This window comes from Aquarana catesbeiana, linkage group LG01 (assembly GCF_042186555.1).
Source record: "Aquarana catesbeiana isolate 2022-GZ linkage group LG01, ASM4218655v1, whole genome shotgun sequence".
In the NCBI taxonomy this organism is placed as follows: domain Eukaryota; kingdom Metazoa; phylum Chordata; class Amphibia; order Anura; family Ranidae; genus Aquarana; species Aquarana catesbeiana.
The window spans coordinates 960,767,390-960,839,478 of NC_133324.1; the positions used below are offsets into that span (position 1 = coordinate 960,767,390).

The following is a 72,089-nucleotide window of genomic DNA, read 5'->3' on the forward strand; positions in this document are numbered from 1 at the left end:
ACTCTATCTTATTATTGCGATTTGATTCCTAATGTCCTGAAAATGTATGGATATATTCACAACTACCCCCTCCCCATCTGTTGGAGAGGCTTTCACATGAAATTAAATCTTTTGGCCCTTGGGTTATGTGACATTTAAAACATTTAAAACATCCTAATACATGTTATTACGCATCTATTGTTACTAGATTTACAATATGAAACAGCAAAAAACTTCCGCATTACTTTATTTTAGCAGAATACCTGTACACCCCTATCCTTTATTAAATTTAGTCATTAACCTATGGTTAGTACTTAAAACTATCTTAGTTACCAAGAGAAGATGTTTGAACTGCTAACATTAAAAATTAAATGATAAAAATAGGAATAAAAATAAAAATAAAATTAAAATACTAATGAGAAATAAATGAAAAAATAAAACAATAAGTAAGAAATAATAAATGAAAAAAATAAAAAAATAAAAAAATGAAAAAATGAAAAAAATGAAAAAAATGAAAAAAATGAAAAAATGAAAAAATGAAAAAATGAAAAAAATAATAAAATGAAAAAATGAAAAAAATGAAAAAAATGAAAAAAATGAAAAAAATAATAAAAAATAAAAAATAAAAAACAAAATATAAAAAATAAAAAATACAAAAAATATAAAATATAAAAAATATATATAAAATAAAATAAAAAAATAAAAAAATAAAAAATAAATAAAATAAATAAAATATAAAAATAAAAATAAAAATAAAAATAAAAATAAAAATAAAGAATAAAATAAAAAATGAAAGAAAATAAAAAAAAATTTGAATGAAAAAATATAAAAAATGAAAAAATGAAAACATGAAAAAACGAAACAAACATAAAAAATGAATGAAAAAAATGAAAAAATTGAAAAAAATGAAAAAATGAAAAAAATGAAAAATTATGATTAAAATAAAACCTCTATTTTTAGCAATTCCTTTTTAGTAATCTTCTAAAAAGCAATTTATATCAATCTCCACGTTTAACCCCTGTGGCCTCATCGTGTCCAATTTGAATATCCAGTGGGTTTCATTCTTTGAAACTTCCCTTTTCATGTTGGTGTTTCTCCAATTACGTACTACTCTGTCTATTCCATAAAATTTCAAATGTTGGGGGTTTCTATTATGTACCTCTCTAAAATGCTTTGATACGCTATGGTGTTTGAATCCTTTTTTGATGTTTCTGACATGTTCACCTATTCTTACTGATAGGGCTCTAGTTGTTCTGCCCACGTACTGTAATCCACAACTGCACTCCAGTACATATGTAACATGGGTACTACAACATGTTATCAACTTATCTATTTTATATGCTTGCTCTTTGGTGTTTGACATAAAACTTGTGATTTTCCTATCATTCTGGTTAGTAGATCTGCAAGCTTTACATTTCTTGCATCTAAAAAAACCTTTCTGGTTAAAAAGTGTTGAGAAATCTTTGGGGGGGTCTGGCACATTTTTTACTATTTTGTCTCTGATCCTTCTTGCTTTTCTATATACAAATGTTGGTTTCCGGGGTAATACCTTACTTAATTGTGGGTCACTGCTGATGATCGACCAATTTTTCTTTATGATATCCTCTAATTTTTTGTATTGTGTATTAAATCCCGTGATGAACGGTATGCTATTATCCTGCTTGTGTTTTCTTACTTTGCTACTCAGGATTAGTTCCCTGTCCATATTAGCCACTTTTGAACGTATATTCTCCAGTACATTTCTTTTGTAGCCCTTGTCTATAAACCTGTCTATCAGAATATCTGTTTGTTGTAAATAGTCCTCCATTCGGTCACAGTTCCGCCTAATCCTGATGAACTGGCTTTTCGGGATAGCTGCCTTCCACTGGGGGTGGTGGCAACTCCCCATCGGTATGTATCCATTCCGATCCGTTTCTTTAAAATGTGTTCTGGTTCCAAGCTTATTCCCATTTTTATATATTTCTAGGTCTAAGAAATTAATTTTCTGTTGATGTACTGTAGCAGTGAATTTAACCCCATACTTGTTGCCGCTAATAAATTGGATAAACTCCTCCAGCTGTTCTCGGCTTCCCTTCCATATTATCAAAATATCGTCAATGTAGCGTTTGTATAACAGCAAATGTGGCCAGCATCTTCCGTAAATGTCTTCCTCCTCCCACTTACTTAGGAAGATGTTGGCCACACTCGGTGCATACTTATTGCCCATTCCTACTCCTTTAATTTGCCTGTAATATTTATGGTTGTGCCAGAAAAAATTGTTCCCCATGGCCATTCTTAGTCCTTCTAGGATGAACTTTCTTTGTTTTAATTGCAAGTCTGATAGGTTTTTCATTCCCCATGCTACTGCTGCCAGGGCATCTGTCTGCTTGATGTTGGTGTACAGCGACTCCACATCTAATGTTACCAGTAGCGTGGAGCTGTCTACATTTACATCCTTTAGATTGTTAATAACATCTTTACTATCTTTAAGAAATGCTTTTCCCTCTCCTGCTATAGGTTGGAGGAACACATCTAAGTACTCCCCCAACCTAGAGTGCACCGATTCAATGCCACTAATTATTGGCCTTCCTGGTGGCTTGGTTTTGTTTTTGTGTATTTTTGGGACTTGGTATATTACTGGTACTCTTGGTGCTTCTGTCAGTAGATATTTCCCTTCCTTCTTGTTTAGGATTTTGTCTGCTATGCCCTTATTCAGATATTCTTTTAGTTTTTTCTTTAGCTCTTTATTGGGATTCTTTTTGAGGGGTTGGTATGTACTTAGATCATTAACCAGTCTCCCCAACTCCTCATAGTAATTCTCCTTTGTTAGGATCACTATCCCTCCCCCCTTATCGGCTGGGCGTATCACTATGTTCTTCCTTTTTTCCAGTTTTTTTATTCCCTGCCATATTCTATTTTTATTTCGTTTTGGTGGTTTAATATTTTTGATCTCTTTCTCCACTATCCTTTTGAACACTTCTATGTGTTGGTTAGTGTTGGACCTGGGGTTGAACGTGGATTTGTTCCTCAAATTACTATGCTTGTATCCTGTCTCCATTGGTTGGTGTTGGGGTTCTCCTTTTTCTAAGAAATGTTTCTTTAGATTCAATTTTCTAATGAATTTTTGTAAATCTATAAATGCTTCAAACTGATTAAAACTTGCACTAGGTGCATATTTAATTCCACTATCTAGTACCAATAATTCTTCCTGGGTGAAAGTTACGTCTGTTAGGTTAAAAATACCCTCACCTAATTTTCTCTTTTCCTTTTTGCCTCCCCCTCTACAACCTCATTTTCTCTTTGATTTGTGTTTCCTCCAGATTCCTGGGGGTTCCTGTTCCAGCCCCCCCTGCTGGTCTGAAACACTGGCATGGGTGGTTTGTAGGGTTCCCTCCAATCCCGCCATTCCCCCTGCCACATGGCTGGGCCATAATGTGGGTTGTAATTGGGGTTGTAGTTGTAATATCCTCTACCCCTACCCCTATACCCTCCCCTCCAGGGTCTGGGGTACTGTCCCATGGGGGGTGGGGGTGGGTGGGGGGGTCCAGTCGGAATGTGATTTTCTCGTTCAGATATTTTACTGTTTACCTTTTTCTGGCTAATGCTTGGGGTACGTGCTGTTGCCCTAGGTTCTCTTCTTGGTAAGTTGGCGATCGGGGTACCTGGTGTGCCTTTGGTCCCATTTCCTACACCCATCTCCTCGGCAATCACCTCCTCATTCAGGGATGTGTTTGCAGAGTTGCTGGGTGTTTCCTCCTCTTGCCATCTGTACACTTTCCCTTCCAAATAGTCTTTTTTATCTCTTTGGTATTTTTTAACCTTTTTACTTTTTACTTCATTATCAAGTTTGGTCAAAAATTCTTGTAATTTGGCCGCTCTAGTTTTATACTCATTTGTTTCTACATGTGGTGTGATATTCTCCTTAATGGTACCAATGGTGGATTCTATCTTTTTTAGCTTGATTCTTCTCCTTTCAATTATAATGTCCAACAGTTTGTTTTCACAGCTGTTGAAAAACTCAAACCAGGTTCTAGATAGATTTTCATCTATTAGCCCATCATTAGGGCCTAGATCCCATCTCAGTCTTCTAGGGGTGATTTTGGCCTCTCTATATTGATCTAATGTGTGAATATCCCACCATATTCTAATTTGCTTATCCATAGCATTCTTTAGCTGTTTGAAACTTTGCTCCAAATTAAGTGACGTGGTGGTATCATAATTATGAAAAAGTTCGTCCAAGTTTAACTTGCGATTGGTCAGAAATGAAAAAACCTCCATGTGATGCTGCCCGTGAAAAAATTATATATAAAATATAAATAGACTAGTGTGTGTGTGTCACCGGCGCAAAACCAAAAACAAAATCTCCTAATTACTTTACTTGTAATTGCCTTAGCTGCTGCATCCAAAAAAACTTCTCATAGAGATATACTACAGGTGCTGTGTGTGTGGATGCGCTGCTTCCATCTAAATACGCTTATATCCTGTCTATAAAGTGCAAACTTATTCCATATACAACCTAAGATCATATGCAATCAATAAAGATTTTTTTACATATCAAAAATTATAAAATTTATAAAAGTTCAATAATTCAATAATGTGTGTCACATAATAGCAAAGTCTCCCAGTGATGCGTTCAAATCTTCTGTCAATTGCCGTGATTGGCGTGCGCTTGTAATAATACAATGTGCTAGTGACTTAGTGCTCCACCTCCACCTGTGAGATTGGCCACTCACCGGATATTCCTTTAAAACTACACCTTTGGTTCATTCATGGGGATAACCACTCCACTCAAAGGGAACTTCTTCAACAGATATAATTGGACCATAATGTTCCTCATGAAACATGAATAAAAACGATCATCGCGCAATACCGTTAATACTGTTTATTATAAACACAAAGTAAAAACTGTGCACTCACATTTATGTGTGCCCCCCAGCCGGCACAAAGCTATTCCAACAGTTAGGGACGGGTAGGTATAGCCACCTAGTTCGCCTATGTGGACCCCCTATGATCACCGCTTCTGATACCATTTAAGCTGTTACATCTTTATACCATGTGAGTGTTCCTTTTTTATTACTTTTAATAAATGTATGCCTTTTAAAAACGATATTATGCCATGTGAGTCTTCTTTCTCTCATGGTTCCAAATAAACATCCGGTTGGCCTGTTCACACGTCGGGACGATTGAGGTTGCTGACAGACCCCCTTCCCTCCTTAATTGAAGTTGTGGATATCCGATGTTTATCCTGCTAGCCTTGGCGGCTATACAAGCTTTCTGTGACTTGTAAGGCATATGTCTTTTTCAAGTCCTCTATTTCTGGTAAGCCTCCTCACATACTATGGTGATGGCTTTGGCACACACTTAGATGTCACATTGGATTTGGTGCTTTATCGTTTCATCCATCAGTGATACTCCGTTGTTGTCTTCATCAGCTAATCCTCAGAGACTGTTGGTGGTGGTTTTTGATTTTGAAATCACTTTTTTCAAGAACACTTTTTATTAACATATATGGACTTTATTCACGGATTTTTTATATATATATATATGAATTTTTTGGTCTGGTTTTTTCACTATTCACAGGTGTATTGTCATTATGTTTTGTATGCTATTTCTTTTTCAGGTCACATGTCATTCAATTTTCCATAATATTTTCTATTTTACCTTACTATCGTAAGATAGCTTGAATTCAATTTTTATGTTTTTTTACACATAGCGCTACACTTTATTTACATATATCAAAAATTATAAAATTTATAAAAGTTCAATAATTCAATAATGTGTGTCACATAATAGCAAAGTCTCCCAGTGATGCGTTCAAATCTTCTGTCAATTGCCGTGATTGGCGTGCGCTTGTAATAATACAATGTGCTAGTGACTTAGTGCTCCACCTCCACCTGTGAGATTGGCCACTCACCGGATATTCCTTTAAAACTACACCTTTGGTTCATTCATGGGGATAACCACTCCACTCAAAGGGAACTTCTTCAACAGATATAATTGGACCATAATGTTCCTCATGAAACATGAATAAAAACGATCATCGCGCAATACCGTTAATACTGTTTATTATAAACACAAAGTAAAAACTGTGCACTCACATTTATGTGTGCCCCCCAGCCGGCACAAAGCTATTCCAACAGTTAGGGACGGGTAGGTATAGCCACCTAGTTCGCCTATGTGTGCTGTGCGACCTCCGTTCCTCCCCTCTTGCCTGTTCGCGTCCTCACCAATCCCGTTCGTATTGGATCACGTGGGTATGTGTTTCCCAGCAGCCTCTACGCGTTTCGCAATTTGCGTCATCAGGAAGCTGCTATTTGGTTGGTTCCTGTTCTATTTATATTAAACATGGGCGGAAATGCCCCTGCCGCCATCTTGATTATGGGCATTCCCTTACATTGCTCTCTAGTATGACTTCCTCCCACTTGTCGCCATTTTGACTGTGGGTATTAGCCCATTCTTATAGTTGTATGTTGCGCATACCCTTTTCCTTACTCTATCTTATTATTGCGATTTGATTCCTAATGTCCTGAAAATGTATGGATATATTCACAACTACCCCCTCCCCATCTGTTGGAGAGGCTTTCACATGAAATTAAATCTTTTGGCCCTTGGGTTATGTGACATTTAAAACATTTAAAACATCCTAATACATGTTATTACGCATCTATTGTTACTAGATTTACAATATGAAACAGCAAAAAACTTCCGCATTACTTTATTTTAGCAGAATACCTGTACACCCCTATCCTTTATTAAATTTAGTCATTAACCTATGGTTAGTACTTAAAACTATCTTAGTTACCAAGAGAAGATGTTTGAACTGCTAACATTAAAAATTAAATGATAAAAATAGGAATAAAAATAAAAATAAAAATAAAATTAAAATACTAATGAGAAATAAATGAAAAAATAAAACAATAAGTAAGAAATAATAAATGAAAAAAATAAAAAAATAAAAAAATGAAAAAATGAAAAAAATGAAAAAAATGAAAAAAATGAAAAAATGAAAAAATGAAAAAATGAAAAAAATAATAAAATGAAAAAATGAAAAAAATGAAAAAAATGAAAAAAATGAAAAAAATAATAAAAAATAAAAAATAAAAAATAAAATATAAAAAATAAAAAATAAATAAAAATAAAAAATAAAAAATACAAAAAATATAAAATATAAAAAATATATATAAAATAAAATAAAAAAAATAAAAAAATAAAAAATAAATAAAATAAATAAAATATAAAAATAAAAATAAAAATAAAAATAAAAATAAAGAATAAAATATTATTATGTGACACACATTATTGAATTATTGAACTTTTATAAATTTTATAATTTTATAATTTTTGATATGTAAAAAAATCTTTATTGATTGCATATGATCTTAGGTTGTATATGGAATAAGTTTGCACTTTATAGACAGGATATAAGCGTATTTAGATGGAAGCAGCGCATCCACACACACAGCAATTGTACATTTATGGTAACAAGGGGCGTTACATAGGCAGGCTAATTCTAATCAGGACTCGAAAGAATGTAAACATTTACTGAAAACATTATTAGTGCCGTGCACAGTGAGGGCAGTGTGCAATACATACAAAATACAATACAATTATATACAGAACGTACAAATTTCCATTACACTAGTAACACCCATATTTGCATATATACTTTAAATGGCTATAGTCTAAAGATAAGCAACATTACTCCACCCATTGTCCTGACATAGCAACTCAAAATAGAAATATCTACCCAGCTAAATCACTCCTCTGTCCTCTGTCCTCCATACTGTTAACCTTCAGAAACCATCACAAATTACATATAACATTTATGTGTTTCATATATTTTTTCAGAAACCTTTATCACCTAAAATAATAATGAACTTAAAATCTTCTAACAATTCCCCCTCAATGCACTATAATCAACAGATAAAATAAGTGCATTCATCTTAAATAATAAAGGTCTCTGATCCACTTTTTCAATACAAACAATACAATAAACATTAATACAATACAATATACAGTAATACAATTTAGTGTGTCAGATATTGTACATAAACATTTTCCAAAACTCAGATATCCCTATGAAAAATATTTAACTATTTCATTCCATTGAGAAAATTTAAATTATTATATTAATTAATTTTAACTAATTCTCCATCTAAATCATGTAATATTAAAGATTTTCTTCCTTCAACTTCATAAATTAATTTAACTTCCTGTGAAAACTCTTATGACTTTAACCATATAATTTGACTATTTTAATATAAAGATGAAATACATATCTTTGAAAAATCAAATTATATCGCTTTGTAATATAAATTATTAATCAATAAATAAAATTTCTTCCATTCCTGGAAATTTCAAAAACGAAATAACTTCTACAATATAAGTTTTTATACATTATCCTTGACACTGAACTATTATAAACATAATAAATAATCTACTCGTCTGTAGATACATAAAAAAACATAAAACTTTTCCATTATTTGATTGTCATATTTTATATATTCTATCTTTCTATTTATTTTTCTATTTATTTATCTATCGAATCATGTTCTTTAAATTTAGAAATGAAAGACATATCTATAAAAGAAAATGAAAACAAGTATCAAATTCTTATAAAAATAAATATGTTTTCCTAAGTAATTTTCATTATTTAATATAAACTATTCTAGACTAATAATCCTTTCTGTGTTTACCCATTTTATTCTTATTTTTACCAATTATTTTTATTTATTTTATTACCAATTCTTTAGAAACAAAAAATTATAATTCCAATGTACCTTAAAAATAACCAAATAATCTTTCCAATTGATATCTCAGTTGACATCTCTGTTGGCATCCCTGGTACCTTCAGATCTTTAATTCTTAACCATAACTTTAGCTACTAGAATAAATTACTAAACATACTCATTAGAAGTAGAAATCTCATTCAAGACATCATTTCTATTAAAATTTAGCAAAGGCCTAGCCATAATTTGTGAACAAACTTCTGAAATACCTGCACCTGTTGTTTGCAAAGTTTGCCACCACACTTCTTTCTATACAACAGATTGTATAAAGATAACGGAGTATGCTAATCTCAAAAGACATCCTATCATTAACTGGAAAAGTTAACAAACCTTATGTTTAGAAAATAATAAAGTTTTTAAACTTTAAATCATAATCTGATTCCATGGTTTGAAATCCAACCCCAATGGAATATGACATAAGTTCACAACAACTTAGCTTTTGTTAAAAATATTATTTTTTTCTAGAATTATCTCAATTAATTTATCAAAAAGAAACATTACCTAAAAAAAAACAACATCCTAATATCCTCCTTTAGCAGGTGGAAAAAAACTAATATAATCAATCTATATAGATTTGCCAAATTCCTCAATACTTTGTAGTATTAGGTTACTCTTTCCTTTTGGATTGCTCTATAAACAAATAAAACAATATTCAGAAGTTTGATGACAAAGTGTTCTAAAATGAGTAGTTCAGAATTTATTTCATTAGCTTAAACAAAAAAATCAATCAATCAGTCAGCCAGTCAGGTACCTGGATATGCAACAAGAAATATTTTAATTTAAAAATAACTCTATCCATTATTGTTGAAATCAATTATTTTTTACCATACATTTTATCTCCATAATCAATCTGTACTGACTCTAAGACAAAATTTCATAGTCCCCCTCTTTATCCTGTGACTAATATTAAATCTTGTAAAAGAATAATCTTACCAGATTATTGTATTGTTTCCTTTACACGAACAATTTAGGTTGGGCTTTCCCAAATATTCTATTTCTGAAAGAAATTTGATCATGTTGAAATTTCTTTTCAGAACTAAAAACATTCCTCTCATACAATATGATTGAATGAGCCACACATGCCTGTCACTCTGACTGCTAAACACATGACAGTCTTAAGTTCAGCTTTCAATGTGTCCACTAAAAGTTGAATAAGTGACTTTTTCCTTAATTTACACAACTGTGGTTCTATCCCTCACATTGCATCTATTTAATCCCCATGTATTTTTAAATACCACTACAACTGATCTTTTTAACATCCATTTGCCACTAGACAAAGCTGTGTGTGTTGACACCTTCTGTTTTCCTTATAATAACACCCTTAGTGTAACATAAGATGCTTTTCAAAACAAATGGTGCAAAACCCACAATGTCTCTGATCTGTAGCATTGGACAATGCACTCCTAACACATTTTTTATAAATACCAATGAAATTGTCTCATCACCCACATACACTTAAATGTAAAATGGCTGAGAGAGATCTCTATATTAATCAAAAATACTAAATTAATAAGGGCTTTCTTTAGATCTTCAAATTATTGTATATAAGTTCTCTCTTGTAATTAAAAATATTTACCCTACAGTAAGCCTATATAATTCATTAAAATTTACTCAGACAGATACTCTGTCTAGAAAAATCTCAATGAACTCTTGAGAAAAGTTATTAAGGCCCAAAAAAACTTATTTTTTTAAAAAACAATTACTTTAGTAAGTAATAATACCTTTTTAACAATGTATTTTTCTCATCAATGAATCCTCTTCCAGATATTTGGAAGACTTAACACAAAAATGTGTTGTGCTCTGTCCACAGAAGTGAAAAATGTCATGACATGATGACTAGTCTGTGTAACTTGATCTGCATTTCTCTGTTGGTAATACACTCCTCGCATGTCACAAACTCTTCAGAGAATGATCTGTTACTGTCAGTCTTAGCCAACATGCTTTGTATACAATACACTGTACAATTCGGTAACAATCTAGTTTTTCGTTTTTAAAATGTTTAACCTTTTTACCACTTTTTAAACATATTTTGTTTGTACATCTGCCAAAAATCATGTACACTACGTTGTATGACTTTCCTGATTATAGTAATGACAAAAAAAATTGTTTAGAGGACAATCTCGTGAAACTCACAGATTGGGTCCTGCCCAAAAACTGAGATTGGCCATATCCCCGAGAAAACTCCTCCCTCAATCAAAGTCCTTACTTTTACCAGAAATACTCATTTACAAAGACTTTTAACAATTGTTATTTTTACAATGTTTTAGATTGAACAAAACTTTCATATTTTAATATTTTCTCTGGGTAGCCTTAAATAAATTAGAACAATCTACTACTTTTAATTTAATAACCAAATCTAAGTTTGGAATTTTTGTAAAAATTGTTCAATCCTTAACTTATTATTTCCTACAACCAAATCTGTAGGATTTTTGTAAAACACTAAACACCATGTTTTTTCCATAATCTCAATTTCATACAGTTCTTTCCACAATCTTAATCTATACTTTTTCTCTGAAAACTTTTTCTTCTGCCCCCTGTTTTAGAATGACCACGTGTAATAACACACATTTTCTGTTGTTCAGGGCTAAAATATTCATAAACATTTACATGCAGCATTAAACTTAGTTTCCTTATTAAATAACTTCTTTACACTCTGGCATTAATTAATTACCTTACTACTGCATGTATTCCTGTATTCCATATATATGGAATGTATCAATTTCCCGATAGTACAGGAAAATACTTCTGAGCCTTGAGATGTTAACCATCCCATGTTACCATTTTATATAAACAAACACACTCACCCCTTGTTAGTATGATAGTCCTTGTGCACTTAAAAAAAACAAGAGATGAATAATGTCCTTTAAATTTGTTGTTTGTTGCCTTTTCTTTCGTTTGTTGCTTTTTTTCTTCCATTTGCTGCTTTTTCTTTCGTTTGTTGCTTTTTCTTTCGTTCATTACTTCTTCTTTCTTTGAAGAATAATTTTCTTGTAGCTTTTTGCCTTGTTCCTTGTATTGTGTGCTGTAGTGTGCTTTAGTGTGCTTTAGTGTACTTGCCTGTTGATTTTTCTTTGCCTGCTTCTTGGACTTTCCATCTTCAAACATCAAAATCCGACTTTCATCTTAGCTTACCAAATAGTACATACATCTGCCTGTTGTACCTCAATGGTAGCTTTTTCAAATAACGTGAAGTCTCAGTTCCTGATTCAACATTTTTTCTTATTGGGCAACTACCCAATATTTTCTTATGTGAGACTTTCTCACCTTCTTAGGAACTAACCTTGGCAGAAATCTTCACGTACGTAACGTTACGTTTTCACAAACAAAGTCTTGGATTTCCAACAATAGCTTGAAGCATACCGTCCAAATGGCCTTGTCAATCAACTTCGTAGGCTGGGTCTTCCTTTTTTTTGTTTTTTTTCAAAGTTACAAACTTTGGCTAGAGGTGAGAAAACAGACATAGAAAAACTCACCCTCGACTTTACTGAACTGTTGTCCACATCTGACGCAAACGCCTCCTTCTAGGTTCTTTGATCGTTTTTTCCCGAGACTTGATCAATCACAAAATTGTGTTGGTCTCCCCCCTTTGTCGAGGAGCAGGGAAAAAAAACTGGACTGGCTGGCAATCGCCAATGTAAAAAATGTAGAAATGGTGTAATAATTCTAGATATTATCAATTCTTATTCTCAGGGGCGTTTCTGGATGTATAGCAATGTCTTTGTGTTATATGTTATATAAATATCAGTGTCCTCTCTCCTAGAGGGTAGGGTGTATAGGAGATATGTTTATGTACTTTGTCCAAGGCCGCATTTCCAACTTACTTTTAGGAATTAGTTTCTTAGTAGAAATTGAAGAATCCTTCGTTCATACGATGCTTCCAGAAAGGTTGTTTATTTGTTCAGAAAGATAAGCCAAGACCAGACTTACATCGATAACATGTGGCATGGTGATGGTCTCAGAAGGAGGAGGAGGAAGAGACATCTTGATGTTACATTCTCCAAAGTGTTGGGTTACTTCCCTCTTGTTAACCCTACTCCATTCCTATTCTACCATGAATCTGATCCATTCTTATACTGTTTCAAAATGTTATGTCAGCATATCCTAGTAACACCCATATTTGCATATATACTTTAAATGGCTATAGTCTAAAGATAAGCAACATTACTCCACCCATTGTCCTGACATAGCAACTCAAAATAGAAATATCTACCCAGCTAAATCACTCCTCTGTCCTCTGTCCTCCATACTGTTAACCTTCAGAAACCATCACAAATTACATATAACATTTGTGTGTTTCATATATTTTTTCAGAAACCTTTATCACCTAAAATAATAATGAACTTAAAATCTTCTAACACAGAGGCTGTGCGTGACATTATAGCATTGCGCCCGGCCTCCGACAATCATAGAGACTCTGGCGACCATCTGGTCTGCCGGAAATCTCTATGGTGGACATCCGGCGCCGGCGGATCCGTTCTCCGACTCACCAATTGCAGAGGTGAGTCGGTAGAAGCACCGCAGGGCGGCAGGAGGGGGGGACATCCCCTCTCGCTGCTCGTAAGAACGACCAAGCGGCTGACCCGCTGCTATGACCGTTCTTATGGTGTAGGGAATCGCCGGCTGAAAACGACTATCTGAATGATGTCTCTAGCTGCAGGCATCATTCAGATGTACCCCCACAATCCCAGGACGTCCTACGGTCAGCAAGTGGTTAATACAAGAGGAGGGGGGTTCCATTGAAAGGATTTCTTCAGTCCAGTCTGAGCTGACATTGGCTTCCCACCTGAACACGTCACAGAGCAGTGTATCCATCTCATCAACTATCAGCGCCTTGTCTCAGCTTCTGACCACAAACCCCTCTGGATCTCAGTCTGAGGTGATTCCAGAGCCACAGAAGGACAACATGTCAGAGGCACCAATTTATGTTTGATGAGGAATATTGGTGAGTGATGGCTCGTCTAAAACATCATCACATAGGTTCAACTTTTCTCAGGTATGTGACTTTCTTGGGGAAATAACTTGATCATAACATTCTATATGTATTTTGTAGTCAACTCCAACTTTTAGGACAATGTCACACTAGCAGTTCTTCAATAAGTGTGTAGTCACTACTCTTGTCTATATCCCCACTAATATTCCTGTGTTACTAAAGACATGGAATCTTCATCCGAAGCATATAGCGAGATTACTTCTTTTTTTGGAAATAGATCCCTCTGTCCTCCTCAATTGTCCCTCTTCTGTGTACAGATCTCCAAAAAAATGTACTATTTCATTACAAATAATGTTGTGGCGGAGTAAATCTTTCATCCAGCGATTAAACGATTGCAAACATGGCACTGGCACATTTAATACATACATACTTTGTGCTATTTGTCCTTCCCTTTCATCTCAGAAAGTTGGGAGATATGCCAATGACACATATAACTTTTGTTAGCCATTCTCAGAGTGGTGGGGCTAAGCCTTGCAGTTAAGATTATTAAAGCAAAACTAGAATCAAGTAGGTTGATATAAAAGGTCTTCTAGCTTACAATGGTAATAGCAGGACTCTTGTTGGGTATGTTCTTATCATTTTGTGATTAATTATTTTAAATGATTTACTGATTAATTTTAATATGACATTGCCAAGAACATTTTTTACATATTTGGTGGAGTAATTCACAGGAACCTGAGTTTGTTTTTTAGCAATCTAGAAGAGTAAAACTAGTAAAGGATGGTTTCTTTTTGGATGATTTAGGTCTCTATTCCTTTTGTTTATTGTCTCATTAACTAAGATTAGCTATTCCAGGGCTGTTTTCTAATTTACACAAAACACCTATGTAGTCAGTGTCTGTAACCTTATAAATGTTTAGCATTTCATATATCATTATTTACTGCAGGATAGTCAGTCATTCTATAAGGAAGAAATCTTTCAGAACTGACCATGTGCATTTTTTTATTATTAATTCTATATTCATGTTTGCTGTTCACAAATAATTTTCTTTATTTTACTCCAACAATATTTTTTTATATTTTTTAGGTGACAAGTCTGGACTATTTCCAGGGGTTGAACAAGACCCCTGCCTGGTACATGGGGGATTTAACTTGTACATATATAAGTAGTTACTACTCCTGTGCACTGGGTGGTGCTCTTGAATTTTCTCCATACACAAAAATACCCGCTGATCCTGCCAGAAATCCAGTGAGCTCCTAAATTCCTGTTTGAACTGACAACCCTGGAGGAGTTATGCAATTAGGAAAATGTCTTGATGGGTGGATGTCAGTCTGGAGGAGTGGGGGTAATTAAATACAGTATATTTTTTTAAGTACATTGAGAAGGTATTGTGTTTTTCTTTTCTCCCTTTTCTCTTCCTTTAGAGCCCTTTCATACTGACAGCGCGGCACTTTTCTGTCATTTTAGAAGTACTTTTCTGCCACTAGGGGCACGCTTTTAACCCCTGCTAGCGTCCGAATATAGGGTTTAAAGCACCGCTACCACGGCACTTTGCAGGGCGCTTCGGCGCGCTGCCCATTGATTTCAATGGGCAGGGGCCCTTTAGGAGTGGTGTATACATTGCTCCTAAAGTGCCCAAAAGATATGCTGCTTGTAGGACTTTTTTGAATGTCCTGCCAGTGCAGCGCCCCAGTGTAAAGGAACTCGGGCTTTCGCACTGGGACTGCAGGTGAGGCATTTTTCAGGCGCTTTACAGTCGCTATTTTTAGCGCTAAAGTGCCTGAAAAACGCCTCCAGTGTGAAAGGGGTCTTATTAAATCTTTTTTTTTCTAGTGAATGGTATTGTGAAAACCTCTTCTAGGTAAAAGAAAAAAAAAAACACACCAAGGTCCTGCAAGGCCTATATGAAATATAAATTGCTTGTGAAATAAACAACTCTGTAATTCCTCCTGTACAATAATAGTGTGGATTACTGTAGATGTGAGATTCATAGGGAAGTCGAATAAGATAGAAGAGGAGGCAATATAAATTGAAATCCCAGTCTACAGTATAAGGCCAATGAACATATAGCCACTCTGCATCCAAATGACCACACACAAATTAAAAATAAATAAATAAAAAGAGTAAAGGTGGTGGGTAGTGATGAACCAACCACACCTGGGGGGTGGTTGAAAAGGGTTCGGTGAACAGGTTTGTGTGCCTAATTTGAACCCCTTTGAAGTCAATGGGAGCCGAATGTTAAAAATACATTTCTGGACATTTCCTGACCTAATAGGCAAGAGAATGTCAAACAAATGAGATGGGGGTTGGGCACTGACCTTGGAGACATGTATCAAAGCTATTTTTTTAATGCCATTAGTTGCAGAACTGGGCACTGCCCTTAGGGACATACAGCAAAGAAAAAACATCTAAAAATTCAATTTTGTTGGGAAGAGCTTTAATAAACGCTTATTTAAACATTACATATGCAAACCCCCCATTAAACATCATGTCTGGGGTTGTGTTGCCACAAAATCCTTTTAATCCAGGACACATATTAATTAAACCGGTTCTGAGGCTGATTTAATGCAGACAAGGCACCAAAAGAGTTTAATTACCAACTTAATCAACCACAGAACCTGTGTAATTATTGTGTGTCCTGGATTAGAGGGATGATGTGGCAACCCTAGTCTGGGGGGTGACCTGACCCTGCTTGTGAAGTGTTGTATCTGTACAATGTATGCAACCTACTACAGGAACACCGACATTTACAAAAAGAAAGCACGTTTTAATTGCAGGAAAAGATGACATTTAAAAAATCATCATTTTTCTTGCTAGAAAATTACTCAAGACCCCCAAACACACACACACACACATATATATATAAAATTGTGCACACTCTTGGGATGGGACCAAGCTTTTCTACTTAAAAATCTCCATCAGCTACGCTTTAACATATTTTACAGCTTACAAGTTTAGAGTCCCAGAGAAGGTCTAGAGCTAGAAATATTGCTTTAATTCTAATGTTTGCAGCGTTACCTCACATGTAAGGTTTGAATGTAGTTTACGTGTACGGGTGCAACCTACGTATGCGTTTGTTTCTGTATGCGAGCACACAGGGATGGCGGGGGTTATTTTTACACTTTCCCTTTTAATTTTTACATTTTTGATCACTTTTATTTTTATTACAAGGATAGTAAACATCCTTTGTAAAAGGAATATTGCATGACAGGTCCTCTTTATGGAGAAATGTGGGGTCTATAGGACCCCACATCTCTCCTCTAGGCTGAAAAGCCTGAGATTAAAAAAAAAAAAATTAACAAAAAAAGAGAGTGTTTACATCTGCTGGCGCCGGAAGTGACGTCATGGCATTGCTTCCAGCCCCTGAGAGTCATAGAGATGACGGGGCACCATGTGGTCTTTGGTCAGCTCTATGGTAAACTTCCGCAACTGGCCGGTTCATTCTCTGGCTCGTCCATCGCACGGGCGAGACGGAGAAGCACCAGAAGGCGGTGGGGGGGGCGTCCCCTGCCGCCACCTGTAGAAACAATCAAGCGGTGAAACAGCTGCTATGAATGTTTATATTGTGCAGGGAATTGCCTGCTGAAAAGAATAGCTGGATGATGCCTGCAGCTGCACCCATCATTCAGATATCACCACTTCAAATCCCCAACGTCATATGATGTAAACCCGGGTGAAGTAATTAAACAACTGGGGATTCCAGTCATCTATACCAGACCCTATATAAGGATGGAGATGTTAATGGGAAGCCCCACAAAAAACACAGGGGGTCTCCCCCAATTTATAGCAGACCCTTCAGTTCCTGCCTCTGGGATATACATAAAGTGCCGCAGCGGCGCTGTCATTTACTAAGGAAAACTGTTGCTCAAACCAGCAAATGATATATGATTGACCTCTGCATTGTGTTAAAGCATAATGACCCCTCCAAGGGTCTGCTGTGTATTTTAGGAAGCGTGTTTGAGTTAGAGGTGTCTGTGTGGGTTTTGTTTGTTTTTTTTTGTTTTGTTTTTTTAAATAAACTGCCAATGAATGTCCTTTTGTTGGAAATTTAAACGGTATCATGTATTCTTTGTACATTTCTTTGTAAATAGCACATCCTACAATACCCCTGCCCCATCACAGGACCGGTTATACTATAATACTATACTATATACAAGCCACATTGCCCAAGCCATCGAAGAGGGCCCCCCTCACCTACCTTCCACCCACCAGACTGGATAAACGCTATGAGGTGCCGCGTTGCACTTAGAAGCCCAGAAAGAAAACACACAGGAACTGAATCCACCAGATGTGACGTCGGCAACCCGAAACTCGAGCGGACGCTTAACCCGGCTGTGAATGGAGGGCTATGTAGCCCCGGACTCCTCCCACAGATCCAGCCTGGCCTCCAGCCAGCCTTTCAGCATAGTGCACCCCCTTAGGAGCCACAGATAAACTGGAACCCCCCACTCCTGCACAGCCAGGCACACTGAATTTCACAGGCACTCCCAGGCAGATTCAGAGAACAGTCTGTGACTTTGTTTTTGTTAATTATTAAGGGTTAATAACTTGGATAGGGATGGGAGATTATGGGATGCCCACTTGAATTCAACAACAAAACTTAAGGGACATTCTTATTTTATACATGTCTCTATATACAGCTCCAACTTCTTTCTTCAACACACACTTGCTTGTTCCAGCTATGTCACTCTATGATGATCTGACAGCCTCCAGTCAAATGTAACCACAGCCCCTTACAGGCAGGGACTCGCAGCCCCTATGAGTGTAGAACAGTGGAGTGACACAGCTTATACTTTCACATCAATTCCTTTCTGTGGTCACTGATCCCAGCACCACCGCTTCAGGTACTGCCAACCCACCTGGCTGCATCTGCCTCTTTCATTAGCCCTCCAGGCTAACTTCTCCACAGCAGCCTACCAAACTGACTCTCACCAGCCCACCCAGCTGACTCTCACCAGCCCACCCAGCTGACTCTCAGGAGATCTCCTAGGAAAATGTTGAAGACTTAAGCACAGCACAGTATTCAGGCAGAACTGTCTAGATGTGGCAGTCTTCCCTCTTATTAGCCCCCAGTAGTGGTGACCTACTCACGCTCTCCTCTTTCCTGCTCCCGTGTCTCCAGGAAGGGCTTCCTCAGAGTGTTATGGCAAGATACTTCCAGCACCTGAGCCCCAGCCCAAGGTCACCCCTCCAGACTAGGGAGTACCCCTCAGGGCCTCCGACAGCCTTCACAGCACTATATCTTTCACCCGACTCTCCTGCTGGCATGGCCCATGTCTATTTAGGAGGCTGATGTTAAGTGAAGATTGTTTACCCCTAGAAGCAGTGTATGCTTCATGTACTAAAGGTGTGGGATATCATTTTTCATTTAACTTTTGTTTCAGGAGGTGACCTTGTGACAAGTATTTGTTATGTGTACAATTATGTTTAAGTCAATGAAATTGACTTTTTGGGATGTTGGCTGTCCACATAGAATGGTAGTAGCTATGGAATTGTAGAAAATAATTGTCTGTGGTTGTTTTAACAATTGTTTGCATATATAGTCTGCTTCGCATGGCACAATTTTAAATCCAAAAAGGTCAGATTGGATCGCATACAGATGTAAATGAGAGGCCTAGGGTGTTTGGAGTTCCAATATGTAACAGATTTCTCTACCAAGAATCGCAGGCCATCTCAAATGAAGATATCATCAATAGAACAACCAAAAAAAAGACTATATTTCTTGAATAGGGGTTGTTGTTCCAGATAGACTGGTGTTCCTATAGGTCCATGGTCAAATTTGCATAGCTAGGGGCAAAATTTGCCCCCATAGCTGTGCCCTGTATTTGTAAAAAATAGTCACCTTATAAGGAAAAATAGTTGTGTGTAAAAACACACAAAAAGGTAAGTGGCATCCATTACAAATTGGGCTTGTCTGTGATTTGAGTGAGTCTTGGATGAGAAAGTATTGCTCTGCTCTACGTCTGAACTCATGGGTGATTGAGGTATATAGGGAATTAACATCAAGGGATACCCACAGATATGGTGGTTCCCAGGTATGTTTTCAAGATGTCTACAAGGTGGATACCATCATATGTGTTTGTGTGTGTTCTATATATACACACACACAGTATAACAAGTGTTGAGGGTGGAGTGCACATGCTCCAATGTAAATTCAAATTCCATTCAGTGTTAAAAACATGATAGTTTTGGGCTATACAGATAGCGCCCTTCAGAATAAGACACATGCAATGATAGTGATCTTTACAAGCTTATCTATCTATCTATCTATCTATCTATCTATCTATCTATCTATCTATCTATCTATCTATATATAGTTATATATAATGTGGGAAGATTTAGCTCGTGGGGATCACCTTTTCTGAAGGACAGCCAGCAAACGGGCATTTTCTAAAAAATCTGGCGGATGCCAGGTTTATTTACAAGGATGTTTGCAAAATAAAAATTAACAAAACAGTAAAGTAAATCCTTGCCGTCCAGCGCTAACTAAACCGTCGCCTCTCTAGACAGTGCAGGGCTGGTCCCGTCACCCACAATATTTGCGGTAAAGCAAACCTTATAGTCCAATAGCCAGAGCTCCTCTCATTCAGGTTCCTTCCTGAGACTCAAAACCAGAGCCTTGTTGAGCTCTCTTCCTTGTTTTTTAAAGTCCACCAGGGTGTGGGCTCAAGTGGACAAGAACATCCAGACCGGAATCTAGCCTGCCACATAGGCTGGAAAAACCCGGGCCGGATTCTGATTCAATCCCTTACAACAGAACGAATGTGAGGTGAAATATAGCGATTATCCACTATATCGCCTCACATACCGTCACTATTTATATATATATATATATATATATATATATATACACCCTCTTCTCTCATATGGGATTATGGGTCATTCAGGTGCTATCGCCTTTCTCATTACATTCGATATGCACTAAAGAAGAATAAATACAAATAGTGAATGTATGTGTGTGTATATATATATATATATATATATATATATATATATATATATATATATATATATATATATATATTCACTATAAGGGTTTGTTCTTCTTTAGTGCATGATTGATCCCATATGAGAGAAAAATGTGTGTGTGTGTGTGTATATATACTTAAGATCATTGTATGTGTCTGATTCTGAAGAAGGACACTATCGGTAAAGCCCGAAACCGTTATGCTTTTAACACTGAATGGAATTTGAATTGATATATTTTTCTAATACATTTTAAGTGCATCAATCCCATCTGATTATACATATATATACTGATAGGTTTTGGGCCAGGAGCTTAAGGAAGTGACGCTTTCCTTGGCTGCAACAATGGGACAACACCTGGGGGGGATTTTGAAGACTTTTGTGGATTTTGGGTAGGTGGTAAATATAATGCCCTGTACACGGATCCGTTGGAAAAAATCCATGGATTTTGTTGTCGGAATGTGTGATCGTGTGTACGGGGCATATGGCATACTATAGCATTCTATTTTCAAAAAAGAGGCTCCTGCCTTGTTGATGATGCCCTCACTTGGTGCATTGTTGACCAATGTTTATGCTTCTTCACTATACTGGGATAGGGTATCATATTGTAGTCAAATATAGTTGTTGGTATCCGATATTAGATTATATGTGCTTCTTCAGGGTTTGATCCCTGTCTTGTACAACAATCCCTCCACTTTTGTCAGCTGGTTAGATAATGATACTGAAATGATTAGATAGACTGTTGAGAGCTAGTTTTCCTTTTGGGGTGAGATTGGAATATGCAGGAGAGTGAGTAGAGGTTTGTAGGATCTCAGAGTAGACCTCTTGTAGAAATTTTGCATGTAAGGTCCCTTCACATGCGTAGGGTTAAAGATAGATTTAGTTCTAATTGCTGTGTGTTGTACTGGAGGAGAGGTGTGAGTAAGGCTACATACACTTAATTGTCATCTGTGTAAAGGTCCTCCAAGTGCACTAGTAGGCACGTAGAATCTCGTGAATTGTCATGTGTAATATCAGTAGTGATTAGGTCTATACCAGGATTTGGCTTCTTTGTTATCAATCTTCTTTTTATTATTTTTTTTTTTTTAAAGACAAGTAATACACATCATACCATCTTCAAAAATACATACATTAAAAATTCCTTTTACATAATAAATAATCTTAATGATACCCACTTCCTCCTGTTTCTATAGAATCATCTAACTAAATTCCTATTATTCATATATACCCCAAAACATGCATTTCCTATTGCTCATACATACATCCAAACATTCAAAAAAAAAAAAAATTCCCTCCCCTTCCTTTTTTTTTTTTTTTTCCTTTCCTCCCCCTTCTTCGTTCCCTCCCCCTTCTTACTTCCCTTTCATCCCATATTCTTCCCATTCCCCTCCAATTTTAAATACTCCATCAATCTATTCGATGACCGAAATTCCTCCCATTTTTGCCATATTTCTGGCATCTGACCCCCTACATACCCTTCTTCTCTTATCTGTTTTTCCATATATGTGTCATTTCACATATCCATTCCAACACAGTTGGCTTAATTGTTTTTTTTTTTTCCAATTTTGCGCTATAATTGTTCTAGCTGCAGTTGTCATGTGGTGAAGAATATCTATTTTGATTACCCTTATTGTATCTGATGTAAGGGAAAACAACGAGGTGCTCATATTTGGACTCCTTTCTACTCCTGACACTTTCTGATATATCTCAAATATTTTGTCCCAGAAGCTCCTCACTCCTTGACAACTGTACCATACATGATCCATAGTCCCTCTTTCTACCTTACATCTCCAACACGTTTCTGTATTAACTTTGTTAACTATATTTAAAGCTACTGGGCTCCAATACCATCTCGTTGCGATCTTATAATTTCTTTCTTAATATTTATTTGCTATAAATGATTTATGTATTATTTCAAAGATGTTCTCCCATTCCTCCTCTGATATAGGATTTTCTTTTTCCTTTTCCCATTTCTTCATTCCTATTAATTCTCTAAGGGAACCAGAGGGGAGTAATAAGTTATATATCTTTGATCATTTTTTAGTTGATTCTTGTTCCTCTGCTAATATTTTTTTTCAAATTTTGTTTTTGGTCTATTTAACAAAGGTATTTTTCACTCAATGAATGTGTTTAATTGATAATATTGTAACCATTTGCCCAAGTCCTGCAATTTTGGTAGTTTACCATCCACTAGGAACTGTTCCACCCTTGCGTTCTCCACAATATTCCATTTTAAGTAATTTGTGGTTTCTAAAGCTGCCGGAAATTCAGGGTTGGAGAACAAAGGTGTCATAGGACCAGTCATAGTGGAAAGTTTCCCCCTTTTTTATTATAGTATCCCATATTTTTAATGTAGCATTTACAAAAATTGTTAACTCTTTTTTCTTTGGTCTTAAATGGGGTTTAATCCAAGGCAGGAACCTAAGTTGTGGTCCTATTAATTCCTCTTCTAGATTTACCTATTGTTTAGTTTCCTTATTATGATGCCAGTCAATAATGCTAGTTAATGATGCTGCTTGTAAGTATTTTGTAAAATCTGGTAATGATAAACCTCCATTTTTTTTATTTCTAATTAAAATTTCTCTCTTTATTCGAGGGGTTTTATGAGCCCAAATAAAGCTCACTATTGCTTTTCTCAGTTCCATCATCAGTTTCTTAGGAGGGACTAGGGGAACTGTTTGAAAAATGTATAATATCTTTAGTAATATATCCATTTTTATTATGTTAATTCTTCCCATCCATGAATATGTTATTTTATCAAATTTTTGTAATAGTTGAATTACTTTTCGGATCGCTGCATTGTAATTCAACTCCTGTAGTTGATTCAGGTTCTCAGGAATAAATATTCCTAGATATTTAGTTGCTTCTTAATTCCATTTAAATGGAAAATCTTTTTGCAAAAGTGTGTATGTTTTTTTTTTCTTAATAATGATATATTTAGTACCTCTGAGTCATCATAATTTACTTTAAAGTTACTTAATTCCCCAAATCTTTTAAATTATTTTATTAAGTTTGGAATTGTTATGATAGGATTCGTTACATATATTAACAAATCGTCTGCATATACGGCCGACTTATATTCTATATCTTTGATCTTTATCCCATTAATATCCTTATTTTTTCTTATTGCCGTGATAAGATGTTCCATTACCAATATATATAATGAAGGGGAAAGGGGACATCCCTGTCGGGTTCCATTTGATATTTGTATATATTCTGATAATATTCAATTTACTCTTACCTTAGCTCTTGAGTTGGAGTACAATGCAAGGATCCTACTAAGCATTTTGGGACCCACTCCTATCTGGATTAGTGTTTCCTCCAAGAACCGCCATCCCACTCTGTCAAATGCTTTCTCCGCATCAATGGCCAGAAGACATAGCGGGATGGCGGTTCTCTGAACATATTCCACCAAAGTGCAAGTTTTTATTATATTATCCCTAGTCTCTCTTCCCTTCGTGAATCCAGTTTGATCTAGGATTTGGCTTTTTTGATATTGTAATAACGTTACAATATCAAAACAAACAACTTAATATTTTTTTGCTAGAAAATTGCTTAAAACTACCAAACATGATATATATATATATATATATATATATATATATATATATATATATATATATATATATATATACACACACTGTATAATGAGATCCAAAAATCTAGACAATGGAGGTCCCTTCCTATTCTGAGATTATCATGCAAATTTGGCATTTCCTGAGGGTCACTGATGGACCCCACCAGTCCCAACAATGCAGGTTGGCTGCCATAAACATGGTCATTGTGATGGAAACCGTAGTGGCAGCCACACCTGAGCCTGGTATTCTACCTCCTCTTTAACATATCAATTCACTAGCCCATGACCATTGAGGTGATCCTTTGTGTCCAGGGTGTGACAGTTCTCTCTATTTTCTGTGGATAGTCATGGTCAAATATTTTAAGCAAAGCTAAAAGTCTATTTTTAGTGAATAACACAATCTCATTTGTATTTTATAATTATCCAAATGTTTAAATGGTTGCTGGTTTATATTTTTCACTACATTTTAGATTTTCAGGTTCTTCTTTTAGTGGCCATCCCCATGCAGTAGGCATTTCTGATGAACAGCATGTGACATAAAGGGGAAGCTACATAGAAAGAGTATTGCTTTTATACAGTCTATTCAGGCTGGTAAAACTTTGAGGTGAGAAGAAGTAAAACAAAAAATGACAAGATAGAATCATATTCTCTACATAGAATGAGTCATTGTGACTCCCTTCTTGTAAATATCAGCATTTTTATTCTACTTGAAGCAAAGTTAAACACCTTTGTTTGAAAAATAAATGCTAGCAGGTAGTTTTTAATGTCAGAAGAGACACCATATAGCTCTTGTGCTACTGAAGCTCTTTCCTTGTCTACTAGATTTTATTTTCTGAATTGTACACTGACTGCCACACAGAACAACTCAACAAGCAATCTCTGCATAGCAGGAATAGGTGCCAAAACAAAGTTACATCAAACCCAGCCGCTAAAGACTCTGGACCCAGAAGACGGAAGAAGGTGGCAATAGAGCGACTAGGTGCAGCATGGACATCATATTTTTTCTATAATGTTTTAAAATAATGTGCTTACATATCGTGCTACATTATAGCAAGAGCCATGTGGTCCCTTATGTTTAGTTTTATTTTAAACTGATCACATATAATGTATGTTTCTCCTATATAAATGTATAAAAAAAATTTTGGATTATCCAAACCATCCTTTCTCAAACTCTTCAAAATGGAGGAAGCCCCGAGATTACTTTTCAAATCTCAGAGATCCCCTTCTAAAGACTATTATATCCAAAGCTCTGTGTACCTTAGTGTAATGGTTGGTGGAATAAATGATCCCTATATTTGTGGTCAGTGAGAAGAATCTTCCTTACAGATATCTAGAAAGATCAATGGTGTTGGTTGCTACTTATCATCAAAGTAGAAATTCCTTTTTGGTCAAGGAACCCTTAGTGACCTCTGGAGGAACCTTATATACACATGGAACCCTGGACATGAAAAGCTGATCTAGACTAATTCTCTTCTCGTGGAAATTAAGTTTCCAGCAGTTAAAGAAATTCATAGTTTTTGCCAATGAGTTCATTCTGTAGTGAAACTATGATTTAAGGCTTCCTAATGCCATGGCAAACTCTACTGTTGTGTTAATGGTTAGAATAGTTATGTATAAACCTTTTTTTTTTTTTTTTTTTTTTTTAATGGGTATTCAGAAGCAGCAGCATTTTTAAAAGATTGTTGCTTTTGAAGGCGCTAGCTAATGATTTTTGCCATCCTTGTCTCGATACTTAATTTGTCATTCACCCAGAACATCATGTCAGTATGATATTTTCTATTACTAGATATACACATAATTGTTCTAGGTCAGTGACTAACCAAGTAATGAAGACATAATCAGGATGTTTGGAGATGAATCTCTAGAAAAATGCCCAGACATGGCAGCTCCAATAGTCCAATCCTGACAGGTCCTTTTAATCTTCATAAATATATTTTTATATTGATATAGCAATTTTTATTTTTTATTTTTTTCAATAAAGTCCCTTTTTAACTAAACTTATTGGTGTACAATATTATTAGAAATAAGATATAATGGCACAAAATAACCCGCAAGAACCTATACAGCCAATGTTACATTTTTTTCTCTATAAATATCTGGTTAGTACGCCATCATGTATTAGTTACTCAAACTAGAATTAGATTAAAAAAAAATATATAAAACCAAAAATTACCATTTTCTAGTTAATATGGTGGAAAGTTTAAATTTAAAACTCAAAAACTAAAAATTTAAAAGTTTAAAAAAAAATTCGGTTTCAGCGTGTTTAATTTTATCACCTGTTCTGTAGAAAACCTGTTTATGTGCAAATTGGCAAAAACAATGCGGGGTTATTTACACAGCATTTCCATTAGAAGTCAGCCAATGGAACTCCTTCATTCTCTGCCTTCCCCACCCATCTCCCTTATATAAAGCAGAACTCTCCCTTCTCTGATCAGTGACTCTACATTCAGAGATTCCCGTATACTGATCTATTACAGCCTAGCTGGAGATTTGGTTGTCCGGTGTTGAACTGCAGAGGAACAGAATTTTCAGAAAAATTAACCCGACTATATCACCGCTGAATACCCATAACATTAAGGTAAGGAACTTTCTAACCAATCATTGGATATTTATTATTTATTGAACATTTTGATAGCAATTCTCCAGAGATGTATGAGGTGTATGTGAAAAAATATATAAAAAACTATATATGAATTCCTGAGAAAATGGGCAATGGGTTGAGGTTCAGGATAAGATAATATGTAATACAATGTATAGAAAAGACAGGATAGACATTGGAGGCTTGCCATGATCACCCTGATGAAAAAGTTGTTAGTAATATGGAATATGTAATAAAAATTGAGGCTGTAATTTGTATGACGTAATACAATGGGAAACAGATGAGTTTTTGTGGCCAAGTAATGTATAATTTATATAAGGCTCGTCTTACAAGTATATTCTAATCTGTACAAAAAAAATGCCTTGAAAATGATTAAGGGTGCCTGAAAATAGAGGGATGTGGAAATTGAGTGTTTGGTTATTGTGGGTCATTCTAGGACTTTAACATTATGGGGAGAATGATTTAAGTGTCAGTAATATCTTCTGATGGCCTTTAGCATGGCCTCTGTTGTCTTCTATTGAGTACAAAAGGTGAAGCTACCATTTCCATATTTTACATGATAGTTCTGATGAAAATTACACTTCCTATCTGGCTGAGCTCTGTGTTCATCCTCCTGACTTTCTATAATGAAACTGAAACTCTGCATAGCTGGTTGGCAACAAGAAAGCAGGGTATCTTTTGTTGGTCATCCTTATGGTATGTTTAGTCTTTTAATGACAGAATCTGCCAAAAATATGAAGGTCACCAAGCTGCTTCTGGCAGCAGATACACCACATGTTTCCTGAAGTACACTTCAAGATAAAGTGAGTCTTTTGACCCAGTTCTAGAGAGCCCCCCCCCCCCATGCACACATACACAATTGAACTCTAAGCTACCGGATATATCCTGCTATTTATTTATGTATTATATGTCTTGGGTTTTCCTTTTGTTTTTGGTACTTGCTCAAGGTCCTTTAGCTGTACTAAATATATTTCTGTTGTGTTCAATCTCTATATTTAGTGTCCAACTTGTATTCCCAAATATTATACATGTAGATATGGTGGTCTACTACGCATTTTGTTTTTATAGGTTTATAACTGCAGGTAACAGTATTTATATTTGACACATTTCTAAAGTTTATTTTCAAAGGTTTTTTTTTTGCTTATTAATGTAACAAGTTTTAATGTTTTACTCTGCAGGACACTATGGCCTCTGCTGATCATAATGTGGAAGGTCTTCTGGACAGAATGGTGTCTTTCTATGCACAAGAACTAAAGCAGATCGACTTTGAAGAGTACTTCCTCATTGAGGAGGAGCTTGGAAAAGGTGGCTATGGAAATGTATTCTTGGTGAACGACAAGCAAACAGGTGAGTGAATTAATCTAGCCGCTATTTCAGTAACCTCTGTATATATGGATGTAAATTCAATCTGCAAGATACAGGCTTTTTCTATGGCCCATTACGTGAAATTATGACATCGTTATGAATAGAAAATGTTTCAAATATTAATGTTGGAAAAATTATTGGGCTGTTTCTTGGGAGGAGTTATGCAAATATCAAAATGTCTTGATGGGTACATATCTGTCTGGAAGAGTGAGCTTTCCTAGATGGACCGTATTTGTATGCAGAACACCATAGATTATGATCACATGTGATGTTAAGTCCAATGAATAAAAGGAAGGGGTTGGGAACAGTCAGACTGGGGATCATATGATGCTGGATGTCCTCTAGTCAAGAAATGAGGTGGGCTCTATCTGGAGAAGTTCTTGTACAGCTGAGTGCTGGTAAGGCAGTAGTTTAGCTTCTAATGAAGCATGATATAGTCTCAATCTGGCAGGAGCATATCTTCTTAAAATATTGAATATTTTCAAGTTAAAGATATAAAAATTACCAATTGAACATTTCTAGTTCTTGATCTAAGTTATTTCATTTTTTCACAGGTCAAAGAATGGCAATGAAGGTTATGGATAAGGACAAAACCAGTCAGCTGTCTTTCCTCCATGAATTCAGTATTTCATATTTACTGTCTTCTCATCAAAATATCATCGGATGTTTTGGCTTCTTCTTCTCCACCATTGACTATTTTGTTTTTGCCCAGGAACTGGCACCTGTTGGAGATCTGTTCTCCATGATCTTTCCAAATGTAAGTACATTAAGTTGTAGGAATGGCCGATTCTTTATTAAATCCTTTAAAAAAAAGTTAAAACTAATAATTTGAATTTCCCATCACTTTTTCTAAATGTCTTGGTGACCACTGTAATTAAGACAAAGCAAATCTCCCTGGGGGTGACACGTTCAACAATAAAATCCATCCCTAGCCTAAAATAAATAAATGAAAACCTTTATGGCCATACATGTATGCTTTTAACTGAAACTTTATTCATCCTTATATTCTCCCCTACTGTATTTAACATCTATTATGTTTTTGGATTTTTTCTAGGTGGGAATTCCAGAAGACGCAGCAAAGAGGTGTGCTGTGCAGATTTCCAGTGCTCTGGAATTTATATCTGAGAGAGGTTTTGTACACATGGACCTCAAACCAGAAAATGTTCTTGTTTTTGACCAGGACTGCCATTGTGTCAAGATCACGGACTTTGGACTCACTAAGGTCACAGAGACAGTTATTAGAGCAAGATGTGGAAGCAAATCTTACATGGCCCCAGAGATGTTTAACCTGAACATTTCAGATGGACTGGCTGTAGATGGCAGCCTTGATGTGTGGGCATTTGGTATTGTCATTTACTGCCTAGTCACAGGAGAGTTTCCATGGCGGGTGGCCATGCTTGATGATGAATCATATAAACAGTATGTTGACTGGCAAAATGATTTCCGGGAGGTTAATCCTCCAGAAACATGGGAAAAGGTTCCTGCTGGCATACAAAGAATGTTTTTGGATCTTTTGGCAATTGATCGCGCCAAAAGAAGTAAAACTTCAGTAGTCTTAAAATACCTGGGTGAAAGCTGGAAAGAAGAAACTCCAGAGTTGACTTTAACCACTTACCAACCCGGCCAATTCTGACCCTTCACTCCTACATGTAAAGATCATCATTTTTTTTTGCTAGAAAATTACACAGAACCCCCAAACATTATATATGCTTTTTTAGCAGAGACCCTAGAAAATACAATGGCAGTCATTGCAACTTTTTATCTTGCACGGTAGCAATTTTTCAAACACGTTTTTTTTTTTGGAAATGCTTTAAAAAAAAAAAAAAAAAAAAAACAGTAAAGTTAGTCCAATTTTTTTGCATAATGTGAAAGATGAATTTGCGCCGAGTAAATAGAAATCTAACATGTCATGCTTCAAAATTGCACACGCTCGTGAAATGGCGCCAAACTTCGGTACTTAAAAATCCTCATAGACAATGCTTTAAAATTTCTAACTGCTTACATGTTTTGAGTTACAGAGGAGGTCTAGGGCTAGAATTATTGCTCTTTCTCTAACATTCGCGGCGTCACCTCACATGTGTGGTTTCAACACCGTTTTCATATGTGGGCGGGACTTATGTATGCGTTCGTTTCTGCGTGCGACACTTTTTGAAAAAAAAAAAATTGATCACTTTTATTCCTATTACAAGGAGTGTAAATATCCCTTGTAATATGAATGTGGCATGACAGGACCTCTTTATAGTGATATATGGGGTCAATAAGACACCACATCTCACCTCTAGGCTGGGAAGCCTAAAAGCAAAAGAAAAATAAAACGATCACCGATTCCCAGCCGAAGCGGCGCCGTTTTTTTGAATGCAGAGGCTGGGCGTGACATTATAGCATCGCGCTCGGCCTCCGACAATCATAGAGACTCTGGCGACCATCTGGTCTGCCGGAAATCTCTATGGTGGACATCCGGCGCCGGCGGATCCGTTCTCCGACTCACCAATTGCAGAGGTGAGTCGATAGAAGCACCGCAGGGCGGCAGGAGGGGGGGACATCCCCTCTCGCTGCTCGTATGAACGACCAAGCGGCTGACCCGCTGCTATGACCGTTCTTATGGTGTAGGGAATCGCCGGCTGAAAACGACTATCTGAATGATGTCTCTAGCTGCAGGCATCATTCAGATATACCCCCCACAATCCCAGGACATCCTACGGTCAGCAAGTGGTTAATACAAGAGGAGAGGGGTTCCATTAAAAGGATTTCTTCAGTCCAGTCTGAGCTGACATTGGCTTCCCACCTGAACACGTCACAGAGCAGTGTATCCATCTCATCAACTATCAGCGCTTTGTCTTAGCTTCTGACCACAAACCCCTCTGGATCTCAGTCTGAGATGATTCCAGAGCCACAGAAGGACAACATGTCAGAGGCACCAATTTATGTTTGATGAGGAATATTGGTGAGTGATGGTTCGTCTAAAACATCATCACATAGGTTCAACTTTTCTCAGGTATGTGACTTTCTTGGTGAAATAATTTGATCATAACATTCTATATGTATTTTGTAGTCCACTCCAACTTTTAGGACCATGTCACACTAGCAGTTCTTCAAAAAGTGTGTAGTCACTACTCTTGTCTATATCCCCACTAATATTCCTGTGTTACTAAAGACATGGAATCTTCATCCGAAGAATACAGCGAGATTACTTCTTTTTTTGGAAATAGATTCCTCTGTCCTCCTCAGTTGTCCCTCTTCTGCTGTACAGATCTCCAAAGAAATGTACTATTTCATTAGAAATAATTTTGTGGCGGAGTAAATCTTTCATCCAGCGATTAAACTATTGCAAACATGGCACTGGCACATTTTATACATACATACTTTGTGCTATTTGTCCTTCCCTTTCATCTCAGAAAGTTGGGAGATATGCCAATGACACATATAACTTTTGTTAGCCATTCTCAGAGTGGTGGGGCTAAGCCTTGCAGTTAAGATTATTAAAGCAAAACTAGAATCAAGTAGGTTGATATAAAAGGTCTTCTAGCTTACAATGGTAATAGCAGGACTCTTGTTGGGTATGTTCTTATCATTTTGTGATTAATTATTTTAAATGATTTACTGATTAATTTTAATATGACATTGCCAAGAACATTTTTTACATATTTGGTGGAGTAATTCACAGGAATCTGAGTTTGGTTTTTATCAATCTAGAAGAGTAGAACTAGTAAAGGATGGTTTCTTTTTGGATGATTTAGGTCTCTATTCCTTTTGTTTATTGTCTCATTAACTAAGATTAGCTATTCCAGGGTTTTCTAATTTACACAAAACACCTATGTAGTCAGTGTCTGTAACCTTATAAATGTTTAGCATTTCATATATCATTATTTACTGCAGGATAGTCAGTCATTCTATGAGGAAGAAATCTTTCAGAACTGACCATGTGCATTTTTTTATTATTAATTCTATATTCATGTTTGCTGTTCACAAATAATTTTCTTTATTTTACTCCAACAATATTTCTTTATATTTTTTAGGTGACAAGTCTGGACTATTTCCAGGGGTTGAACAAGACCCCTGCCTGGTACATGGGGGGATGTAACTTGTACATATATAAGTAGTTACTCCTCCTGTGCACTGGGTGGAGCTCTTGAATTTTCTCCATACACAAAAATACCCGCTGATAATGCCAGAAATCCAGTGAGCTCCTAAATTCCTGTTTGAACTGACAACCCTGGAGGAGTTATGCAATTAGGAAAATGTCTTGATGGGTGGATGTCAGTCTGGAGGAGTGGGGGTAATTAAATACAGTATATTTTTTTAAGTACACTGAGAAGGTATTGTGTTTTTCTTTTCTCCCTTTTCTCTTCCTTTAGAGCCCTTTCATACTGACAGCGCGGCACTTTTCCTTCATTTTAGAGGTACTTTTCTGCCACTAGCGGCACGCTTTTAACCCCTGCTAGCGTCCGAATATAGGGTTTAAAGCACCGCTACCACGGCACTTTGCAGGGCGCTTCGGCGCGCTGCCCATTGATTTCAATGGGCAGGGGCCCTTTAGGAGTGGTGTATACATTGCTCCTAAAGTGCCCCAAAGATATGCTGCTTGCAGGACTTTTTTGAACATCCTGCCAGTGCAGTGCCCCAGTGTAAAAGAACTCAGGCTTTCGCACTGGGACTGCAGGTGAGGCATTTTTCAGGCGCTTTAGAGTCGCTATTTTTAGCGCTAAAGTGCCTGAAAAACGCCTCCAGTGTGAAAGGGGTCTTATTAAATCTTTTTTTTCTAGTGAATGGTATTGTGAAAACCTCTTCTAGGTAAAAGAAAAAAAAAAACACACCAAGGTCCTGCAAGGCCTATATGAAATATAAATTGCTTGTGAAATAAACAATTCTGTAATTCCTCCTGTACAATAATAGTGTGGATTACTGTAGATTAGGGATGAGCTTCGAGTTCGAGTCGAACTCATGTTCTACTCGAACATTGGCTGTTCGCAAGTTCGCCGAACAGCGAACAATTTGGGGTGTTCGCGGCAAATTCGAATGCCGCGGAACACCCTTTAAAAGTCTATGGGAGAAATCAAAAGTGCTAATTTTAAAGGCTTATATGCAAGTTATTGTCATAAAAAGTGTTTGGGGACCTGGGTCCTGCCCCAGGGGACATGGATCAATGCAAAAAAAAGTTTTAAAAACGGACGTTTTTTCAGGAGCAGTGATTTTATTAATGCTTAAAGTCAAACAATAAAAGTGTAATATCCCTTTAAATTTCGTACCTGGGGGGTGTCTATAGTATGCCTGTAAAGGGGCGCATGTTTCCCGTGTTTAGAACAGTCTGACAGCAAAATGACATTTTGAAGGAAAAAACTCATTTAAAACTACCGCGGCTATTGCATTGCCGACAATACACATAGAAGTTCATTGATAAAAACGGCATGGGAATTCCCCACAGGGCAACCCCGAACCAAAATTAAAAAAAAAAAATGATGTGGGGGTCCCCCTAAATTCCATACAAGGCCCTTCGGGTCTGGTATGGATATTAAGGGGAACCCCAGCCAAAATTTAAAAAAAAAATTGACGTGGGGTTCCCCCTAAATTCCATACCAGACCCTTCAGGTCTGGTATGGATTTTAAGGGGAACCCCGCGCCAAAAAAAAAAAAAAAAAACGGCGTGGGGTCCCCCTAAAAATCCATACCAGACCCTTATCCGAGCACGCAACCTGGCAGGCCGCAGGAAAAGAGGGGGGGACGAGAGTGCGGCCCCCCCCCCTCCTGAACCGTACCAGGCCACATGCCCTCAACATTGGGAGGGTGCTTTGGGGTAGCCCCCCAAAGCACCCCAAAGCACCCTCCCAATGTTGAGGGCATGTGGCCTGGTACGGTTCAGGAGGGGGGGGGGGCCGCACTCTCGTCCCCCCCTCTTTTCCTGCGGCCTGCCAGGTTGCGTGCTCGGATAAGGGTCTGGTATGGATTTTTAGGGGGACCCCACGCCGTTTTTTTTTTTTTTTTTTGGCGCGGGGTTCCCCTTAAAATCCATACCAGACCTGAAGGGTCTGGTATGGAATTTAGGGGGAACCCCACGTCAATTTTTTTTTTAAATTTTGGCTGGGGTTCCCCTTAATATCCATACCAGACCTGAAGGGCCTTGTATGGAATTTAGGGGGACCCCCACATCATTTTTTTTTTTTAATTTTGGTTCGGGGTTGCCCTGTGGGGAATTCCCATGCCGTTTTTATCAATGAACTTCTATGTGTATTGTCGGCAATGCAATAGCCGCGGTAGTTTTAAATGAGTTTTTTCCTTCAAAATGTCATTTTGCTGTCAGACTGTTCTAAACACGGGAAACATGCGCCCCTTTACAGGCATACTATAGACACCCCCCAGGTATGAAATTTAAAGGGATATTACACTTTTATTGTTTGACTTTAAGCATTTTTAAAATCACTGCTCCTGAAAAAACGGCCGTTTTTAAAACTTTTTTTTGCATTGATCCATGTCCCCTGGGGCAGGACCCAGGTCCCCAAACACTTTTATTGACAATAACTTGCATATTAGCCTTTAAAATTAGCACTTTTGATTATTCATGTTCGTGTCCCATAGACTTTAACGGTGTTCGCGTGTTCGAACGAATTTTTTTCCTGTTCGCATGTTCTGGTGCGAACCGAACAGGGGGGTGTTCGGCTCATCCCTACTGTAGATGTGAGATTCATAGGGAGGTTGAATAAGATAGAAGAGGAGGCAATATAAATTGAAATCCCAGTCTACAGTATAAGGCCAATGAACATATAGCCACTCTGCATCCAAATGACCACACACAAATTAAAAATAAATAAATAAAAAGAGTAAAGGTGGTGGGTAGTGATGAACCAACCACATCTGGGGGGTGGTTGAACAGGGTTCGGTGAACAGGTTTGTGTGCCTAATTTGAACCCCTTTGAAGTCAATGGGAGCCGAATGTTAAAAATACATTTCTGGACATTTCCTGACCTAATAGGTAAGAGAATGTCAAACAAATGAGATGGGGGTTGGGCACTGACCTTGGAGACATGTACCAAAGCAATTTTTTTAATGCCATTAGTTGCAGAACTGGGCACTGCCCTTAGGGACACACAGCAAAGAAAAAAACATCTAAAAATTCAATTTGTTTGGGAAGAGCTTTAATAAACGCTTATTTAAACATTACATATGCAAACCCCCCATTAAACATCATGTCTGGGGTTGTGTTGCCACAAAATCCTTTTAATCCAGGACACATATTAATTAAACCGGTTCTGAGGCTGATTTAATGCAGATAAGGCACCAAAAGAGTTTAATTACCAACTTAATCAACCACAGAACCTGTGTAATTAATGTGTGTCCTGGATTAGAGGGATGATGTGGCAACCCTAGTCTGGGGGTGACCTGACCCTGCTTGTGAAGTGTTGTATCTGTACAATGTATGCAACCTACTACAGGAACACCGACATTTACAAAAAGAAAGCACGTTTTAATTGTAGGAAAAGATGATCTTTCCCAGCAGCTTTGTTCTGTTTTCAACCACTTTGTACCCGGAGCAATTCCGACACTTCTCCTAACATTTCAAAAATCATCATTTTTTTTTTCTAGAAAATTACTCAAGAACCCCAAACACACATATATATATATATATATATATATATATATATATATATATATATATATATATATATATATATATATATATATATATATATATATATGTATATATATATATATATATATAGCAAACATTTTTGGGAAAAAAACACTTTTATGAATAAGAAAAAAAAAAACAACTCTAAAGTTAGCCTTTTTTTTTGTATAAAGTGAAAGATAATGCTAGGCCGAGTAAATAGATACCTAACATTTTAAAATTGTGCACACTCCTGGGATGGGACCAAACTTTTCTACTTAAAAATCTCCATCAGCTACGCTTTAACATATTTTACAGCTTACAAGTTTAGAGTCCCAGAGAAGGTATAGAGCTAGAAATATTGCTTTAATTCTAATGTTTGCAGCGTTACCTCACATGTAAGGTTTGAATGTAGTTTAAGTGTACGGGTGCAACCTACGTATGCGTTTGTTTCTGTATGCGAGCACACAGGGATGGCGGGGGTTATTTTTACACTTTCCCTTTTAATTTTTACATTTTTGATCACTTTTATTTTTCTTACAAGGATAGTAAACATCCTTTGTAAAAGGAATATTGCATGACAGGTCCTCTTTATGGAGAAATGTGGGGTCTATAGGACCCCACATCTATCCTCTAGGCTGAAAAGCCTGAGATTTAAAAAAAAAAAAAAAAATTTAACAAAAAAAGACAGTGTTTACATCTGCTGGCGCCGGAAGTGACGTCATTGCATTGCTTCCAGCCCCTGAGAGTCATAGAGATGACCGGGCACCATGTGGTCTTTGGTCAGCTCTATGGTGAACTTCCGCAACTGGCCGGTTCATTCTCTGGCTCGTCCATCGCACGGGTGAGACGGAGAAGCACCAGAAGGCGGTGGGGGGGGGGCGTCCCCTGCCGCCACCTGTAGAAACAATCAAGCGGTGAAACAACTGCTATGAATGTTTATATTGTGCGGGGAATTGCCTGCTGAAAAGAATAGCTGGATGATGCCTGCAGCTGCACCCATCATTCAGATATCACCACTTCAAATCCCCAACGTCATATGACGTAAACCCGGGTGAAGTAATTAAACAACTGGGGATTCCAGTCATCTATACCAGACCCTATATAAGGATGGAGATGTTAATGGGAAGCCCCACAAAAAACACAGGGGGTCTCCCCCAATTTATAGCAGACCCTTCAGTTCCTGCCTCTGGGATATACATAAAGTGCCGCAGCGGCGCTGTCATTTACTAAGGAAAACTGTTGCTCAAACCAGCAAATGATATGTGATTGACCTCTGCATTGTGTTAAAGCATAATGACCCCTCCAAGGGTCTGCTGTGTATTTTAGGAGGCATGTTTGAGTTAGAGGTGTCTGTGTGGGTTTTGTTTGGTTTTTTTTGTTTTGTTTTTTTAAATAAACTGCCAATGAATGTCCTTTTGTTGGAAATTTAAACGGTATCATGTATTCTTTGTAAATTTCTTTGTAAATAGCACATCCTACAATGAGAATGAAAAAAAAATGCCTAGGACCCCCCCCCACCCCAAAGAAAAAAAAAAAATTATACTTACCTAACAGTAATTTTCCTTTCCTGATGCAAGCATGACAGCATATACGTGTGGTTAGGCTCCGCCCCCTGCCCCATCACAGGACCGGTTATACTATAATACTATACTATATACAAGCCACATTGCCCCGCCACCCCCCAAGCCATCGAAGAGGGCCCCCCTCACCTACCTTCCACCCACCAGACTGGATAAATGCTATGAGGTGCCGCGTTCCACTTAGAAGCCCAGAAAGAAAACACACAGGAACTGAATCCACCGGATGTGACGTCGGCAACCCGGAACTCGAGCGGACGCTTAACCCGGCTGTGAATGGAGGGCTATATAGCCCCGGACTCCTCCCACAGATCCAGCCTGGCCTCCAGCCAGCCTTTCAGCATAGTGCACCCCCTTAGGAGCCACAGATAAACTGGAACCCCCCACTCCTGCACAGCCAGGCACACTGAATTTCACAGGCACTCCCAGGAAGATTCAGAGAACAGTCTGTGACTTTGTTTTTGTTAATTATTAAGGGTTAATAACTTGGATAGGGATGGGAGATTATGGGATGCCCACTTGAATTCAACAACAAAACTTAAGGGACATTCTTATTTTATACATGTCTCTATATACAGCTCCAACTTCTTTCTTCAAAACACACTTGCTTGTTCCAGCTATGTCACTCTATGATGATCTGACAGCCTCCAGTCAAATGTAACCACAGCCCCTTACAGGCAGGGACTCGCAGCACCTATGAGTGTAGAACAGTGGAGTGACACAGCTTATACTTTCACATCAATTCCTTTCTATGGTCACTGATCCCAGCACCACCGCTTCAGGTACTGCCAACCCACCTGGCTGCATCTGCCTCTTTCATTAGCCCTCCAGGCTAACTTCTCCACAGCAGCCTACCAAACTGACTCTCACCAGCCCACCCAGCTGACTCTCAAGAGATCTCCTAGGAAAAGGTTGAAGACTTAAGCACAGCACAGTATTCAGGCAGAACTGTCTAGATGTGGCAGTCTTCCCTCTTATTAGCCCCCAGTAGTGGTGACCTACTCTCGCTCTCCTCTTTCCTGCTCCCGTGTCTCCAGGAAGGGCTTCCTCAGAGTGTTATGGCAAGATACTTCTAGCACCTGAGCCCCAGCCCAAGGTCACCCCCCCAGACTAGGGAGTACCCCTCAGGGCCTCCGACAGCCTTCACAGCACTATATCTTTCACCCGACTCTCCTGCTGGCATGGCCATTGTCTATTTAGGAGGTTGATGTTAAGTGAAGATTGTTTACCCCTAGAAGCAGTGTATGCTTCATGTACTAAAGGTGTGGGATATCATTTTTCATTTAACTTTTGTTTCAGGAGGTGACCTTGTGACAAGTATTTGTTATTTGTACAATTATGTTTAAGTCAATGAAATTGACCTTTTGGGATGTTGGCTGTCCACATAGAATGGTAGTAGCTATGGAATTGTAGAAAATAATTGTCTGTGGTTGTTTTAACAATTGTTTGCATATATAGTCTGCTTCGCATGGCACAATTTTAAATCCAAAAAGGTCAGATTGGATCGCATACAGATGTAAATGAGAGGCCTAGGGTGTTTGGAGTTCCAATATGTAACAGATTTCTCTACCAAGAATCGGAGGCCATCTCAAATGAAGATATCATCAATAGAACAACCAAAAAAAAGACTATATTTCTTGAATAGGGGTTGTTGTTCCAGATAGACTGGTGTTCCTATAGGTCCATGGTCAAATTTGCATAGCTAGGGGCAAAATTTGCCCCCATAGCTGTGCCCTGTATTTGTAAAAAATAGTCACCTTATAAGGAAAAATAGTTGTGTGTAAAAACACACAAAAAGATAAGTGGCATCCATTACAAATTGGGCTTGTCTGTGATTTGAGTGAGTCTTGGATGAGAAAGTATTGCTCTGCTCTACGTCTGAACTCATGGGTGATTGAGGTATATAGGGAATTAACATCAAGGGATACCCACAGATATGGTGGTTCCCAGGTATGTTTTCAAGATGTCTACAAGGTGGATACCATCATATGTGTTTGTGTGTGTTCTATATATACACACACACAGTATAACAAGTGTTGAGGGTGGAGTGCACATGCTCCAATGTAGCAGTGCTAAGCAATCAGACCCTTCCACAGGCCATATATAGAGAGAAAATCAGATGGGATTGCTGCGCTTACACATTATTAAAAAAAGATATAAATTCAAATTCCATTCAGTGTTAAAAACATGATAGTTTTGGGCTATACAGATAGCGCCCTTCAAAATAAGACACATGCAATGATAGTGATCTTTACAAGCTTATCTATCTATCTATCTATCTATCTATCTATCTATCTATCTATCTATCTATCTATCTATCTATCTATCTATATATTGATAAGGTTAGGGATTTGATTCAGAGTTCTTACTTAAACTAATGCCTACGTGTAAAATCTGTTATGAAATATAGTCTGTTATGAAATGCCTGCCTTGCAGTCTCTTATGAAATTAACCTTTGTCTGCTGACACATTATTCTCGATGAAACTACTTTTATTGTAACCTTTGACTGCTGATACAAAAATTATCTGTCGAAACTGCTTTTATTATCTGATATCTATGTTGTACTTTGATATTTGCGTTTATGTATAAAAAGATTCAATAAACCAAGACAGATCAGATTAATACGGGACATTCAAAGCTCGTAGGCTGATATACAGATATTCTGTCTGTGTCTATTTCTTTAAGAGCTAAGATCTGACAAAGCAATTTAAACTTAAAGCAACTTACTTAAAAGTTGAACCTTAACATTTTGGCGCCCGAATAGCAGGGACCCACCAGGACGCTACAAGAGGTGGCTGAGCTACGCTGACGGAACAGAAGGACAGGCATTCCGGGAACCACAGATCAAAAACCTGGCCAGGTAAGAAAAAGCTTTATTTTTCTTATATTCTGTGCTCCCCTGATTTGTGCCTATCCGTTCTGTTGGTTATGGTTCTCCTAGTTTTAAAACACCAGCCTCTGTAGTGGTGAGTCTCTAGAATTTACTGCATATTTTGGTTTATATTGCTGGAATTATTTGTTGTTTGTTGTCTGTCTGTCTTGTTGAGAAAGTGAATGAGCCTTGTCAAGGATGGTATGAGTTAGACGGGGATTGCCGAACTAAGCAACGGAATGCGCCTTACCTCACATGATTGGGAACTTGTGAGCTTGGGGGTCTGATGCTTATGCTTAACCTCACATCTAACTCATAAACCATAGACGGGTTGAAAGTATAAGCCCTGTCTGCTCCATAAAGCAGGGATAAGAGTGTATAAGAGGGATCCCAGATACGGGGGGGAATAAGGTCTCCATAAAGCCCGGAGATCTAGTCGGATACCTGGTCACTTCAAGGAATGCTTGTATATGTTGTAGTCGTCAGTCTGGTCATAATATTTGTCAGTTGACTAGCATATAAAGTAATTCGGTTTCAAGAATCTCATTCAGGAGAGGTTTTTAGTATTCTGGCATCCTAGGAGAAAAAGGCAACGAGGAGCTAGTGTAAATTGTTTAAGTGTTTTACATTGTACACTAAGTGTCCCAAACGCTACCTAGGCAGGACTGTCAGAATGGGCCAGAGGAACACAAAACCCCGTCAGGGAATTGTGGCACATTACACAGTGCCACAGATAATTAAAAACATCTGTGGGGAAGATGAAGCGCAGGACTTAAAGGATGTCCTTCGTAAATTTAAGGTGAAAGGAGCAGCGGGTTTAGACCCGGATGTATGGAGTGAAATAAAAAGGGACAGACAAGGAGAGGTGTTAGAGAAGCAATGGATGCGTCAGGTTCAATGCTTAATTAAGGTTTCAAGTAGAGCAAAAGAAGAGGGGTGGAAATATAATACAGATTGCGATGGTTGGGATATGAAAGACAGAAGAACAAATGTTGAAATTTTAAATAATCTTAACCCGACAATACCACCCCCATATACTGACATAGAGGATAAACCTCACAAGATATATCCTGTACTTGAGGGTAGAGGATGGGTTTGCCAGGTTTGTGGATCACAAAACCCCAAATGGGCACAAGAATGTGTACGTTGTGGGGCACAAAAACCTCACCCGGAACCTGTAGCCCCAGTACACATTAACACACGAACTGTAACATTACCCAATCCTCAACACGGGAACCCAGCTCATCCACAAGCACCACCCGTGGTTAATCGTAATATGGCCATGCATACCTGGAAACCATGGTCGGCAGACACACTCATGGCTCTAATTCAGAATGCCCCAGACCCAGTAGCCAAGCCGGCTGCTTTTAATAGATTTGTGACTCAGTTAATGAATACACATAGAGCAACTTGGCAGGACGGGGAAGATTTGTGTAGACATAAAATGACATTAACTATGTTCAATCAGTTTATGACAGAGATAGGTCCGCATAGACCTGTAGAAGTAGCCGATGCAGACGGCAATCTGACAGCCGGACATGTTAGACATATGGACTCACGAGCACCCTTTCTTGTTAGATTAGAAGCTTTTTGTCAGGCAAAACAGCAAGAGAGAGGATCCACGTCACCCATGAAACAACTGCCAGGGCAGACAGTATCAGACTTTTACTTATCAATGGAAAGTATGATGGCAGATGAAGGAATGGATTTAGCACTGCCAATTACGATCCGAACCTTCAACAGACAGTTTATGGAAGGATTAATTCCACAGATAAGTGAAAGACTGAAAGCCTGCACACCAGAGTGGAGGGCAATTAGAGATAGAGGGTCGTTGTTACAAAAGGCACAAGATATAGAAGCAGACTTAGCAGAAAACAAAAGTCGAAAACATCCGGCAATCAATACGGTTGTAGATCCCCAAGAACCAAGCAGAGGTTCCTATCGCAAACCCCTTACTTGTTATTACTGTAACAAGACTGGCCACATCAGACGCCACTGCAGAAAGAGAATAAGAGATGAAGGAAAGGAGGGTGTTGATTGCCCAGTTAATCAGAGGAGGAACTGGCCCAGGGATAACAATAATGGTGATGTTAGGTGGCAGGGAGATGGTCCACGAGCATGACTCACCCCGATTTTAGAAAGATCCAAAACTAAGATGCTTAAGACCACTATAACGGTTGGTAATAAGAAAATCTCTTGTCTAGTTGATTCAGGAGCTTCACGCTCGTTACTTTCTGATTCTGAACTACTCCCTGAACAAGAATCACCTGACACTTTATTAATAACTGGATATGATGGCATTTTAGCAGACGCCCCGCTCACAAAACCCTTAAAAGTTAAAGTAGGGAACCATATGTTCCTTTCACGTTTTCAGATGGCACTGTCACATTAGCTATAGGCGATAATCAGGAAAACATGGAGATGTGTAATCTGATACAGTATCTGGAGGAGGAGTCGGAACTGCCTGGTCCATCTTCTCCAGACTTAGATCAGATCTTGTCTTCCCTTCCGGAAGAACTATGGGAAAAACATCCAGCAGATGTTGGACTTTTGCCCATACCTCCGGTTACCCTACAGCTGATTCCAGGAGCAGTGCTACCCCAACAAAAACAGTATCTACTCAGTGCACCCCAAGAGGCGGCCATTGAAATGCAGGTCCAATCCTTCTTAAAAAGTGGAGTTCTAAAAGAAGTAAAATCGCCGGCAAATACTCCTTTGTACCCGGTCAAAAAGAAAATGATAACCGGTAGTCCGGTTAAGTATAGGATGGTCCAAGACCTCAGAGCAATCAACAAAATACTAGCCCCGATGACACCTTTGGTACCCAATCCACATACGTTACTGTCACAAATACCCTCAACTAGTATGTACTTTACGGTTATAGATTTAGCGAATGCTTTCTTTTCTGTCGCACTTGCTGAAGAATGCCAACTATGGTTCGCATTTTCAATAAAAAAACGACAACTAACCTGGACACGCCTACCTTAGGGTATGGCGCATTCACCTACCTTATATTCGCAAGCATTGCAAACGGTGTTGGGAGAATGGGTACCACCAGATTCTTGTGTATTGCTACAATACGTGGATGATTTATTGTTATGCTGCCCGGACAAGGAAACTTGTTTGGATACCACCCTTAATTTGTTGCGATTTCTAGCAGAAAAGGGTTGCAAGGTTAATAGGAACAAATTACAAATGTGTCAGGAAAAAGTTATCTTTTTGGGACATTGTATATCACAGGGTACAAGACATCTCACTGAGGAAAGGGTTCAAGTGATAAAGGGAATGTTACCCCCACGGAATTTCAAACAATTGCATATGTTTTTAGGTATTGTGTCGTATTGTAGACAATGGATACCACATGCTAGCGCTTTGATGCAGCCATTATACGATTGTTTGAAAATTGTACCGTATGTGCTTACAGAAGTAGCTTATGAGTCGTTTATCTCTTTGAAAAACTATTGATTTCTGCCCCGGCCATTGGTATTCCGGATTACACTAAGAAATTCAATCTATACGTTGCTGAGATCACTGGACACGCCACAGGTGTTCTGACACAGACACATGTAAAACAAAGACCAATGGCTTACTTTTCAGCAGCATTAGATCCAGTATCTAGAGGTTCACCGTCCTGTGTACGGGCGGTAGCTGCAGTGTCAATTATCATAGATAAGTCATCAGAGATTGTTCTAGACAATCCGGTTGTAGTGCATACCACACATGACATACATGCAATCTTGTCTCAGGTACAGCCCAAACACATTTCAATGGCTAGGCAATTAAGGCTACAGTGTACTTTACTTTTACCTCCAAATGTCACTTTTCAGCGCTGTACAACCTTAAATTTGGCCACCTTTTTGCCCCTTCAGTCACCAGATTTGGCAAGGGGGAATAATAGTACTAGTGAGAAAGGAAATGAGGAACCTGACACTCTTTTGTTTAAAGAAGTAGATGAACACGATTGTTTTCAGCTCATGGAACAGGAGACAATGGGATTCCCACATGTTACAGACACACCAATTTTAAACGCTGAGCACACTTTGTACATAGATGGCAGTAGGTTTGCTGATGACAAGGGTAAATATCACACAGGGTATGCCGTAGTGACTGATACACAGGTGATTGACGCACAGCCCTTACCAGCCCACATGTCAGCACAAGAAGCAGAATTAAAAGCTTTAGAACAAGCCCTAGAATACTTAAAAGGACGTGAAGGGAATGTTTACACTGACTCCGCTTACGTTTATGGTGTGGCGCACGATTATGGCCATATATGGAAGGCTAGAGGTTATCTGACAGCAGCAGGTACACCTGTAAAACAAGGAGAAGGGATTAGGAGAGTCCTGAACAATCTTCAAAAGGTTAAACGAGTGGCCATCATGAAGATGGCGGCACACACGAGCGCAAAAACAATTGAGGCAAAAGGAAATGCATTTGCAGATTTGACTGCAAAAAAGGCAGCTCTAGGGGAAGGAAGCCCTGAAACCTTAGCAGCAGTAGAGGTGAGTATCCCAGAACCGACATGGCAGCAGCTGAGTAAGTTACAGGAGCAAGCAGGGGAGAGCGAGAAAGATAAGTGGGTCAGAATGGGAGCAGCACCAGACCTTGACAATGTATGGAGGGAAGGGGGCAAAATATGCCTACCTGCCTCTCTGTACCCAGCAATGGCAGCGGCAGTTCACCTACCCACACATGTTAGTTCCAATTCCATGTATAGGATTGTGAACCAAGGATGGCTCGCCCATGGATTCAGTAGTACTGCGAGAAACTACTGTGCAGCCTGCCAAATCTGTCTCCTGAATAACCCAGGACAGAGAGTAAAAACCCCACGTAAACACCAGGTTCGGGCCCAATACCCCTTCCAGAGACTGCAAATTGACTACATACAAATGCCTAAGAGCGACCCCTTTGAATTTGTCCTCTTGTGTATCGATTTATTTTCAGGTTGGCCTGAAGGCTATCCAGTAAAATCAGCTACAGCAAAAGCCACAGCCAAGAAACTGATCACTGAGTTAATACCTAGGTTTGGTCTTCCTGAAACCATAGAATCAGATAGGGGAACACACTTTACAGGAGAAATCATGCAGAATGTAATGACCATGTTAGGGGTTCAACAAAGTTTCCACACCCCTTACCACCCACAGAGTTCAGGATCAGTGGAAAGAGTAAATGGGACAATAAAGTTAAAAATACAAAAGGCAATGCAAGAGTTAAACAAGCCATGGCCTGAATGTCTGCCTTTGGCTTTGTTCTCCATAAGATACACCCCTACAGGGAAAACGGGATTGTCCCCATATGAAATACTTTTTGGGAATGCACCTAGATTAGGTTTATACTTTCCACAGAGTATGCAATTGCAATGTGATAGTTTGACTGCATATGTGATACAATTACAACAACGTCTAACTAAGATCCACAAAAGTGTGTATTCTTCTCTTCCAGACCCTAACTCAATAACAGGTACCCATACGCTGCTACCAGGGGATTATGTATATGTAAAGAAACACACCAGAAAGTCATTGGAACCCAGGTTCGAAGGTCCTTATCAAGTACTCTTGACCACAGCCACTTCAGTAAAGCTGGAGGGAAAGCCAACCTGGATACACGCATCACACTGCAAGAAACAACCTGAGAAAACGTCATCATGAAATCTCTGCTTTTCTATAGCTTGTTCAAACTTGCCATCCTACAAGTGTATTCTTGGACTCCTGGTATCAATGTACTTGAAATAGAAGAAACAATGACTTTTGAATGGAGTATAGATGATCCTAAAGTAGCAAATGTTTCAGGATATGAGATAAATAAGGATTATACTGTGGGTAATTATACTGTTAAATGACCGTTTCATGTAGATGTAGGTATAGGAGGTATAGGATGGATACAAGCAGACCCCCTCTCAGAAGTAACCGTAATTTTCCAGTGGAATGGTAATATGGGTTTTCCTTTTAACAATAGTAAAAATCATAGGTGTCATAAAATATCCCTTTCGCAGACATGGAAACAAGCCCGGGAACGGGTAGTGGGACAAATGTACCAAATATTAACAGTCATGGCAGAAGGAGGGAATATAACCGAAGGGCTGTTTAATCTGATAGATATTACCGTTAATCAATCCAGTACTTTCCTCTGTGCCTCTTGGTGGAGGGAAGAGAGAGTTGATGGGTGGTACTGGATGGCACAGTCCTATGGATTTCACATACAAATGGAGGAAGAAGTAACGCCAATAATTGAATCTTCCATATTAACACCCGTACCAAACACTTGCATAAATGTATCAACATCACAACAGAAAACAAAAATAAAATTTAATATCACCTTTCCCCCGAAACCGGAGTGTAGGTATAAGCGAGAATGGTACGACACACTATTGGGACTAACTGGTACAGGAATGGGAATTTTAAACTCGGTCAAGATAGAAGAAATGAACAACAGATGGAAGCATGCAGGGGGACACACAGCTGACAGCTTGACTATCACAAGCAAATGGTTACCCACCACTTTTGAAACCCAACTGCAAGAAATACCCATATTACAATTTTTGGGAGGGTTAATAAATCACACGATAGGAGCAGAGCTCCAGCTGTGGAATCAAAGTCAACAGTTTGTAAATTTCACACAGTGCTCTTTTAACCTCTTATCCTATCATATACAAATAAATAGGGCCAGGACTGAACTACAGTTGGGAAATTATCATACCTGGATGAAATATTTTAAGGGTCTAACTGACGATGGTGTATGGTTCCAAGTAAAAGGGGATAAGATAGAATGTGAGGATAAATGGTGTGTAGGAAGGTTTGAGGCATACCGGGTAGAAGATGTAATGGAAATGTGTAAAATAGTGGTTATGCCACTAGTAATTAAAGATGAGTTTTGGTATCCAGAAATATATGGGAAATATGTAGATAAAGGAAACAGAACCCATGATTTAAATCTATGTGAAGGAACTAATAAGGGAATGGTATGCGGCAGAAATTCCCCAGTATATGAACCTTGTTTGTTAAAATACCAAACTAGCATATGCAAAATGCAAAGAACACCGATAAATGTAAACAATAGATTCATAGAAATAGGACCCCAGCATATTTGTATCATTACTAATGATAACCGCACCATGTCAGCGTTAAATAAATTGGCGCCGTTTGCGGGATGTATAAAGAAGATTAAAGTATTACAATGGGGTAACGACACATATTTTTTTGAACCAGACGCAGATAAGATATTCTCTACAGTCTATGAGGTACATAATCTCACTGACACTACACCCTTTATAATTTCTTTAGACCCACTAAAACAGGTTTTGGAACAATCAGAGTTGTTAAGACAACACATAGAAACACTAGAACATACCCTACAGAATAACCTCGTATCGGCAATAATTGACAAAGGAAGACTAGTGCATCTTTCCTCACAGATACAACAGGATACTGCACCACATTGGTGGGATATATTTAGGGGAATGTCTTCTACAGCAACCAATACCTTTCACTGGTTGTTAAGTCCAATGGTTATTATTATTTTAATATTAATTTCACTTACAATCACAAATATATGTGTATACAGGAAAATAAATAGGAAAATTAGGAGAATAGACAGGGCATACTGATAAATGTGTATTGACATCACCCTACTACTACTAAACTCCTCTTCTTGAATTTAAGATGTTGGTAATACCTGGGGGGATGGGTTTTACCCCTCTGACAACTCGCGGTCAGGGAAAGGACTCTGGGGAAAAACTGACTAGAACTTATTCATGAGGACCCAGGGGGAAGGAGAGGATGATGTCAAAGGGGGAAATTGATAACGTTAGGGATTTGATTCAGAGTTCTTACTTAAACTAATGCCTACGTGTAAAATCTGTTATGAAATATAGTCTGTTATGAAATGCCTGCCTTGCAGTCTCTTATGAAATTAACCTTTGTCTGCTGACACATTATTCTCGATGAAACTACTTTTATTGTAACCTTTGACTGCTGATACAAAAATTATCTGTCGAAACTGCTTTTATTATCTGATATCTATGTTGTACTTTGATATTTGCGTTTATGTATAAAAAGATTCAATAAACCAAGACAGATCAGATTAATAAGGGACATTCAAAGCTCGTAGGCTGATATACAGATACTCTGTCTGTGTCTATTTCTTTAAGAGCTAAGATCTGACAAAGCAATATAAACTTAAAGCAACTTACTTAAAAGTTGAACCTTAACAATATAGTTATATATAATGTGGGAAGATTTAGCTCGTGGAGATCACCTTTTCTGAAGGACAGCCAGCAAACGGGCATTTTCTAAAAAATCTGGCGGATGCCAGGTTTATTTACAAGGATGTTTGCAAAATAAAAATTAACAAAACAGTAAAGTAAATCCTTGCCGTCCAGCGCTAACTAAACCGTCTCCTCTCTATACAGTGCAGGGCTGGTCCCGTCACCCACAAAATATGCGGTAAAGCAAACCTTATAGTCCAATAGCCAGAGCTCCTCTCATTCAGGTTCCTTCCTGAGACTCAAAACCAGAGCCTTGTTGAGCTCTCTTCCTGGTTTTTTAAAGTCCACCAGGGTGTGGGCTCAAGTGGACCAGAACATCCAGACCGGAATCTAGCCTGCCACATAGGCTGGAAAAACCCGGGCCGGATTCTGATTCAATCCCTTACAACAGAACGAATGTGAGGTGAAATATAGCGATTATCCACTATATCGCCTCACATACGTCACTATTTATATATATATATATATATATATATATATATATATATATATACACACACTCTTCTCTCATATGGGATTATGGGTCATTCAGGTGCTATCGCCTTTCTCATTACATTCGATATGCACTAAAGAAGAACAAACAATAGTGAATGTATGTGTGTATATATATATATATATATATATATATATATATATATATATATATATTCACTATAGGGGTTTGTTCTTCTTTAGTGCATGATTGATCCCATATGAGAGAAAAGTGTGTGTGTGTGTGTGTGTATATATATACTTAAGATCATTGTATGTGTCTGATTCTGAAGAAGGACACTATCGGTAAAGCCCGAAACCGTTACGCTTTTAACACTGAATGGAATTTGAATTGATATATTTTTCTAATACATTTTAAGTGCATCAATCCCATCTGATTATACCTATGTATACTGATAGGTTCTGGGCCAGGAGCTGGAGGAAGTGACGCTTTCCTTGGCTGCAACAATGGGACAACACCTGGGGGGGATTTTGAAGACTTTTGTGGATTTTGGGTAGGTGGTAAATATAATGCCCTTTACACGGATCCGTTGGAAAAAATCCATGGATTTTGTTATCGGAATGTGTGATCGTGTGTACGGGGCATATGTCATACTATAGCATTCTATTTTCAAAAAAGAGGCTCCTGCCTTGTTGATGATGCCTTCATTTGGTGCATTGTTGACCAATGTTTATGCTTCCTCACTATACTGGGATAGGGTATCATATTGTAGTCAAATATAGTTGTTGGTATCCGATATTAGATTATATGTGCTTCTTCAGGGTTTGATCCCCGTCTTGTACAACAATCCCTCCACTTTTGTCATCTGGTTAGATAATGATACTGAAATGATTAGATAGACTGTTGAGAGCTAGTTTTTCTTTTGGGGTGAGATTGGAATATGCAGGAGAGTGAGTAGAGGTTTGTAGGATCTCAGAGTAGACCTCTTGTAGAAATTTTGCATGTAAGGTCCCTTCACATGCGTAGGGTTAAAGATAGATTTAGTTCTAATTGCTGTGTGTTGTACTGGAGGAGAGGTGTGAGTAAGGCTACATACACTTAATTGTCATCTGTGTAAAGGTCCTCCAAGTGCACCATTAGGCACGTAGAATCTCGTGAATTGTCATGTGTAATATCAGTAGTGATTAGGTCTATACCAGGATTTGGCTTCTTTGTTATCAATCTTCTTTTTATTATTTTTTATTTTTTAAAAGACAAGTAGTACACATCATGCCATCTTCAAAAATACATACATTAAAAATTCCTTTTACATAATAAATTATCTTAATGATACCCATTTCCTTCTGTTTCTATAGAATCATCTAACTAAATTCCTATTATTCATACATACCTCAAAACATGCATTTCCTATTGCTCATACATACATCCAAACATTCAAAAAAAAAAAAAAATTCCCTCCCCTTCCTTTTTTTTTTCTTTTTCCTTTCCTCCCCCTTCTTCCTTCCCTCCCCCTTCTTACTTCCCTTTCATCCCATATCCTTCCCATTCCCCTCCAATTTTAAATACTCCATCAATCTATTCGATGACCGAAATTCCTCCCATTTTTGCCATATTTCTGGCATCTGACCCCCTACATACCCTTCTTCTCTTATCTGTTTTTCCTTATATTCAATTTTGTTCATTTCACATATCCATTCCAACACAGTTGGCTTAATTGTTTTTTTTTTTTCCAATTTTGCGCTATAATTGTTCTTGCTGCAGTTGTCATGTGGTGAAGAATATCTATTTTGATTACCCTTATTGTATCTGATGTAAGTGAAAACAACAAGGTGCTCATATTTGGACTCCTTTCTACTCCTGACACTTTCTGATATATCTCAAATATTTTGTCCCAGAAGCTCCTCACTCCTTGACAACTATACCATACATGATCCATAGTCCCTCTTTCTACCTTACATCTCCAACACGTTTCTGTATTAACTTTGTTAATTACATTTAAAGCTACTGTGCTCCAATACCATCTCGTTGCGATCTTATAATTTCTTTCTTAATATTTATTTGCTATAGATGATTTATGTATTATTTCAAAGATGTTCTCCCATTCCTCCTCTGATATAGGATTTTCTATTTCCTTTTCCCATTTCTTCATTCCTATTAATTCTCTAAGGGAACCAGAGGGGAGTAATAAGTTATATATCTTTGATCATTTTTTAGTTGATTCTTGTTCCTCTGCTAATATTTTTTTTCAAATTTTGTTTTTGGTCTATTTAACAAAGGTATTTTTAACTCAATGAATGTGTTTAATTGATAATATTGTAACCATTTGCCCAAGTCCTGCAATTTTGGTAGTTTACCATCCACTAGGATCTGTTCCACCCTTGCGTTCTCCAAAATATTCCATTTTAAGTAATTTGTGGTTTCTAAAGCTGGCAGAAATTCAGGGTTGGAGAACAAAGGTGTCATAGGACCAGTCATAGTGGAAAGTTTCCCCCTTTTTATTATAGTATCCCATATTTTTAATGTAGCATTTACAAAAATTGTTCATTCTTTTTTCTTTGGTCTTAAATGGGGTTTAATCCAAGGCAGGAACCTAAGTTGTGGTCCTATTAATTCCTCTTCTAGATTTACCTATTGTTTAGTTTCCTTATTATGATGCCAATCAATAATGCTAGTTAATGATGCTGCTTGTAAGTATTTTGTAAAATCTGGTAATGATAAACCTCCATTTTTTTATTTCTAATTAAAATTTCTCTCTTTATTCGAGGGGTTTTATGAGCCCAAATAAAGCTCAATATTGCTTTTCTCAGTTCCATCATCAGTTTCTTAGGAGGGACTAGGGGAACTGTTTGAAAAATGTATAATATCTTTGGTAATATATCCATTTTTATTATGTTAATTCTTCCCATCCATGAATATGTTATTTTATCAAATTTTTGTAATAGTTTAATTACTTTTCGGATCGCTGCATTGTAATTCAACTCCTGTAGTTGATTCAGGTTCTCAGGAATAAATATTCCTAGATATTTAGTTGCTTCTTAATTCCATTTAAATGGAAAATCTTTTTGCAAAAGTGTGTATGTTTTTTTTTCTTAATAATGATATATTTAGTACCTCTGAGTAATCATAATTTACTTTAAAGTTACTCAATTCCCCAAATCTTTTAAATTATTTTATTAAGTTTGGAATTGTTATGATAGGATTCATTACATATATTAACAAATCGTCTGCATATACGGCCGACTTATATTCTATATCCTTGATCTTTATCCCATTAATATCCTTATTTTTTCTTATTGCCGTGATAAGATGTTCCATTACCAATATATATATTAAAGGGGAAAGGGGACATCCCTGTCGGGTTCCATTTGATATTTTTATATATTCTGATAATATTCAATTTACTCTTACCTTAGCTCTTGAGTTAGAGTACAATGCAAGGATCCTACTAAGCATTTTGGGACCCATTCCTATCTGGATTAGTGTTTCCTCCAAGAACCGCCATCCCACTCTGTCAAATGCTTTTTCCGCATCAATGGCCAGAAGACATATCGGGATGGCGGTTCTCTGAACATATTCCACCAAAGTGCAAGTTTTTATTATATTATCCCTAGCCTCTCTTCCCTTCGTGAACCCAGTTTGATCTAGGATTTGGCTTTTTTGATATTGTAATAACGTTACAATATCAAAACAAACAACTTAATATTTTTTTGCTAGAAAATTGCTTAAAACTCCCAAACATGATATATATATATATATATATATATATATATATATATATATATATATATATACACACACACTGTATAATGAGATCCAAAAATCTAGACAATGGAGGTCCCTTCCTATTCTGAGATTATCATGCAAATTTGGCATTTCCTGAGGGTCACAGATGGACCCCACCAGTCCCAACAATGCAGGTTGGCTGCCATAAACATGGTCATTGTGATGGAAACCGTAGTGGCAGCCACACCTGAACCAGGTATTCTACCTCCTCTTTAACATATCAATTCACTAGCCCATGACCATTGAGGTGATCCTTTGTGTCCAGGGTGTGACAGTTCTCTCTATTTTCTGTGGATAGTCATGGTCAAATATTTTAAGCAAAACTAAAAGTCTATTTTTAGTGAATAACACAATCTCATTTGTATTTTATAATTATCCAAATGTTTAAATGGTTGCTGGTTTATATTTTTCACTACATTTTAGATTTTCAGGTTCTTCTTTTAGTGGCCATCCCCATGCAGTAGGCATTTCTGATGAACAACATGTGACATAAAGGGGAAGCTACATAGAAAGTGTATTGCTTTTATACAGTCTATTCAGGCTGGTAAAACTTTGAGGTGAGGAGAAGTAAAACAAAAAATGACAAGATAGAATCATATTCTCTACATAGAATGAGTCATTGTGACTCCCTTCTTGTAAATATCAGCATTTTTATTCTACTTGAAGCAAAGCCAAACACCTTTGTTTGAAAAATAAATGCTAGCAGGTAGTTTTTAATGTCAGAAGAGACACCATATAGCTCTTGTGCTACGGAAGCTCTTTCCTTGTCTACTAGATTTTATTTTCTGAATTGTACACTGACTGCCATACAGAACAACTCAACAAGCAATCTCTGCATAGCAGGAATAGGTTCCAAAACAAAGTTACATCAAACCCAGCCACTAAAGACTCCCGACCCAGAAGATGGAAGAAGGTGGCAATAGAGCGACTAGGTGCAGCATGGACATCATATTTTTTCTATAATGTGCTAAAATAATGTGCTTACATGACGTGCTACATTATAGCAAGAGCCATGTGGTCCCTTATGTTTAGTTTTATTTTAAACTGATCACATATAATGTATGTTTATCCTATATAAATGTATAAAAAAAAATTTTGGATTATCCAAACCATCCTTTCTCAAACTCTTCAAAATGGAGGAACCCCCGAGATTACTTTTCAAATCTCAGAGATCCCCTTCTAAAGACTATTATATCCAAAGCTCTGTGTACATTAGTGTGATGGTTGGTGGAATAAATGTTCCCTATATTTGTGGTCAGTGAGAAGAATCTTCCTTACAGATATCTAGAAAGATCAATGGTGTTGGTTGCTACTTATCATCAAAGTAGAAATTCCTTTTTTGTCAAGGAACCCTTAGCGACCTCTGGAGGAACCTTATATATACATGGAACCCTGGACATGAAAAGCTGATCTAGACTAATTCTCTTCTCGTGGGAATTAAGTTTCCAGCAGTTAAAGAAATTCATAGTTTTTGCCAATGAGTTCATTCTGTAGTGAAACTATGATTTAAGGCTTCCTAATGCCATGGCAAACTCTACTGTTGTGTTAATGGTTAGAATAGTTATGTATAAACCTTTTTTTTTTTTTTTTTTTTTAATGGGTATTCAGAAGCAGCAGCATTTTTAAAAGGTTGTTGCTTTTGAAGGCGCTAGCTAACGATTTTTGCCATCCTTGTCTCGATACTTAATTTGTCATTCACCCAGAACATCATGTCAGTATGATATTTTCTATTACTAGATATACACATAATGATGAAATGATGAAAAAGTTGTTAGTAATATGGAATATGTAATAAAAATTGAGGCTGTAATTTGTGTGATGTAATACAATGGGAAACAGATGAGTTTTTGTGGCCAAGTAATGTATAATTTATATAAGGCTCCTCTTACAAGTATATTCCAATCTGTACAAAAAAAAATGCCTTGAAAATGATTAAGGGTGCCTGAAAATTGAGGGATGTGGAAGTTGAGTGTTTGGTTATTGTGGGTCATTCTAGGACTTTAACGTTATGGGGAGAATGATTTAAGTGTCAGTAATATCTTCTGATGGCCTTTAGCATGGCCTCTGCTGTCTTCTATTGAGTACAAAAGGTGAAGCAACCATTTCCATATTTTACATGATATTTCTGATGAAAATTACACTTCCTATCTGGCTGAGCTCTGTGTTCATCCTCCTGACTTTCTTTTATGAAACTGAAACTCTGCATAGCTGGTTGGCAACAAGAAAGCAGGGTATCTTTTGTAGGTCATCCTTATGGTATGTTTAGTCTTTTAATGACAGAATCTGCCAAAAATATGAAGGTCACCAAGCTGCATCTGGTAGCAGATACACCACATGTTTCCTGAAGTAGATTTCAAGATAAAATGAGTCTTTTGACCCAGTTCTAGAGAGCCCCCCCCTGCCATGCACACATACACAATTGAACTGGAAGCTACCGGATATATCCTGCCATTTATTTATGTATTATATGTCTTGGGTTTTCCTTTTGTTTTTGGTACTTGCTCAAGGTCCTTTAGCTGTACTAAATATATTTCTGTTGTGTTCAATCTCTATATTTAGTGTCCAACTTGTATTCCCAAATATTATACATGTAGATATGGTGGTCTACTACGCATTTTGTTTTTATAGGTTTATAACTGCAGGTAACAGTATTTATATTTGACACATTTCTAAAGTTTCTTTTCAAAGGTTTTTTTTTGCTTATTAATGTAACAAGTTTTAATGTTTTACTCTGCAGTACACTATGGCCTCTGCTGACCATAATGTGGAAGGTCTTCTGGATAGAATGGTGTCTTTCTATGCACAAGAACTACAGCAGATCGACTTTGAAGAGTACTTCCTCATTGAGGAGGAGCTTGGAAAAGGCGGTTATGGAAATGTTTTCTTGGTGAACGACAAGCAAACAGGTGAGTGAATTACCGTATTTATCGGCGTATAACACGCACCGGCGTATAACACGCACCCCAATTTAGGAGGAAATTTTAAGGAAAAAAAACTTTTAGGAGGGAAGTTGAAGGGAAAAAAACTTACATTTAAATTCCCATCATTGCAGCCTTGTCAGTGCAGCCGTCCCCAGTGCAGCCTTGTCAGTTCAGCCATGTCAGTGCAGCCATGTCAGTGCAGCCTTGTCAGTGCAGCCATGTCAGTGCAGCCATGTCAGTGCAGCCATGTCAGTGCAGCCTTCCCCAGTGCAGCCTTGTCAGTGCAGCCTTCCACAGTGCAGCCTTCCCCAGTGCAGCCTTCCCCAGTGCAGCCTTCGATCCCCTGTCTTCAAAATCGCCGACCGCGATTTGAAAATGGCGCTGCTGGTGCCGAAATACACAGAGCCGGTCCTTGGCTCTTTCCGGCGGCTCTCGTTCACTTTCGGCTCCACTCGTAGTCCCGAGCGGAGCTATCCGAACCTACTCGGCTCGACGAGTTGTGCAGCTCGGGATCGCATGGGATTGGCGTATAACACGCACCTGCGACTTTCCCCTGATTTTAAGGGGAAAAAAGTGCGTGTTATACGCCGATAAACACGGTAATCTAGCAGTTATTTCAGTAACCTCTGTATATATGGATGTAAATTCAATCTGCAAGATACAGGCTTTTTCCAGAGGTCACTAGCTGTAGACTTTGTTTAAAATAAAAGGAGCAATAAAGTATATTCATTGTGCAACACTCGTAATAAAGAATAGCAGGTAAATGCGGTGAGCAAATATGGCCCATTACGTGAAATTATGACATCGTTATGAATAGAAAATGTTTCAAATATTAATGTTGGAAAAATTATTTAGAGACTAAATTATTGGGCTGTTTCTTGGGAGGAGTTATGCAAATATCAAAATGTCTTGATGGGTACATATCTGTCTGGAAGAGTGGGCTTTCCTAGATGGACCGTATTTGTATGCAGAACACCATAGATTATGATCACATGTGATGTTAAGTCCAATGAATAAAAGGAAGGGGTTGGGAACAGTCAGGCTGGGGATCATATGATGCTGGATGTCCTCTAGTCAAGAAATGAGGTGGGCTCTATCTGGAGAAGTTCTTGTACAGCTGAGTGCTGGTAAGGCAGTAGTTTAGCTTCCAATGAAGCATGGTACAGTCTCAATCTGGCAGGAGCATATCTTCTTAAAATATTGAATATTTTCAAGTTAAAGATATAAAAATTACCAATTGAACATTTCTAGTTCTTGATCTAAGTTATTTCATTTTTTCACAGGTCAAAGAATGGCAATGAAGGTTATGGATAAGGACAAAACCAGTCAGCGGTCTTTCCTCCATGAATTCAGTATTTCATATTTACTGTCTTCTCATCAAAATATCATCGGATGTTTTGGCTTCTTCTTCTCCACCATTGACTATTTTGTTTTTGCCCAGGAACTGGCACCTGTTGGAGATCTGTTCTCCATGATCTTTCCAAATGTAAGTACATTAAGTTGTAGGAATGGCCAATTCTTTATTAAATCCTTTTTAAAAAAAGTTAAAACTAATAATTTGAATTTCCCATCACTTTTTCTAAATGTCTTGGTGACCACTGTAATTAAGACAAAGCAAATCTCCCTGGGGGTGACACGTTCAACAATAAAATCCATCCCTAGCCTAAAATAAATAAATGAAAACCTTTATGGCCATACATGTATGCTTTTAACTGAATCTTTATTCATCCTTATATTCTCCCCTACTGTATTTAACATCTATTATGTTTTTGGATTTTTTCTAGGTGGGAATTCCAGAAGACGCAGCAAAGAGGTGTGCTGTGCAGATTTCCAGTGCTTTGGAATTTATATCTGAGAGAGGTTTTGTACACATGGACCTCAAACCAGAAAATGTTCTTGTTTTTGACCAGGACTGCCATTGTGTCAAGATCACGGACTTTGGACTCACTAAGGTCACAGAGACAGTTATTAGAGCAAGATGTGGAAGCAAATCTTACATGGCCCCAGAGATGTTTAACCTGAACATTTCAGATGGACTGGCTGTAGATGGCAGCCTTGATGTGTGGGCATTTGGTGTTGTCATCTACTGCCTAGTCACAGGAGAGTTTCCATGGTGGGTGGCCATGCTTGATGATGAATCATATAAACAGTATGTTGACTGGCAAAATGATTTCCGCGAGGTTAATCCTCCAGAAACATGGGAAAAGGTTCCTGCTGGCATACAAAGAATGTTTTTGGATGTTTTGGCAATTGATCGCGCCAAAAGAAGTAAAACTTCAGAAGTCTTAAAATACCTGGGTGAAAGCTGGAAAGAAGAAACTCCAGAGTTGACTTTAACCACTTACCAACCCAGCCAATTCTGACCCTTCACTCCTACATGTAAAAATCATCATTTTTTTTGCTAGAAAATTACACAGAACCCCCAAACATTATCTATGCTTTTTTAGCAGAGACCCTAGAAAATACAATGGCAGTCATTGCAACTTTTTATCTTGCACGGTAGCAATTTTTCAAACGCGTTTTTTTTTTGGAAATGCTTTAAAAAAAAAAAAAAACAGTAAAGTTAGCCCAATTTTTTTGCATAATGTGAAAGATGAATTTGTGCCGAGTAAATAGAAATCTAACATGTCATGCTTCAAAATTGCACACGCTCGTGAAATGGAGCCAAACTTCGGTACTTAAAAATCCCCATAGGCAATGCTTTAAAATTTCTAACTGCTTACATGTTTTGAGTTACAGATGAGGTCTAGGGCTAGAATTATTGCTCTTTCTCTAACATTCGCGGCGACACCTCACATGTGTGATTTCAACACCGTTTTCATATGTGGGTGGGACTTATGTATGCGTTCGTTTCTGCGTGCGACACTTTTTGAAAAAAAAAAAAATTGATCACTTTTATTCCTATTACAAGGAGTGTAAATATCCCTTGTAATATGAATATGGCATGACAGGACCTCTTTACAGTGAGATATGGGGTCAATAAGACCCCACATCTCACCTCTAGGCTGGGAAGCCTAAAAGCAAAAAAAAAATAAAACGATCACCGATTCCCAGCCGAAGTGGCGCCGTTTTTTTTAATGCAGAGGCTGGGCGTGACATTATAACATCGCGCCCGGCCTCCGACAATCATAGAGACTCTGGCAACCATCTGGTCTGCTGGAAATCTCTATGGTGGACATCCGGCGCCGGCGGATCCGTTCTCCGACTCACCGATTGCAGAGGTGAGTCAGTAGAAGCACCGCAGGGCGGCAGGAGGGGGGGACATCCCCTCTCGCTGCTCGTAAGAACAACCAATCGGCTGACCCGCTGCTATGATCGTTCTTATGGTGTAGGGAATCGCCGGCTGAAAACGACTATCTGAATGATGTCTCTAGCTGCAGGCATCATTCAAATATACCCCCCACAATCCCAGGACGTCCTACGGTCAGCAAGTGGTTAATACAAGAGGAGGGGGGTTCCATTGAAAGGATTTCTTCAGTCCAGTCTGAGCTGACATTGGCTTCCCACCTGAACACGTCACAGAGCAGTGTATCCATCTCATCAACTATCAGCGCCTTGTCTTAGCTTCTGACCACAAACCCCTCTGGATCTCAGTCTGAGATGATTCCAGAGCGACAGAAGGACAACATGTCAGAGGCACCAATTTATGTTTGATGAGGAATATTGGTGAGTGATGGCTCGTCTGAAACATCATCACATAGGTTCAACTTTTCTCAGGTATGTGACTTTCTTGGTGAAATAATTTGATCATAACATTCTATATGTATTTTGTAGTCCACTCCAACTTTTAGGACCATGTCACACTAGCAGTTCTTCAATAAGTGTGTAGTCACTACTGTTGTCTATATCCCCACTAATATTCCTATGTTACTAAAGGCATGGAATCTTCATCCAAAGCATATAGCGAGATTACTTCTTTTTTTGGAAATAGATCCCTCTGTCCTCCTCAGTTGTCCCTCTTCTGCTGTACAGTTCTCCAAAGAAATGTACTATTTCATTAGAAATAATTTTGTGGCGGAGTAAATCTTTCATCCAGCGATTAAACTATTGTAAACATGGCACTGGCACATTCTATACATACATACTTTGTGCTATTTGTCCTTCCCTTTCATCTCAGAAAGTTGGGAGATATGCCAATGACACATATAACTTTTGTTAGCCATTCTCAGAGTGGTGGGGCTAAGCCTTGCAGTTAAGATTATTAAAGCAAAACTAGAATCAAGTAGGTTGATATAAAAGGTCTTCTAGCTTACAATGGTAATAGCAGGACTCTTGTTGGGTATGTTCTTATCATTTTGTGATTAATTATTTTAAATGATTTACTGATTAATTTTAATATGACATTGCCAAGAACAATTTTTACAAATTTGGTGGAGTAATTCATAGGAACTTGAGTTTGTTTTTTATCAATCTAGAAGAGTAGAACTAGTAAAGTATGGTTTCTTTTTGGATGATTTAGATCTCTATTCCTTTTTGTTTATTGTCTCATTAACTAAGATTAGCTATTCCAGGGCTGTTTTCTAATTTACACAAAACACCTATGTAGTCAGTGTCTGTAACCTTATAAATGTTTAGCATTTCATATATCATTATTTACAGCAGGATAGTCAGTCAATCTATAAGGATGAAATCTTTCAGAACTGACCATGTGCATTTTTTTAATTAATAATTCTATATCCATGTTTGCTGTTCACAGATAATTTTCTTTATTTTACTCCAACAATATTTCTTTATATTTTTTAGGTGACAAGTCTGGACTATTTCCAGGGGTTGAACAAGACCCCTGCCTGGTACATGGGAGATGTAACTTGTACATATATAAGTAGTTACTCCTCCTATGCACTGGGTGGTGCTCTTGAATTTTCTCCATACACAAAAATACCTGCTGATCCTGCCAGAAATCCAGTGAGCTCCTAAATTCCTGTTTGAACTGACAACCCTGGAGGAGTTATGTAATTAGGAAAATGTCTTGATGGGTGGATGTCAGTCTGGAGGAGTGGGTGTAATTATTATCTATATATATTTTTTTAAGTACATTGAGAAGAGTGTGTTTTTCTTTTCTCTCTTTTCTCTTTCCTTTAGAGCCCTTTCATACTGACAGCGCAGCACTTTTCCGTCATTTTAGAGGTACTTTTCTGCCACTAGCGGCGCACTTTTAACCCCCTCTAGCGTCCGAATATAGGGTTAAAAGCGCCACTACCACGGCACATTGCAGGGCGCTTCGGCGCGCTGCCCATTGATTTCAATGGGCAGGGGCCCTTTAGGAGTGGTGTATACATTGCTCCTAAAGTGCCCCAAAGATATGCTGCTTGCAGGACTTTTTTGAACGTCCTGCCAGTGCAGCGCCCCAGTGTAAAAGAACTCGGGCTTTCGCACTGGGACTGCAGGTGAGGCATTTTTCAGGCGCTTTACAGTCGCTATTTTTAGCGCTAAAGTGCCTGAAAAACGCCTCCAGTGTGAAAGGGGTCTTATTAAATCTTTTATTCTAGTGAATGGTATTGTGAAAACCTCTTCTAGGTAAAAGAAAAAAACAAAAAAAAACACACCATGGTCCTGCAAGGCCTATATGAAATATAAATTGCTTGTGAAATAAACAATTCTATAATTCCTCCTGTACAATAATAGTGTGGGTTACTGTAGATGTGAGATTCATAGGGAGGTCGAATAAGATAGAAGAGGAGGCAATATAAATTGAAATCCCAGTCTACAGTATAAGGCCAATGAACATATAGCCACTCTGCATCCAAATGACCACACACAAATTAAAAATAAATAAATAAAAAGAGTAAAGGTGGTGGGTAGTGATGAACCAATCACACCTGGGAGGTGGTTGAACAGGGTTCGGTGAACAGGTTTGTGTGCCTAATTTGAACCCCTTTGAAGTCAATGGGAGCCGAATGTTAAAAATACATTTCTGGACATTTCCTGACCTAATAGGCAAGAGAATGTCAAACAAATGAGGTGGGGGTTGGGCACTGACCTTGGAGACATGTACCAAAGCAATTTTTTTAATGCCATTATTTGCAGAACTGGGGACTGCCCTTAGGGACATATAGCAAAGAAAAAAATCTAAAAATTCAATTTGCTTGGAAAGAGCTTTAATAAACGCTTATTTAAACATTACAAATGCAAACCCCCCATTAAACATCATGTCTGGGGTTGTGTTGCCACAAAATGCCTTTAATCCAGGACACATATTAATTAAACAGGTTCTGAGGATGATTTAATGCAGATAAGGCACCAAAAGAGTTTAATTACCACCTTAATCAACCACAGAACCTGTGTAATTAATGTGTGTCCTGGATTAACCACTTGCCGACCGCCTCACGCCTATATACGTGAGCAGAATGGCACGGGCAGGCAAAATCATTTACCTGGTACGTGATTGCCTTCCCGTGGGCAGGGGGTCCTATCAGACCCCCCCCCAGTGCCAGCGGCGGTTGGCATTTGTCTGGGAGCGATCAGAGATGAGGGGGAGGCCATCTGATTGTGCCCCCCCTCGCGATCGCTCCCAGCCAATGAGAAACATCCCCTGTCTCTGTATAGTACACAGAGGCAGAGGATGTGATGTCAGCTCTCCTCGGCTCGGCAGTTTCCGTTCCGGCACCGAGGAGAGAAGACATCTGAGTAAGTGTAAAACACACATAGTAGAACATGCCAGGCATACATAACACCCCCGATCGCACCCCCGATCCCCCCCAATCACCCCTCCCCCCCAATCACCCCTCCCCCCTGTCAAACTGACACCAAGCAGGTTTTTTTTTTCCTGATTACTGCATGGTGTCAGTTTGTGACAGTTAGAAGTTTTAGAGCAGTTAGGTTTAGCCCCCTGTAGGTCTAGGGTACCCCCCTAACCCCCCCTAATAAAGTTTTAACCCCTTGATCACCCCCCATCACCAGTGTCGCTAAGCGATCATTTTTCTGATCGCTGAATTAGTGTCACTGGTTCCGCTAGTTAGGGACGTAAATAGTATAAATGTTATCGATCTTCTTTCTATTAATTTTTTTTTTTAAAAGACAAGTAATACACATCATACCATCTTCAAAAATACATACATTAAAAATTCCTTTTGCATAATAAATAATCTTAATGATACCCACTTCCTCCTGTTTCTATAGAATCATCTAACTAAATTCCTATTACTCATACATACCTCAAAACATTCATTTTCTATTGCTCATACATACATCCAAACATTAAAAAAAAAAATTCCCTCCCCTTCCTTTTTTTTTTCTTTTTCCTTTCCTCCCCCTTCTTCCTTCCCTTTCATCCCATATCCTTTCCATTCCCCTCCAATTTTAAATACTCCATAGATCTATTCGAGGACCGAAATTCCTCCCATTTTTGCCATATTTCTGGCATCTGACCCCCTACATACCCTTCTTCTCTTATCTGTTTTTCCATATATTCAATTTCGTTCATTTCACATATCCATTCCAACACAGTTGGCTTAATTGTTTTCTTTCCAATTTTGCGCTATAATTGATCTAGCTGCAGTTGTTATGTGGTGAAGAATATCTATTTTGATTACCCTTATTGTATCTGATGTAAGGAAAAACAACCAGGTGCTCATATTTGGACTCCTTTCTACTCCTGACACTTTCTGATATATCTCAAATATTTTGTCCCAGAAGCTCCTCACTCCTTGACAACTGTACCATACATGATCCATAGTCCCTCTTTCTACCTTACATCTCCAACACGTTTCTGTATTAACTTTGTTAACTATATTTAAAGCTACTGGGCTCCAATACCATCTTATGCGATCTTATAATTTCTTTCTTGATATTTATTTACTATAGATGTTTTATGTATTATTTCAAAGATGTTCTCCCATTCTTCCTCTGATATAGGATTTTCTATTTCCTTTTCCCATTTCTTCATTCCTATTAATTCTCTAAGGGAACCGGAGGAGAGTAATAAGTTATATATCTTTGATCATTTTTTAGTTGATTCTTGTTCCTCTACTAATATGTTTTCAAATTTTGTTTTTGGTCTATTTAACAAAGGTATTTTTAACTCAATGAATGTGTTAATTGATAATATTGTAACCATTTGCCCAAGTTCTGCAATTTTGGTAGTTTACCATCCACTAGGATCTGTTCCACCCTTGCGTTCTCCAAAATATTCCATTTTAAGTAATTTGTGGTTTCTAAAGCTGTCGGAAATTCAGGGTTGGAGAACAAAGGTGTCATAGGACCAGTCATAGTGGAAAGTTTCCCCCTTTTTATTATAGTATCCCATATTTTTAATGTAGCAGTTACAAAAATTGTTAATTCTTTTTTCTTTGGTCTTAAATGGGGTTTAATCCAAGGCAGGAACCTAAGTTGTGGTCCTATTAATTCCTCTTCTAGATTTACCTATTGTTTAGTTTCCTTATTATGATGCCAATCAATGATAGTTAATGATGCTGCTTGTAAGTATTTTGTAAAATCTGGTAATGCTAAACCTCCATTTTTTTTATTTCTAATTAAAATTTCTTTATTTATTCGAGGGGTTTTATGAGCCCAAATAAATCGCACTATTGCTTTTCTCAGTTCCATCATCAGTTTCTTAGGAGGGACTAGGGGAACTGTTTGAAAAATGTATAATATCTTTGGTAATATATCCATTTTTATTATGTTAATTCTTCCCATCCATGAATATGTAATTTTATCAAATTTTTGTAATAATTTAATTACTTTTCGGATTGTTGCATTGTAATTCAACTCCTGTAGTTGATTCAGGTCCTCAGGAATAAATATTCCTAGATATTTAGTTGCTTCTTAATTCCATTTAAATGGAAAATCTTTTTGCAAAAGTGTGTATGTTTTTATTCTTAATAATGATATATTTAGTACCTCTGAATTATCATAATTTACTTTAAAGTTACTCAGTTCCCCAAATCTTTTAAATTCGTTTATTAAGTTTGGAATTGTTATGATAGGATTAGTTACATATATTAACAAATTGTCTGCATATACGGCTGACTTATATTCTATATCTTTGATCTTTATCCCATTAACCACTTGACGACCGCCTCACGCCGATTTACGTCGGCAAGGTGGCACGGACAGGCAAAATCACGTACATATACGTGATTTGCCTTCCGCGGGTGGGGGGTCCGATCGGACCCCCCCAGTGCCCGAGGCGGTCGTCTTTTGTCCAGCGGCGATCGGAGATGAGGGGGAGACCATCCGTTCGTGCCCCCCCCTCGCGATCGCCGCCGGCCAATCAGATCACTTCCTTTGCTGCTGTATGCTAAACAGCAGCAAAGGAAATGATGTAATCTCTCCTCGGCTCGGTATTCCGTTGCAGCGCCGAGGAGAGAAGACAGGTATGTGAGTGCACCAACACTACACAACACAGTAGAACATGCCAGGCACACAAAACACCCTGATCCCCCCCCGATCGCCCCCCGATCCCCCCCAATCACCCCCCCCTCCCTGTCACAAACTGACACCAGCAGTTTTTTTTTTTTTCTGATTACTGCATTGGTGTCAGTTTGTGACAGTTACAGTGTTGGGACAGTGAATATTAGCCCCCTTTAGGTCTAGGATAGGGATGAGCCGAACACCCCCCGATTCGGTTCGCACCAGAACCCGCGAACGGACCGAAAGTTCGCACAAACGTTAGAACCCCATTGACGTCTATGGGACTCGAACGTTCGAAATCAAAAGTGCTCATTTTAAAGGCTAATTTGCATGGTATTGTCCTAAACAGGGTTTGGGGACCCGGGTCCTACCCCAGGGGACATGTATCAATGCAAAAAAAACTTTTAAAAACGGCCGTTTTTTCGGGAGCAGTGATTTTAATGATGCTTAAAGTAAAAAAAAAAAAGTGAAATATTCCTTTAAATATCGTACCTGGGGGGTGTCTATAGTATGCCTGTAAAGTGACGCGTGTTTTCCGTGTTTAGAACAGTCCCTGCACCAAATGTCATTTTTAAAGGAAAAAATCTCATTTAAAACTGCTTGCGGGTTTAATGTCATGACGGGTCATGGCAATATGGATGAAAATCAGTGAGACAAACGGCATGGGTACCCCCCAGTCCATTACCAGGCCCTTTGGGTCTTGTATGGATATTAAGGGGAACCCCGCACCCAAATTAAAATAAGGAAAGGTGTGGGGCCACCAGGCCCTATATACTCTGAACAGCAGTATACAGGCGGTGCAAACAAGACAGGGACTGTAGGTTTGTTGTTAAGTAGAATCTGTTTGTAATTTTGAACATTTTTAACGTGTTTAGCTCCAGCCAAAAAATCTTTTCTAAGCTTTTTGGAAAACATAGGGAAGGGTTATCACCCCTGTGACATTTGTTTTGCTGTCTTTCCTCCTCTTCAGAAGATTTCACCTCACTTTTTTGTCCCAATGAAAAATGTTTTTTGAAAATTTGGGTTTTTTTGTGGAACAAGGATTGGAAAGCATCAGTGGAAAGGAGAAATTGTTTTCCCATATTAACTCTTACAGGAGAGAATTTCCCTTCCTAGGGGTAGATTTCATCTCACTTCCTGTTGTCTCCTTCCGTTTGCAAGTAGGAGTCGTTTGTAAGTTAGATGTTTGAAAGTAGTGTCCTGCCCTATATACTCAGCAGAAATTTGGGCCTTAGGTGTTGCTGTGGCCACAACACTGTAAGCCCTCACAGGGCCCTGCTGTGAAATATTAGATCAAGAATTGTAATTACATGCCCCTGTTGAACAGGAGCTGAAAAATTAGGCCTTAGGCACTGGTGCTGGTGCCACAACACTGCAACCCCTCACAGACACTCTAGTTGGAACGCAGGAACGAGCCCTGCTGCAAAGTATTGCTTCAAAAATTGTAATTACACGCCCCTGTTAGACAGGGGCAGAAAAACTGGGCCTTAGGCACTGGTGCTGGTGCCACAACACTGCAACCCCTCACAGACACTCTAGTTGGAACGCAGGAACGAGCCCTGCTGCAAAGTATTGCATCAAAAATTGTAATTACACGCCCCTGTTAGACAGGGGCAGAAAAATTGGGCCTTAGGCACTGGTGCTGGTGCCACAACACTGCAACCCCTCACAGACACTCTAGTTGGAATGCAGGAACGAGCCCTGTTGCAAAGTATTACATCAAAAATTGTAATTACACGCCCCTGTTAAACAGGGGCAGAAAAATTGGGCCTTAGGCACTGGTGCTGGTGCCACAACACTGCAACCCCTCACAGACACTCTACTTGGAACGCAGGAACGAGCCCTGCTGCAAAGTATTGCATCAAAAATTGTAATTACACGCCCCTGTTAGACAAGGGCAGAAAAATTGTGCCTTAGGCACTGGTGGTGGCGCCCAGAACCAAAAATGTTCTTACAAGCTATCAGCGTGATGATTGAGGAGGAAGAGGATAATTACTCAGGGATAGTCACTCAGCATCAGCATAGGCAGTCTTTGAAGGGATCTGAGATTTCAAAAAAAATTATTCGGTTACATCAGCATCAGGTGCTTGGTAGCTGGTGGTGATCCAAGACTCATTCATTTTTATGAAGGTCAGCCGATCGACCGAGTCGGTGGACAGACGCACCCTGTGATCGGTTACCACGCCTCCAGCAGCACTGAATGTGCGTTCCGAAAGAACGCTGGATGCAGGACAGGCCAGTGGCTCAATTGCATACTGTGCAAGCTCTGGCCAGTGATCCATCCTCAAGACCCAGTAACCCAGAGGATTTTCGGTGGGAAAGGTGTCCAAGTCTGATCTTGCCCCTAGGTATTCCTGCACCATGTAAAACAGACGCTCGCGATGGTTGCTGGAACCGATCATACCTTGGGGCTGCGGACCAAAAAATTGTCTGAACGCATCGGTCAGACGGCCACCTTCTCCACCGCTCCTTCTTTGACTGACTGAAGCCTCAGCAACACGTTGTCCAGAAACAGGAGTTTGTAACCTCCCAGTCTCTGGGAACGCGTTGCACAGACCTTTCTGCAAGGCCTCCCGAAGATGTTTCATCCTCTGCTCCCTCTGCGATGGCAAGATAAGGTCCGCAACCTTACCCTTGTAACGTGGATCAAGGAGGGTTGCCAGCCAGTATTGGTCCTTCTCCTTGATACCACGAATACGAGGATTCTTACGCAGGCTTTGCAGGATCAGGGAGGCCATGCAGCGTAGGTTTGCTGAGGCATTCGGTCCGGAGTCCTCTGGGTCACTAAGGACAACAACGTCCGCAGCCACCTCCTCCCAGGGTTACTGGGTCTTGAGGATGGACAAGTCCATGTGTTCCTTGGGACTGATCCCTTAAAGACTGCTGCTGATGCTGAGTGCCAGGCTCCACCTCCATACTGACACAATCTTCCTCCTCCTCCTCCTCCTCCTCGTCCTCTTCCTGTGTGATCGGCGGGCACGCAGGAACACTGTCTGGATAAAGGGGGCCTTGAGAGCTAAGGAAGTCCTCCTCTTCCTGCCTCTGTTCTGCCTCAAGTGCCCTGTCCATTATTCCACGCAGCGTGTGCTCCAACAGGTGGACAAGGGGGACAGTGTCACTGATGCATGCACTGTCAGTGCTCACCATCCTCGTGGCCTCCTCGAATGGTGACAGGACAGTGCATGCATCCCTGATCATGGCCCACTGGCGTGGGGAAAAAAAACCAAGCTCCCCTGACCCTGTCCTGGTGCCATAGTCGCACAGGTACTCATTGATAGCCCTCTGCTGCGTGTGCAGCCGCTGCAGCATGGCCAACGTTGAGTTCCACCTGGTGGGCATGTCACAGATTAGGCGGTTCTTGGGCAGGTTAAACTCCTTTTGGAGGTCCGTCAGCCGAGCACTGGCATTATATGACCGGCGGAAATGCACACAGACTTTCCTGGCCTGCCTCAGGACATCCTGTAAGCCCGGGTACCTGCCCAAGAACCGCTGCACCACCAAGTTAAGGACGTGAGCCAAACAGGGCACATGGGTCATTTGTCCCTGTCGGAGGGCAGAGAGGAGGTTGGTGCCATTGTCGCAAACCACCATTCCTGCCTTAAGTTGGCGTGGCGTCAACCACCTCTGAACCTGCCCCTGCAGAGCTGACAGAACCTCTGCCCCAGTGTGGCTCCTGTCCCCCAAGCACACCAGCTCAAGCACCGCATGGCATCTTTTGGCCTGCGTACTTGCGTAGCCCCTTGAACGCCTACGGAGCACCGCTGGTTCCGAGGAAGAGGCCATGGAGGAAGAAGAAGAGGAGGGGGTGGAGGAGAGAGGTGTGTCACAATCAGCATTTTGGAGGCGTGGTGGCAGAACAACCTCCAACACTACTGCACCTTGTCCTGCATCCTTCCCAGCTGCCAGCAGAGTCACCCAATGCGCCGTGAAACTTAGGTAACGTCCCTGTCCATGCCTGCTGGACCATGAGTCAGTGGTAATATGCACCTTACCGCTGACCGCCCTGTCCAGCGAGGCATGGACATTGCCTTCCACATGCCGGTAGAGAGCCGAAATCGCCTTCCATGAGAAAAAGTGGCGTTTGGGTACCTGCCACTGAGGAACCGCACATTCCACAAACTCACGGAAGGGGGCAGAGTCTACCAACTGAAAAGGCAGCAGTTGAAGTGCTAGCAATTTTGCCAAGCTAGCATTCAACCGCTGGGCATGTGGATGGCTGGGAGCAAACTTCTTTCGGCGGTGCAGCAGCTGGGGCAGGGAAATTTGCCTGGTACAATCTGACGTCGGTGTACCAAAAGCAGATTGCCCACAAGTACTTGGCTGTGACACACCTAATTCTACACCTTCATTCCTCTCACTGCAGGTCTCAGAGAGGACTGAAGGTCTAGTGGGGTTGGAAATCTCAGCTGATGAGGAGCAAGGAGAGATCCTCTTTGTTCTTTGGTGTGGGTCTTTTAGATACGCTTGCCAACGAACTGCATGGCAGGTCAACATATGTCTGGTCAAGCATGTGGTACCCAAGCGGGAGATGTTTTGGCCACGCGAGATACGCTTGAGACATATGTTGCAAATAGCAGCGGTGCGATCTGATGCACTCGTCTCAAAAAAGGCCCACACCAAAGAACTTTTTGAATAACGCGCAGAGACTGCAGCGCCCTGCACATGTGGAGCTTTGGGGTGTGATGCAGTCAATGTGCTGCCCTTAGGCTGGCCCCTGGAGGGCAGCCTGCCTCGTTGGTGATGTGCCGCCTCCTCCTCCTCCTCCTCTCTCCTATCAGGCACCCACGTTGAGTCAGTGACCTCATCATCCCCTCCCTCCTCATCACTGGAGCAAACCTGGCAGTATGCTGCAGCAGGGGGAGCATGACTGCCAGATTGCTGTCCTTCTTGGGCACCCCCTCTGTCCGTGCTCATGTTACTGCCTTCATCGAGCTCAGTATCATCATCAGAGCCTTCCAAACGCTGGGCATCCTCCTGGAGCATGTACCCAACACTGTGGTCAAACAGTTCGAGGGAATCCTCATGAGGACATGGTGGAGCTAGGGAAGGAGTCACTGATGACATTGAGCTGAGGGAAGAGGCCGCTGCTTTGCCAGACAAAGCACCCTGGGCATGGGTGAGAGAGGATGAGGAGGATGAGGACGGCTTGGTCATCCACTCGACCAAGTCTTCCGCATGTTGCGGCTCAACACGGCCAGCTGCCGAAAAAAAGGCCAAGCGTGTCCCATGGCCACGTGCTGATGAGGATGCACCGTCTCCACGACCAGCACTAGACACAGAGCCTGCTTGCCCTCTCTTATTGGCTTGTGACTGTCTGCCTCTCCTTCTTGGCCTTCCAGACATACTAATGGCCTGTAGCTGCACTAAGCTGGGATAGAACACCTGTAATTTTCTTCAGGTAGCTTTATATACTGTAACCAGACAAGCCTGCCTGTCAGTAGGAAGATAACAGGAACTGATCTAGCTGAACACTGTGAGCAGGACGCACTGTACTAAATGTAAATAGTCTAGCTGCCTGACCGTGGTACTAATAGGATCAAATAGAACACCTGTAATTTTCTTCAGGTAGCTTTATATACTGTAACCAGACAAGCCTGCCTGTCAGTAGGAAGATAACAGGAATGGATCTAGCTGAACACTGTGAGCAGGACGCACTGTATTAAATGTAAATAGTCTAGCTGCCTGACCGTGGTACTAATAGGATCAAATAGAACACCTGTAATTTTCTTCAGGTAGCTTTATATACTGTAACCAGACAAGCCTGCCTGTCAGTAGGAAGATAACAGGAACGGATCTAGCTGTACACTGTGAGCAGGACGCACTGTACTAAATGTAAATAGTCTAGCTGCCTGACCGTGGTACTAATAGGATCAAATAGAACACCTGTAATTTTCTTCAGGTAGCTTTATATACTGTAACCAGACAAGCCTGCCTGTCAGTAGGAAGCTAACAGGAACGGATCTAGCTGAACACTGTGAGCAGGACGCACTGCACTAAATGTAAATAGTCTAGAAGATAACAGGAACGGATCTCGCTGAACACTGTGAGCAGGACGCACTGCACTAAATGTAAATAGTCTAGAAGATAACAGGAACGGATCTAGCTGAACACTGTGAGCAGGACGCACTGCACTAAATGTAAATAGCAGGAACGGATCTAGCTGAACACTGTGAGCAGGACGCACTGCACTAAATGTAAATAGCAGGAACGGATCTAGCTGAACACTGTGAGCAGGACGCACTGCACTAAATGTAAATAGTCTAGAAGATAACAGGAACGGATCTAGCTGAACACTGTGAGCAGGACGCACTGCACTAAATGTAAATAGCAGGAACGGATCTAGCTGAACACTGTGAGCTGGACGCACTGCACTAAATGTAAATAGCAGGAACGGATCTAGCTGAACACTGTGAGCAGGACGCACTGCACTAAATGTAAATAGCAGGAACGGATCTAGCTGAACACTGTGAGCAGGACGCACTGCACTAAATGTAAATAGCAGGAACGGATCTAGCTGAACACTGTGAGCAGGACGCACTGCACTAAATGTAAATAACAGGAACGGATCTAGCTGAACACTGTGAGCAGGACGCACTGCACTAAATGTAAATAGTCTAGAAGATAACAGGAACGGATCTAGCTGAACACTGTGAGCAGGACGCACTGCACTAAATGTAAATAGTCTAGATAGAAGATAACAGGAACGGATCTAGCTAAACTGAATACAGTGTATATATATATATGCAACACCTGGGATGCATATATATACACAATACACTGTAAGTGCAGCTAACTGACTGACTGTTCTGCCTAATCTATCTAACTCAAATCAAATGACACTGTCTCTCTCTCTCTCTATCTCTCAGCACACCGGAACACACACTACACAGGGCCGCCGTGCAGGCGGCCTTATATAGTGTGGGGTGAGTACTAAATCCCCTGAGCCATAATTGGCCAAAGCCACCCTGGCTTTGGCCAATTACAGCTCTCTCTACTGACGGCGCTGTGATTGGCCAAGCATGCGGGTCATAGTGCATGCTTGGCCAATCATCAGCCAGCAATGCACTGCGATGACGCAGTGAATTATGGGCCGTGACG

At 39.0% G+C, this 72,089-nt stretch overlaps 1 protein-coding gene across 1 annotated transcript; it reads left to right on the top strand.

The window, feature by feature from the left end:
• The first annotated feature begins 28,003 nt into the window (after window positions 1–28,003).
• LOC141128630 (serine/threonine-protein kinase SBK1-like) lies at window positions 28,004–57,143 on the top strand. Its single transcript, XM_073616031.1, has 6 exons — window positions 28,004–28,166; window positions 28,739–28,941; window positions 29,239–29,733; window positions 55,454–55,622; window positions 56,921–56,989; window positions 57,079–57,143. Exons 1-6 carry the CDS (start codon window positions 28,004–28,006, stop codon window positions 57,141–57,143), a joined length of 1,164 nt encoding a protein of 387 aa, XP_073472132.1.
• Window positions 57,144–72,089: the final 14,946 nt, after the last annotated feature.

What these genes read in the sequence shown, in the direction of transcription:
- LOC141128630 (XM_073616031.1), top strand. Translation starts at nt 28,004, where the DNA reads ATGGCCTCTGCTGATCATAATGTGGAAGGTCTTCTGGACAGAATGGTG. An exon ending in CCAAAAGAAGTAAAACTTCA is followed by an intron (nt 29,734 to 55,453) that starts GTAGTCTTAAAA and finishes TTTACTCTGCAG; the next exon opens with TACACTATGGCCTCTGCTGA. An exon ending in GTCTTTCCTCCATGAATTCA is followed by an intron (nt 56,990 to 57,078) that starts GTATTTCATATT and finishes GTTTTTGCCCAG; the next exon opens with GAACTGGCACCTGTTGGAGA.